Here is a 72,089-nt window from a genome sequence, read left to right on the forward strand (position 1 = left end):
GTATTCAAAACTGGAAAAAGATGATATAAGCATTCCAAATGTTCTAAAATTCTTTATTGCTCAGTAGAAGTCCCTGTTGAACTTCCTCTTTCATAATCTCTAGTGAAACTAATGTTAACAAGTTCGGCAGACTTTCTTTAAATAATGTAAGGAAAACTGTCCACATTATATGGACAAAGAGCAAGAGTGTTTCTATTTATCTGAATTGTTTATAATTTAATTAAAACTGATTAAAAGCATATGCTATTTTTTTACTTTTTGATGCAAATAAATGTAGAGTGTAATTAAACCATAATCAAACCATAACAACAGTATTAGAGCACAGTAATTAATGTATAAATTTCCCAACACTAGAGACAACTGAGATGAATTTGAGCTGGTTCCTGGTGTTTAGTTGTTATTTTACTCAATTTTATTTGCCCGTATGTCTACACCTATGCTGGTTCTTTCAAGGTCCTCAAACTTTTGATGCTTTTAATTAGCATTCACCTGTGTCTCTGATCCAATGGGGTCTAAGCTGCTAGCAATAAGTAGGGACCGTACATATTGAGGAAGGGTTTTTAGGTGTCTTCAATGCTTTTATGGAAAGAAACACCTGCAAAATTTGGACAGAGCTGGGTCACTTTTCAGGACTCATAAGGCTGAAAGAAGACAGGGCTAAGGTCTTAGCACTTCACTTTCTGACTGCTGACCTTCTTCATGTCTTGGCTCTCCCCGAACCAGATATATAGAGGATCAGAGCTTTGAATCTGTGCACACCTGCTTGATGCACACAAGAAAACATGTTTACTCATTTGAAATAAGTCAAGGGAACAACTGCATAGCACTGTCTGAATCTGGCCAAAGAGGAATTGCTTTATTGCTGCAGCATGTGTTGGATCTTTATTTTCTAAACATCCTGCTGGGAGACGTGCAATAAAACCCTTTTTGCAATCGTTCCTCTCTCCATGGCGCTAAGGGTTCCCTGTTCCATCCTATTCCAAATAACACATGTGAATGCCTTGCCTTTTGTTTTTAAGTTAGGACAGCTCCACAGGGCACATATTAACACACATTAATGAATGGATTATGGGCTTGTCAGAGCTTCCGGCGCTGAATTTAGAGCCCATTAAAGACTAGGCATTGATTGCACTGGAGACTGTAGCTCTCTGTTTAATCCCTGGCAGGTGGGCACTGGTGCAAGCTTCACCATCTTGCATCAGCAGTGAACCTCGAACGTGACCTCTCCAGAGGGAGAAGGGTAATTCATTTGCTGTGTTTACTTTATCTTCAGCTTCTTTTTAGAGGGAGGCTTCTAACTGTGCTGAATTGTTCTAAGCGAGGAGTGGCAGATGTGTGATGTGGCTTACGTTTTTGAAGGATTCTGTAGCAGTCTCTGTATGCTTGACCTTCAGACAGTTTAAAGTCAAGTCCCCATGGCTAAGAAATGAGTGTATATTATGAGCTCTGCTAAATTAACTGTAGCTTTTTTGGTGGACTTTCACTCCCAGGACATACATTAAAATTACACTCCTGCACAGTGACTTTAATTTCTGTTAGGCAAAAGCACTGCTCAATTACTGCGGTGCTTTTACAAAATAGTACCTAATAGAGGGTGAAAACACACCAAATCAGGACAAACTTGAAATAATCACAATTTTTTTTGGCAGCATACTTTCTTTTCTAAATCACAGTGCAGTCCCAGGCATCCCTTGGATATCATAGCAGTAATCAGATTTTAAAAACCCAGCTAAACAAAAAGCTTCCCAAACGCAAGAGGGAGGAAGAAACAATTACCTATGCAGTCTAAAGTCTCATTTCATGCCAGACATTTTTCCTAACCACTATCAGTCACTGAACGATACTTTTGTCTTGAGTTTTGTAGGGATAGATCCACATCTGGCCCAGGCAGCTGCAAAGGAGGATGCAAAGCGAAGAGCATGCAGTCCATTGCTCCTTAGATAATTTGAAGGATGAGCTGGAAGATGCTGCACACTTTCTGGAACCTCAGTGCCCAAATTCAGAGGTTTTCACAACTATGCACAAGGAATGAATGCTTGATTGTTATACAGCCATTAAATTCACACTTAATTCAACCAGATTAAAGGAAAGTGAAACTAGAATAATTTTCTGACAAGAGCCAAAATAGATGATAGTCTTACCAAATGGCAACGGTGGAAATGATACATATGAGGGACTGAAAGTATGCTCAAATTACTTTAATTGTATACCAAATTCAAATCATGATGTTTTTCTCTCTTACCAAGCTGATTTGCTCCCCTTTCGTGACTAAGTAGTTGCCAATGTCTCATTCCTCATACATACCATATGCCTAACTCTCAACTTCTGGTGATAATTTCTCCATTTAAGTGACTTTACCAGAGAGCACCTCTGCTTGCAGAATGTTAGTTCTCACAGACTCTTCTTTGAGGTATTCTAGGATATATCATTTCTTCTACAAAAGCTCTCAATTTCCTCATTAACCATGAGAGAGGTTTCCCAGATTTCTTAGTAAAAGAAAAAATTAAATCCATTATTTTGATACTAAACAGTTGAAGGTCTCTTTTTGTTAGATCAAGAACTGTTTCACTTGATCTCCTTATCAATACCTTTAGCAAGGAATAAAACTCTTATTTTTGCCTTTCTTCTTTGGTGTTTTGTTGCCATATTTTCACATGGAATGTACCTTACAATGGACTTCATGTCTGTATCTGTGTATCTTAACCAACAGTTGATGCAGAACCCGGAACAGAATACATTCATGTCACTCATCAGCTGTTTTTTGACAGAGGTGAGACATGGTGGCAATTCACTCTCCCTCCTGTCACACTACCAGTTATTTACTTTGGTATGTGTAGGAAAAGAAAACATAGCAAGGAGGGATAATGAAATAGGAAATGTCACCCCAAAATATAGATCATCCTACCCTTTTTTTAATCCAACCTTTAATTAAAACAGTTAATTGTTTTAACGTACACTTTCCTCTTCTGTAAGCCTGTCCTTCCTATTTTTTTCCTTTTTCCTTTGTTTTTCTAATTGAGATTGCAACTTGATTGAGATTCACTTCTGCAAATAACATCAGCATAGATGCTGAAAACAAATGTTGGCCCAATACACTTAGACATCCAACAGAGGAATATCATGTGGAACTTGTAGCTGGGTCTGGGGAAAACAGGTTTAGATGGAATACCTTTGCTCTCTAACTCAGGAAGAACTGAAATTTTTGAGACACTTTGATAGGTCTCTTCATGCCATCAGTACACAGCTACTGTTACATCAGTACAGTTTTTTCCTGAGTGAGGCAGTGTACCAAGAACATCAGACAGCTGCCCACCAGAGATTTGGATTGTAAGATGCTTAAGGGGTTTTACATTCCCTATGCCTCAAGCATTCCTCTGCTTCCCAAAAGCTGGTTTGAGGTCTCATTTTTGTCTTGAACTGGAGCTTAATCAAAATTTATCTAAATAGTGACTTTGAAGCTGTGAAGTAGAGAAGGAATCAGTCTATCTTATGCCTCATTTCCCTTCCTTCCTCTGACACAGACATTGCTGATTTCAACACTTTCAATTTCTTAAGAGAATTTCACGTTCATTTTGTGTCCAGAGCCATGGGGGTTTTTCTGTTCATGAGAACAAGTCTGATGGTAGATTGTATCATTCTTAGCACCTGTCCAAATTTATTAGCCTATATAAAAGATTTGGCAGTTTGGAAACATTCAAAGTGTGTAATTTTAGTTCAGCTGATTAGGTGTGAGATACATGTCACAGTGGACTACCTATGCAAGGTGAGTGTCAACCCCTGCACCTGCAGGAAAGGGGCTTTTCTTTGGGTGGAGGTGCAGTGCCAAGAGATGAAGCTCCGCTGCTCCATCTCGTGGGAGGAACTAAGCACATCATGATGCACTTGTCAGGCAGGTGCAACATTTCTGTAGCCTGTTTAACTGCTCTGAGCAAAGGGATAAAATCTCTGTCTGCTGTGAAGGCAAAGATTCAAACAAGAGAAACGGGGGATAGAAACCTGACAGTGTTCTCTGAAGGTGAGTTTTCACTCACATACAAGTTTTCTCAAGTCCTCTTTCACGTTCCTCAAGAAATGAAATTCCAGACATTGTAGGAGGAATAAAACTAGACCAATCACCTCTGCAGGCCTCGGTTAATACGTGGAACCTAGGAGTTGCTGCCTTGCAGCTCTTCTAGCATCCAGACTTTCTAAGACCACATAATCCCGTGTCCTCCATCCTCACCCACTCTTTTGGAACCTATTAAAACTGCATTTAATGAAACCAGTGGCAGTCAGGTGATGTTTATGTCATTAATGGTAGCAAATTTCACTTTTATTACACTGTTTGTCTCTCATTAGTTTCTAAACCTTCATGTCCCTTTGATCACAGGATAGATGTCTGTTCCTTGGGGTGTGAGGCTTTTGTGTGATTGATTGGTAACGACAGATCACTGTCATAGGCACTCTTATGTGATGATTTTATCAGTGAAAATTCCAGTAAATTCCCTGTTTCACTAGCATGGATCTGCACAGTCCCTCAATGACTGCTCTTCACAGAGTCCAGCCGAACTCGAGCATCTCAATGGGACAGAATTTTCCATATAATTCTCTTGTTTAAAAAGGATAAAATAGTTTTTGGGTTTGGTTATTTTGGTAAGAAAGAAATGCCAGCTAATATAAAATTTTAAGGAATAAGTTAATAATATTTTAAAAAATTTTTAAACTTAGCATTCTTAGAAAGGCACAAAGTCTTCACACTCACACACACTTTTCTTTTGGCAAAAATCTGCTTCCTCTGTTGCTTTTTAATGTTCATCTTCATTAATGTATACATAATGAATATATTAATTAATTTATGATTTTAATTCATCAATCAAATTATTGATTTTTAATTCAATAAATTCATCATTAAATGATAGTTTTAAAGAAAAATTTTGCAGTCTTCAGTATTGTCTTCAATGTGATCAGATGGAACCATGTAATATTAAAAGGAAATACAGTGTACTTTTTATATTTGCCCATCTTTCAGAAGACAACCCTGATTCCAGTAAATATATCATGTAAGCAACTCTTTTCCCTTGAGGACTGAGAGTGTAGGGCCCTCAGAATGCATTATTGAGAGGGGAAATCAGCTGAACAGCCTCTCTTACCTTAGTCTGGGAGGAATTCCATGAAGGCCAAACATGAATATTTAACTGGGGAAGGGAATGCCGGTTTGGTTTGCTGTAACTTATTTATGAGTTAAATTTCCAAAGCTTTTTAAGACACGTACATGCTTTTTGGGTCACATTGCTTTCATTACATCAATGGAGAGAATAATTGCATTGTCTTCAGTGAGATCATGACATATTTACACAGCCATGAAATAAATAAATATTATTAATAAGCTTGGGTCTAGATCATCCACTTTACTTACTCACAGAAGCTGAAAGAACACTGTAGCTTCAGGGGTTAGATGTCTTAAAGGAATTTAACATATCAGGTCTAAGATTCCCCCATGCCATCCATAGGAAACAAATGCCCCACAGAGTTTGTATTTGTCCATGATCTGCAACTATCTTTGTCTTGCCTTCCAACCAAACGAAACCAAGGTGTGCTTTCACTAATTAGTCAACAAGGTTGACAATGATTAGAATTTTCCCTCCAGTCCAAAAATCTGCCTACAATTCTCTGACTTGTAGGGTGGCATAAGGTAAAATCTCTGATAGCCCCATGACACACAGAAAGAAAATTCTGGAATTTTTAATTGCAATGCCACCTGCAGTACAAATAATGGTAAAATTTGAAACTAAGGTTGAAGAACACTTGATGAAAAAGAGCTCTAAATCCATCAAGCAGGTATTTTAGATCAGAAAATTTGAAATAGTGTAAATTTCTTACTTTTTTTGTAGTCCTTGATTTAGCAGTGAGTTTATAAGGAGGAGGAATTGTCAAATTCTGACATGTTAGTGAATGATTTATTAGGTGTCCAAAAGCAAACCTGTGAGTCACAAGATATAAAGAAAACAGGCCTCAAATGGTCAGTCCAGATTTCCTGCTGAAGTAAAGACTGTTATATTCATTAGGGAATCTAACAAAGAAAAACATTACAAGTATCAAAACCATGTCTGATCTTAAGCTGTAAAAGCAGGAGTTTAAGAAATTTCAAGATGGGTGATTTGTCAACATTTGCATTACCTGCATGACATTGTGTAATCTCAGTGTCACACTGTTGAATGATAACTCTGAAGATCAAACTGGCCCCTTCGCCTCATGCTGGCTTTCCACCCATTGTTAATTATGATGTTTGCCTTTGTGGGACTTTTATGTGCCTGGCATTCAAATGCTTTTTCCACTTGTGACCTCAGCTGGTGTGATCCTACTTCAGCAAGAAGGCATGAAGCAGGGCTGGTTTTTGTTTCCATGTTTCTCTTTCTTATGTTTTCACCTGCCTGCTAGAGGTTGACAGAATTTTGTCAGAAACACCAGAATTCCCACTAGGTCAGTAGATAATACTCTGCTCAGGAATATCCCTTACCTACCCTGCGTTGTGAGATTATTACCTAATGTCTGCAAAGCGCTCCAAAACCCTCGGGTGAAAAGCAGCATGAATGTGCAAAGCGGTGCTAAATGTATATCGAGAGTTTTAAATGTATCTGTACATGGGTGGGTGTGTATCTGTGTGCATGCTTAAGCCCATCTACATATGCATCCCCATATACATTTAGGATCCCTGTATTTAGGAATCTGTAGCTGTTGCATATCAACACTATCCAGGGGACTTCTTGCCACCTCTCCAGAACAACACAGGAGATTCCCCTTTTCCATAGTCAGGACTGTGATGTGCATTTTTCCCAAGAAAACCTATGCAGAACCTCTACAGGGAAGAGAGTGTTTTTCACCACTGCTACAAAAATTGAGAAGAAAAATTAGGTTTTATAATAAATTGAAATATTCACTGAAGAAAATGTAGTCACACTTCTACAGTTACATACTCTAGCCTAGAAAGCTCCAACAAAAAGTCCTTCCTCTTAATTGCTTTCATTGCTTTCAGGCCATACCTCTCACTTGCCTGAGAGTGAGCTGACTGTGTATCTGCATAGTAGAGAGATGTTCATGTACCCTTGGAGTACAGATGCAGCCATGTACCCATGGCCTTCTGAAACAGGTTCTGTTGAAACTGTTGAACAGTTTTCTTAAACTTTTCTTTATTAAAAAAAAAATATATATATTTTCAGTTCATTTGCAACCAGTAAGGATTCTGGAGCACATTTCACATCCTTACAATGTTTTTTGTCCTCCTCTCAGCATCAGTTCTATTCAGTAACAGATGTTGTTATGTTTCTTTTGTATCAACTTTGGAAAGTACTCTTGCCTCCTTTGGGATGAAAAGTGCTTTACAAATGTAAGCTTATTGTTATTCCTTTATGAGAATCTTTGACAGTTCACTGCTGTTGCCCATGGAATTTTGCCCTGGTAATAAAGCTGTTAATAATACACTATCACTCAACCTTAAGAAAGTAATGCAGTATTTATTGGGTTAGCATCAATGTTTATCATTCTTGATTCAGTGATATAAATTACTTGTGTAGCATTTCAGATGGAGAAACGGGGTTGCTGGTGAAAAGATGGACATGATTCTGCAGAGGGCTTAGCACAATCTTTAAATAGAAATAGAGGATTTTCTTCATTAGATGTGATACTCATGTAGGTTAGGGCTCATTGTATATATATCATTTACATACAAACTCTTAAGCTTGTGCAAAAAGGACAGCATTCCTTCATTAGATAATGCTGGGATGAAGTGGGGAAAAACCCCTCGCTGAACATTTGTTGTTTGCATGTTAATTTTGAAGCTCACAACCCTTAATTCAAGATTTCCATACTTTGGTGCTTTGACAGATCCTTAGGGAGCTGAAGAACAGAGTATCAGAACAGAATATAACAGACCTTCATTTTTAGCACTGTAGTCTTCAAAACTGTACTGAAAATTTTACTCCTTTTGGCTGATCAAATTTTTACTCCTGTTTTGCTGACCAAATAATGCATGTTTGTGTACCCAGACTGCAGCACAGTATCACAGAATAGGAAAGCAGCATGTAGCAGAAACAAATGTCAAACTGCACTTTTCTGCCTGCTCAAAATGAGCAAAATCTTTTAAATACTTTTATCAATTTTGTTTATTATTTTTCCCTTTTTATCTTTCTTCTGCTATCACACCAAATTAACAGAGATGGGCTATCAGTGTCCTAGATGCTTTAAAAACACACAGATCAAAAACAGCTAAAACAGCTAAACAGCTATAAAAAAGATACAAAGAAAATACAGGCTGAAACAAAAAAACAGAAGACACAATGAAAGTTCAAGAATGACATGTTTTAATTAGCATGGAAGTCAGAGTTTTAAGAGAAAATTTTAAAAGGGAAAATTACATAGTCTTGTCTATCTTTATAAGTAACATAAGAAGCAGCATGGGAGGACATAAGAAAATGCCTGTCTGAAAATGTAGCACATATATAGGAAAATAAAGTACCACAAGCCAAAGTCTTTTGCCAAATTCTTGATACTGAATGAGATCATCTTCTGTCCTTGTTTCAATTATTTATCCATAAATCATACAAATAAACTCTTGTGCTTTTCCTTCCAAATAGAAAATAATGCAGAAATATTTACCTTTGTATTGATGTACAAATCTTCTTTTCATTCTACACCATTTCTTTCTTCCACCGGGAAAGTTTTTTCCTACATTAACTATGGTATAGGTCAGTTGATCTGAGCCTTTTATTCTTGCTCTTTTGGATAATGTACACCTCAGGGATTCAAGAAGGAAAAATAAACACATATTTACAAGACAAAAGTAAGTAGAAAATGGGCATATAAAATGAAAAAAGTTGGAAACTGCTGATATGAAGAAATCACAGTCTTCTTTTGTATAAGTGTAATTAAGAATAGGTTCCAACTGTGATCTCTGCAGGCTTCAGACTTTCATTGAATTAAAGCTCAGTCTACCATGTCCAGCTAAGGGAATATCACTGTACTGGCGTTACAGAAAAGCACAATAACAGACCAGAGTAACATCAAGAATCCTGTTCTCCCATTTTTTGTTTTTACATTGTTCCACATAATCTCTTTTGCCATGGGTTTGCTATCATTTAATTCAATTCCTTCAGAAACAGCTAACCAACAAAAATGTCCTGGTCTGCCTGCATGTGAATCCTCATCATTATTTAGTCATTACTAGATGTCAGCATAGAAGACTAAATACAAACTGCACTTGAGAATATAAGAGAAATTCTAAAGCAGTATTTATTTGTCCTGTTGTCTCCTCTCCATCATATATAATTTGCCAGTACCTTTGTCACATATCAATGGAAAATGCTGCTCTTTTTATTCTGTTTTGGAAGCCAAGACGGGTCCCTTTGGAAATAGGTTTCTGACAGACCTATTCTTTACATCATTTTGAATGAAGTCCACTGTAAATGATGTCACTCCCTGTAATTTATCCCTTTGAAATTCTCTTTACCTTCATAAACCAATAGATCTAAAATGTCTTAAGACTGATGTAATGGAGAAATGGTTAAACAAAAGTATGTAAAACCTGTGATTTCATTTCTGTAAACCACGTCTGTTCCCAGCAGTATAGCTTTAAAATTAAAGCTGTTTAAGGTTTCTTGAGAAGAGGTTGTCTGGAAAGAATGCTTTTAAAGTTAAAAGATTTTTTGCTAAGTCATTTTTGACTTGAGCGGTGGCATGTCGCTTGCCATCTAGCATTGTTTAAGAAAAGCTCAGGTAAAGAATTATGGCAGGGAATCATGTATTTAAAACTGCAAAGAGTCCAAGAGAAACAGGAACAATAATATAATAAACTTAATCACCTATTTAGCAGTATTTTTTTCATGTCTAAAACACAAGAGAGTTAAAGAAAAAAAAAAAACATGTTAAACTAAACAGAAAAAGATACTTTTCTTGTGGATTTTCACTGATATTATCTGTCCATTTTTATGCCAGAATAAAAAAAAAAGGTCTTTATTGTTTATTACTAGGAGTATGATACAACAAAGAAAGCTTAATATCTCTTTCTGTCTTAACAATGAAGAGCTGAAAAGAAAACCACAACTTGATTGTGTTAGAATGAAATGGCAGCTGATACTGCTCAAAAAAAACCCAAAACATTCTTAGTGTTGAAAGATGATCCTGCTAAGAGACTTTCTTGTTCATTTGTACCGAGATCAAGTACAATGAAGTTTTGCAATACATCATATCTCCCCGGCCCACTAGAAATTAAAGCAAAAGGAATTCTTCGTATCTTATTGGTATTCAGACCATACAGAATAGTGTCAATTGCATAGTAGACTTCATCTAAAATATCTGCTAACAAATGTAGAATGTAATGGAATTCATAACACAGCAATGTTCCATCTCTGGGACAAATAGCTGTGGTACAGGGAGGGAAAGAAACAATAAAAACCATGTTTCATATTGACTGAATAATAATAGAAAAATAATAGAAAAAAGGTACATGGATGCCTTGGAAGCATGGATGCTTTCAAGGTATAAAAAGCTACATAAGCAGGTAGTTTAAACTCCTTTTATTTTGTTTTGTTTGGTTTTCATTTCTGGTCTTGTACTTTTTCTTCTCCTGTATGATCAGGGAAATTTTTTATTGTCACCTGCAGCCAAAAAGACAACACAGTGTGACAGTTATTGACAGCTGTAAATGGATGGGTGAAGATAATTTGGAGGGGTGCAATCCATCAGCAAGTAAAATAGATAACATCATTGGTGAGAAAAAAGGTTATTGATATTCACTTATCTCAGGAAATATCCCCCATTTGTGCTGTGATACACTAAATTTGTAGACCCTGGAGAAGTCTACTTGCAAAAGAAAATCTTCCCAAAATGAATATGCATCTCACTAGGAGGCTTTCTTATCAGACAAATCAGGATCTTGGAGGTATTTTCAGAATAAATAGGTATAGAGGGCTTAGGATGAGGCTAGGGATGGTGAAAGAAAAAAAAAGAAGAAAGATGGAAGAAAATTAAAAGTACTGAGATAATGAATAACAATAATTACAAAAATAGTTTTTAGGACTGTAGATCTAGAAAGACAATTACATGGCAGGAAACTATGCTAAAATGGCTAGTAATAAGCACTATATCTTTTCCCAGTTGAGCAGTGATTTTGTTATGGAAACTAAATGTGTCCTCCATTGTTTCCAGCAATGAGACTAATTTTCATTGTATTGCAAGGTACATAACATTGTCTTTCATTTCTAGGGATTGTAGTGCCGTGTGCTTCATGGATATGTTCCATACTCTACCCCATGGTACCTGAGGGACATCAGTGAGATCTCTTCATCCCAAATTAATTACAATGACCTTTATAAGCCACTTGCATGTGGCTGGGGTGTTGTGCACTCATAGAACAAGGGGAAATGCCTTTAAACTGAAAGAGAGAATGTTTAGATTGGATATTAGACAAAAATTCTTCTCTGGGAGGGTGGTGAGACACTGGAACAGTTGCCCAAAGAAGCTGTGGATGCCCTATCCCTGAGAGTGTTCAAGGCCAGGCTGGATGGGGCTTTGGGCAGCCCAGTCTAGTGGATGGTGTCCCTGCCCACGGCAGGGAGGTGGGAACCAGATGATCTTTACGTTCCCTTCCAGCCCAATGAATTATATGATTCTATGAAAATGCTACCCTGAAGTTCATGACCAGAAACTGAATATAAGACACAGTCTTATGCAGCAGAAAATATTTCCCAAATAACACTCTGGCAACATTAATGGAAAGAAATAGTAGGAGAGACCATTACACACTTCTATTTGGGTTAAAGGATTACCATCATGAGGAGCACACACAAGCAGACTCAACCCAAAAACTCCCCACCCATAACTTCTGATGCTAAGGGGTAATCATTCATTAAAAAGATAAGATATTTTGGTGTACATTGTTGAAAGATTCTCCTGGAGTCAACGGGCTCATAATTTAATCTTATATTGCCTTTGAGGAAACAGTGCAAGGCAATGCATTTTATCGTATGTTGATTCTGTCAGATTCATATGTTGCTTAAAGACACCGTGATTTCTGAGTAAGGCAGAATTAAATGAGAAATTGCATAGAAGGAAAGAAATAGTAGGGAAAAAAGTATCTACAGAAGTGGCAATCAGAAGCATATTGCAAGTTTTTATCATCAGATTTTATGAACAATATTTGAGCATCTGCATATGTGATGTGCACATGCAATAAGTGGAGAGATACACGTTCCTAACTTAGGTTCTTAGAATTAGTCTTTGAAACACTGATGCAGCCTGGATGTTGAAACTGGACCCACTTCACTAAACTGGGTTACTGAAGCTGGAAAGTACCAAATGCAGTGGTCATTCGAGAATGTAAATTTTAATTAAATAGATAGTTAAGTTGTGTGCTCTGTTCAGAATTGCAGCTTTCTGAAAATGTTTTCAAATTTCCTGTTTTTCAGGTTGGGATAGGTGGTAGATAGAATATAATAAAAATTTAAGACGCAAAGAGACCATAAATTAGTAGTACAAAGGGTTAAAAATTTCATCTTGATGCTTCTTTTCCTTTCCTTTAGTTCGATGCACTTGAATATCAAAGGTTTGATAACAGCACATCCTAAGAAAATCTCTTCTGATCTCCTATGCAATAATATCTGTTTATCTTTCCGTCTGCTGAGAGAAGTAGAATTTGAAATGGCAAACTTGCACTCCAGGTAAGAATGTTGGATTAATGAGTTAACTTGTCTCTTGTGACTGCTTTTACAAACAGAAGCAACAGTGAAAGAGGTGGATCAAGGAAAAGGATGGATAAACAGTCTAAAACACTAAAAATGAAAGGGTGGAGAGAGCTGTTGTGTAAAGACAAGCAAAATATAAAAACAAGTTAAACTTTAATGATTTTATCAATATGTTTAAAAAAAATTAGCCCAACTATCAGCAGGTCTGAATGACTCGATTCATCCCTTATGTTTTACAGCTTCTTAACCATTCCTTAGTCATGTTTTTGCTTTCTAGTGTAGTGTACATGCCTTCACGCCAACAATAGGAAGTATGTTTTCACTTTATCACTGGAAATATAAGCTATTAGAAAACCTATTGGACTGAAATTCAAGAAATAATGTGGCAATTTCTGTGTCGTTATGCTTTTCAAAAACCTTTAAATGATAAGACCCCTGGAGATATTTCATTTGTAATCAAGGACTTTTTCCCCTACCTGGAGTAAGTTCTTTTGGCAGAATCATCTACTAAGCTAAGCTGAGTACTACTAAACTGCTTAACAGCTACTTTCTTTCATATGACAGGTTGGATGAGACACTCTGAAGCTGAAATCCATTTTTCTCATTAAAGACTGTATTACTGTCATAAAAGCAGTTAACCACACCACATTTGATGCTTATTACCACTTATCTGCATAAAGCCCAGCAAAAGCAAACTCCTCAAAAAGAAATCAAATTTTATATACCAGTTTAATTCCCATGACATTCAGTGAGGTGTCCTGTGAACTTTAGAAGAAATTTCACTAAAATTGTCTAAGCAAATTGCAAATGAGTTCCCACATCTGGCTTGAACTCATCTATCATTCATTGTAACACGAATAAATGAAGACATTCATCACAAAGCACGCAACAGAAATTGTGTTCTCCTATTGATATAATTAAATACTCATAGAGGGCTAAATGCATAATAGCTTCCAGACCTTTTATTTCATGCCAGAATTCAATGGCTCCATACTCATATGTTCCTAGTCAGAATCATTGTGAACCCTCTCCAGTTTCTAAACATTTATTGCTAGTGCAGTAATAATAAACATCTTGCATTTATAAAATGTAATGTTGCCTAGAATTTTTCATTTTTCAAGAATGTAGATCACACTGTCTAATGGCTCTCATATGTCCAGCATGCCCATGAACAATTTGTCTTCTCAGTGGAGTGTTAATCTGACACCTCAAGGACAGAGCCAGTTTCAAGAAGACTCCGAGAAAAGCTGGAATATTTCACGTGTTGCAATAACTACTGAAAGCCCAAGTGTATTTACTCTGGGGTTACCCAAATCTCTGGATTATATTACTTATGCTTTTCAGTGTTTTATTCTAATGGGAATTATTAAAGATGCCAGGAGATTTGTTTTGTTCTTTGGGCATATGCCAAAAATAATTAAGAGAATTTTGTAGTAATAATGACATATATTGGGCAATCCTGAACTGGATTTAGGGAAGGGCAGGAAATAGGTTTACTGGATCGCTAAAATGCTTCGAGACACAAAAAAGTAATACATTCAATTCAAACCTGTGAACACAGGAGGTCTTCTGTAACGATGAAAATCAAGATATGTTCTTGTCATCCAAGTCTTCTTTTGGTAAAAGAACGAGGGCTAGACTGATGTTCCCGTCTCACTTCTCATGTCCATGTAAGGTGTTCCAGTCATGCAATAATTGTACTGACCTGATCAAAGATCTGTTCAGTTTTATGGAGAGTTGTCTTCTGTCCTTACTGAGCTTTGAATCAAATACTCCCATGCATTTAAAGCTATTACTTTATCCATAATAACACTTAGCTGAAGATTTAGCTGTGCTTTATATTCTAGTTATAAAATAATAGAAATTGAATTGACATGTAATGAAAATTAAACTCAATTAGATAGGAAAAATATTCTGTCCTTCCAAAGTGGCATAATTACCCTTATTGAGGAATTATTTCTCTAAGCTTGTTTGCATGTGGTCCAATTATATATGTGAATGCTTACTTAAAATAGGACCCAAAATAGCTGGCAAACAAATCAGCTCATGGGCCAAGGAACTGAATAACTCAATTTACACTGTTTCCTGCCAGCAATAGAGTATTTTGTGTCAGAAAATTGGTGACCACATCCTAGAATTTTATTGGGGTACATTAGCCACTGGCTGTGATATGGTCTTGTTCAACCTCAGATGTCCACAAAACTCACTTACAGTGCAGATCACATAGTTTATTGGGGGATATCTTGTTTGGGATGAGATGAATCATTGCCTCAACACTCCTGCTTCTCATAGACTGTGAAGTGAGCCTGAAGTGACAAGCTCAGGGATGGATATTTACGTGGAGCTACGTGACCCTTGCTTTGCTTCTCCTCAGTGACAGCAGCAGGGAGTGGTGATAGACATTTGGCTGCATCGAGTGTTCCAACACACCTAAGTGTCATCCTGAGGGGCCATTCCTATAGGACCATTTGCTGTTCCAAAAGAAAGGAGAAATCTGAATGGTAGTCCATTTGATAGTCATGCAGGGCTTTCTTCTGCTTTGAAAACAGAAAATCCATTGTTTGGCCAGGGGAAATTTCTACCCTGATGGTGAAAATTGTTTGTTACCTCTGATCATACAATCCTTTCAAGGAAAATATTGTCTTTCCATCTTTATTTACAACTTTATAATTAATTTGAGTTTTATTTTCTAGACTTAACTGCCACAGAAACTTCTGACATAGGAGGAAATAGAGGGATGGATTGTAACTGGAGAAGTTTTGTTTTTATGAACTGCTCACTTTCATTTAGGGGGAAGGACAAAATTAATACTTTAGATATTGCGCTCTGCTCATGTAGAAGGCAAAATAAACTTTCTTCACCTACTCCAGACCATGTATTACTTTATTAATGGAATTTCAGTGTGAAATTTCTAAAATCTATAGGTCAATGAGACAAAGACATTTAAAAACTGAAGTCCTTGTTGAAAATTAGAGTAGTAGTGTGACAGGTCATTTAGCTGTTGTTTAAGTGTTAATCAAAATCATTTCTCACTAGCTGCTCTATGAAAGAGCTAGAAATTAATTTAGATCTCTGATTCTAGCTCCAGGACTTCAATGACAAAAATATGTTCCTGAATAACTGGCAAATTTGTATTCTTAAATTGTTTCAAAACACTTTGCATGTTTCCAGTCTTGGATTTCTCATTTCATTTCATCATCTTTTTCTTGCCAAGAAGTCCATTGTCTGGCTGGGGAAAAAAAGTATTTATGTGAAGCTCATATTTTGTTGTTAAAAAAGTGGTTTGGTCTAAAAATTCCATTCATACATGGTCTTTTCCTCAGACTCTATAGAATCCAGAAATTTGCACTCAGTTGGACTTTGAGAGTGTAATTCATATAGCTCCAATTAAAGTAAATAGGCTTTAATTTGACTGCTACAATGCATTAATTTCTTCCAATAAAATTACAAATATTGCAACCAAGTAAATTGTCACAACACTGCAGTCTTATTTTTAATCACATTTTCATTCTGCTTGTAATTTATCTGCTTATTTATTTTTCCCTCTTCCTATTTTTCTCTGAATTTATTTTTTGTTTTTGATTTCTTTGATTTTAGTAGAGCTTTTGGTATCAAACCATACTTGAAAAGACAGAAGAGCCTACACAGCTTAGACTTAGGTGTTGCATAAATGTACCCACAGGAACTGCAGCACTTGGAAAGATTTCATGTATGAGTTCTAAATCACACTCTCATACCATTTATATTCAAGTGATTTTTGGAATATCTTTTATTTGCCATGATCCAACACTACTGACAAGCAATATTTTAGGCGTTCTCAAATCTCAGGGGAGGAATGTATACAGGATGAGAGTGCACAAAGAATAATTTCATCTGGATCTTTTTCTTTGAAGTAGGCAGTATCTGAATGACTGTCACTGGCTTAAAATAATTACATATGATATTAGTTGTTCAAATAGTTTTGGTCCAAGATATGGCTGAAATGTGATCTGTAGTGTTCTGTCCACGCTAAGAACACCTGGTCACAGGGACCAGCTACAACAACCTGGGGTGACTGGAGTGTAGATGATCTTGAATGAAAACTTTTTTCCCCCAGTTCAGCACTTGGGGTGTAGCATTTTCATGAAATCTTCAATAGCTTTTTTATCACCTGTGAAAACCCTCTCTGTAATCCATGATCATCTTTTTATGCCAGCTAAAATATCCTCAGGAAGTCTGTCTGTGTTTTATACACCAGCCATTTCTGTATCATTCTAGAGCAGCCTCAAACAACTGCTGAACAGCAGAATTGGCAGTCAGTGATGTGCAATGTTCAGTAGACACATTGCTCCTTATGTTCACTTACTTTCCTGATTTAATGCAGTATTTGCTGCTCTTACAAGTGTTTTACACAGATGTCACTTCAGATTCCCCTTTTGGAAGAGAAAAAAGAAGGATTTGCCTAAGTTCCCTGTAAAAAAACCAGAAGGCTGAAACTGAAAATTTAAAGTCTGATAATCTCTCTGGTAATTCTCTTTCTGATTCATTTCTTTATAGGCCAGAAGTATGAAGCTATGAAATTTTTAAGTCTGTTGCCATAATGTCATTTCTAGTAAAGGTGTGACATGACAGCCTTTAACATTAAAGACAGAAATTTCTGGATTTTTTGCTGGTGTGCAAATTCTGGAGTTAAAGCATTTACAAGAGCAAATTTATAAAGTCAATAAAACCTTAAACCATAATACACTAAGCTGATTTGTGCTACTACAGTCATATCACTTCAGTTGAAGGTGCAATCTTAACCATGACCAAATGAATATTAAGATATTCAACATCTCATCACTAAAAAAATAGGACTTATTTTAGTGGAGAATCAGGAAAAAAGTAATATTGAAAGTTTTTCAAAATAAAAATTTAAAAATAAAGTGAAATATTCAAAACAATTTTACAAATAATACATGAGATGAAATTATATATTTGAAAACTTTACCTCTAGTATAATGGGCTATCAGGTGTTTCTACAAATGGCATTCTTGAGATAACATCAATCCATCACTAAAAATGTAATAATTAATATAACTCATAAATATCCCCTACCATTTTAATTTGTTTTCATTATAATGTCAGACAAAGAACATTATAGTAAAGACAAATGAATATTTCAAATTTGTTTTCTTTTTTTTTGTTTGTTTTTTAAATTCTAGGAACCTGAGTGCTTTCATTATGTGTCTATTCATATTTGGAGTTGCATTCACTGATAATATTTACAGTGAGTTTATTAACTGCAATTTTTAATTATTATATATTAAGTCTCAATGACTCCTTAATAAATGGACAGAAATGGGCTTTCGAGGAGGAAATTTGTGTAACTTACATTGCATTTTTATTCTCCAGTGAAACTATTCAGGCCCTTGAAGAACTTATTTCTCTCTGTTGGCTGTAAATTCTGCACAAGTTTACATCAACATGGTTGTGTGGTACAGACCTATTCCAGGCAGTAGAATGCTGTCTGATTTTCCATGAATGACATTGTGTAGCAAATATATTTCTTTTTGTTTTTCTGTAAGTCAATAATGCAGGTTTTATATATATTTTAAAAATCCTATTTTTCCTATTTTTTGTTATTAAATAAGTTATTTAAAACTAGTTGAAGAAAAGAAGTTACTTCCTCCATTTCTACTTTTCCTAAAAAGTTTCTAGAAACTATTCCTCAAGGATTAACAGAAAAATTACTCCTAAAGTGCTCATTCTGCCAGTATAAGTGCACTTTTTCCTTACAAAAACTATTTTTCTGTATGTTTGCATACATCTATTTGATATTAACATTACAAAGATATTTGAAATTCCACAGTTCAGGAAGCAATAGCAGTAAACAATTTGTGAAACTTCATAACAATCATGATATTTCAGGTTTTATTGAAACATCTACCTGATAAAACTAAAATTTTTATTATTCAAGCCACACACTAGAATAAATTCAGGAATTAATTTAGCTGCACATGGCCGTGCTGCATTATAATATACTACATACACACTTAAAGATGTGTAGATGAGATGTATTGATAGTTTCTAAAGCTAAACACTTATGAAACCTCTACAGAAATGCAGATCATTACCTAAACATTTGAAAAATGATTTGTACTTGCAATTCACATATATGGTTTAATTTTAAAAGCTGTTTGATATCTTCTAATTTATTAAACACCAATTCAGGCATTTGCTCTGCATTGAACAACTTGCAAACCCCAGGAGTTCCTAATTCTCTTCACTCTTAAGGCTACTGTATTTCATTTAGCCTCATTATTTTCAATTACATGGCATAAAAGGGATTTCCAGCATGACACATGGGAAGAAATGGACACAGCTCCTATAACTTTTGAGTGTATAAAGGGCATGTAAGTGCTATTTGCCTGATGTTACACTGCAAAGACTGATGGTGGTGGGATATCTTGTATCTGAATGCTCAGTAAGCTTCAAAATTATCTTCCATTTCCCATCTGTTTCTGTTTAAATTTGCAGATGTATTAGCAAAACTCCAAAGTGTGTCTTGTTATTTTGACCCATTGCACTGTAATTTACATGAATAGGGAACAGAAAGAAGCTTCAATCAATAACTGGAATCAAAACAACCATGAAAATCTGGATCCAGATTGTCTTCACTCTATTGCTATAGAATAAACTCTTCCACATACAATTAGTCTCCAGCTATAAATATTTGTCTCTTTAGATCCATTTTGTATTATCCTTCAGAAAGTATACCTGTAAGACATCAGGAACTACTCTGAAAATCCATCTATACACAAGGCCTGTATGGGACTCTTTTAATGATGTTTGTGGTAGATTGGATCCAAGTTTGTACAGTTATGAGTTTGTAGTAAAAATAAGTAAAGCTTGTTAATAATTCGCACCATGTGGACTGAAAGAAAGTTCCCTAAAAAAATAAAGCGCTCTTGTCTCAGTTTCATAATATGAACAGGGATAAAAGCAGTAGCAAAATAAGCAAATATGTTTCTAATTGTGACCTTTAGCAATAAGTAAAAAGCGGATGAGGTAAACCACTAATGAAACCAGTAGATTTTGGAACAATGACTAGTTTCTGTATTAGCTTTCCGTATGTGTTGATTCAATTAGGGCTTCATCAAATCTTTCTTCTGAATTGTCATTTGGCTCTTTCTATGGTCAAATAATTTCAGATTGTTGTAGATTTATATAAATTTCACAGGTAAAACTGTTTCTTAAGCATGGAATTAAATGAACCTATATCTTAACTGTATCTTTATGTCACTCCAAAATATCTCACTTAGGGAGTTTGTAAATATTTGGATCTTCATTTTCTGAAAGAAAATGCATCAAGCAACCATCTTCAGCTTACTGAGACAGGACCATTGAGTTCAGGCATGAGTAAAAATTTTTCTAGGTCCTGTCTACTGAGTCAGGATCCTAGATTCTGAATGTCTCCAGAAAAGCACAGATTTACAGACTCGGTAACATTAGAGCTAGTAAGTATTTTACCACAGAGATACTTAAAGAAGAACAGAGGCAAAAAAAGCAAAAACTCCTAACCCTGTACCGTGTCTATATAGTGCATACTATAAAATGTATATATATAACCTTACACACTTCAAAGAGGAGAATGAAATAGCCTTTAACACAGCACTTTCACTACTGTTAAGCAGGAAAGTTGCTTGAGCCTTCATGAAAGATGATTTGACATTGACCCTTTCCTGGCAAATTCTGTTGCATTACTAAGTCGTTGTTTCCTAAAGAAACGTTTTCAGGTTTCTAGTTAGAACAACAGAGTGTAGTACAGGTTATAAGCACAACTCCTACCAATTTCAGCAGGAGTTGGAAGTGTCCATCTCTACACTTAAGAATGAAGAAATAAAAGTGCTGGAATTTTGTAATTTACTTTTGTTGCACATGTAGCCCTCCTGCCAGGTGTTAGTGGTAGTAACCAGGACTGGGTTCAATAACATGTCTAAGGGACTCCCTCTAAAATAAATATAAATGGTGGCTTGGTCCCCCACCTAAAACACCAACATTTAGGAATTTAATAATTTAACCTCTAACAGGTGTTCCTTCTCCCATTGCAAGTAAGCAGGAGTTCTGAGAATATGAAACCACAAAAAACTTTTATTTGGGAAACTATAGTAAGTATATAGTTTCAAATAGTAAGGAAAACCCACAGAGCATGTTGGAGGTATTACCAGCTTCACAGTTCCCTCTTTTAGTCACACAGCTCCGTATGGTGTAACACTCTGTCCAATGGCAAAATAACCAAGCATCATTTAGGACCTCAGGTGATGTTACTCTACAGCTTTGTCTTTATGAAAGATCTGCACTACTCTTGCCACGGTACCAGTTTGGGGTTTTGTTTATTTGTTTGATAATTTGTTTTAATTTTTTTGCTTTGGTTTTGGTTTTTTGTTGTTTTTGGTTGGTCGGTTGGTTGGTTGGTTGGTTGGTTTGTTTGTTTGTTTTTTTTTGTTTGGTTTGTTCTTGGTTTTGTTTGCTTTGTTTTAAACCCAAAAGCAGAACATAGACCTGGTGGAACAAGTCCAGAGGAGGCCATGTAGTTGATCAGAGGACTGGAGCACCTCCAGTATGAAAACAGGCTGAGGGAACTAGATGATCCTTAGGTTCCCTTCCATCCCAAAACATTCTGTGATTCTATGTCATATAACATTTAGGGTGTTGCTTTTTGGTCTTAGATGCTGCTTTTAGTCTCCTCCTGTAAATTCATATCCTACATATTGACCATTGAAGAACCTGTACACCACTGCCCTCATTTCCTGCTAAAAAAATTTTACATAAAGAAATGGATAATTACCAACAAATAAAACAAATAGAAAAATACTTGTTTCTCTATAAGAATGGAGGATTTGTTAAGCTATAAAATAATGTTCTATTTTAGCGAATATAAGTTAGCAGAACTGTATTGCATGTTCTACCTTTTTTTTTTTTTTAAATTTCTGTTAGGTTTTTTCAAATCTTCATTAATTTTCTGAAAAATGGACAGTGACAATATTAAACATTATTATATGTTACAGTGGAAAAATTCAAAGGAAAGAGAAGTAAAAAATTGAGAAATAGAGGATATTTTGAGAAATTAGAACTATCAGTCAAGAAATTGTAAAATAAAGTTCAGTTAGACATGAATTCTACTGCAGAAAGGGAAAATTAATCAGACACCCCAATCACTTGAAAAGAAAGAATAATGAAACAGTACATTTCAAAGGTGTTTGAATCAGATAGGAATTCATAACACAGCATGATGGCTTAGGTGGATGTGATATTGGTCTGTCTGGGAACATCCCACTGTGTCTCCTTGAATACAAGTGATCACACTGCAGCACAGGGACTATTCAAAAGGATGCAGACAAATTGGAAAGGACTTCACAGATGTGAAAGAAAATATATGAGGCCAGATGTTGATTAAGGAGTGTTGTGCTTTTGTTGGCTCGCTTCAGAAATTAAATCCATACACATACAGCATAAATACATAAACACAAGGGGGAAAGAATTCTTGTTTGCTGAAATACAGGAAAGTACAGTGGAAAGTGCATTAGAAGGGAGGTAAGATAAGAGGAACAGCAGGGAATATCTCTCACACTAGAAGAGTCTTGTGGATAAGATGAAAGGATCTTTTTCACCTGAAGTATTTAGAACACGCTTGTATGGAGGGAGGTAGTCTCACGCTGCTGTGGTTTCATAAAGGAGAGAGTTTGGGAATTTTGGACCAACATTCTATTCAATATAAGAATGGTGTTATTGGATATGGGCATCATTCAGGGAACTGGGCATTGTTCTGAGGCAGACTTGGAACAACTTTGCTACAAGCTGAAATTCTCTCACCCTTGTTTTTCCATCCTTGTGTGACATTGAATCAGTTGTTAGTGTGAAAACAGCAGATCCATCAGTTATTATGGATTCTTTTCTTTCTACTAATTTTATCAGCTAATGGGAGTGACTGGGTTGCCATGTGAACCCTGGTGGACATATAATGCTGGCACAGAAGTCCACAGTGCTGCTTGTTATCAATTGTTATTGTTAAACCTACAGGAGTGGCTGGGCTGTGGGGCTGGCCCTGGCCTGAAGTGACGTTAACAGAACAAAGCATGAAAAACTGCTGGACACGACATGAGAAATTGCTTGACATAGCAGATAGCAATAGTGAGACAGTAAGAAGTTCAAGAAAATAGCAAACAGTACTGGGGGAAGGGCTGGCTTTCATAGGTTTTTCAAGAGGCATTCCATGAGGAACAACCAAACTTCTGAGATAATTGAATTATGTCTGGACTGGGTACTAATCCGGTCTTTGGCAAGTAATCCTGCATTTGATTACTCCAGCCTTATCAGTAAAATAAATCAAATCTTTTCTTATGCCCATATCATGAGTTGAATCTTCTTCCGTGGTCAGAAAGCTGGGGTACTAGGGGGAACTTTCCCAAACTGTTGTCACCAGTAAATTAAAGCTTTATCTATTCTGATTTCTCAATAAATATGCCCAAAACATGAGTTGGAAGTCACAACGTGGAACACTGAATCCACCCTCAATTTCAAAACATCCTGGAGGATTTAGAACTTGTTCTGATTTTCATATAACAGTATTACAAACACTTATAATGTTTCATATAGAAACATGTCTACAAAATAGTGACAGCAAGCGCTACAGCAGTAAGAAGAGTAATAAAAATAGCAACAGCAACAGCAATAAAAATACTAATAAATTGAAGAGCATCAGCCACCACATATAAATGTAAAGAATATTCAAGACAACCACTGCTCAGAGGCAAGAATTAAAAGGGTTAAATCACTGGGATAGCAGAGAGCCTCATTTGATCATGCTTGTCTTTCACCACTGTCCATCAACAATTTAATCTGTAAGGCTAAGCTCCATGCACACATTTGCACCTCACTCAGCTATTAGGCCACTCTGGGAAGTCTGGTTAAGCAGAGTATGGTTGCCACAGAAGTTTTTATATGACTGACTGACATTTATACCCACCATGTCCCACAGGCTTTATGAACACTGTTTAGTGCCAGAAATGTTACATCTCGGTGGGTGAACATGATACAGCCATGGTGAAAAAGAGAAATAGATTAAACTACAACTTTGGAAACTATATCCTATTTTTTTGAAAGAATGATTTTGTCCTGGATTATCCTGGGGAGAATCAGTTGTCCTGGTTTTTATTTCTTTCTTTTTTCCCTTAAATAAAATAAAGAATGTGCTGAGTTCTTTAACTTCCATCTGAAACCACATCAGAGCTGAGCAGAAGCAACCTTGTTTTTATCAAGATTTGATCTTAAGCAATCAGGGGAGATATCTGGATTACTGATCAGAGCTACGCCATTGCCCAGCATAACACATATCTCTGCCTTCCATTTTGTAGTTCTTGGCCTTCCTCCAACTTCAAAGTAAATCATCCTGAAATGATTCTTTTTCCTATTTTTTTTCTTTCCTTTTTCTTTTTTCTTTTTTTTAAGAAAATGCAAACTGTATTAATTTACAGTTAAGAATCATGACATTATTTTAGAATTACCTCCACGTTCCTAGGTCTGCATTCTGAAAGGAATGTCAATAATAGGTCTAATGCAAACCCCTTGATATCTGTGGGGATCTTTCCTCTTAGTACATTAAGCCTTAAATCAATCCCATTGGAGAAATGTGCATGCCTTTGCTTTATGCATTTATGCCTAGTCAGAGTTTCCTAAATGCTGCCTTTGCTTTTGAAAATATGTACAAAGGCTGGTTTGAGAGGTGGAGGTTTGTCTGGATGCCATTCTGTTACAGACAAAGCCAGGAAAATCCTGAATGAGCTCCAGGAAGAGTGAAATTTGCCAAGACACTAGCTGAAGCAGGAGGTTCCAATTTGTTTGGACACTGAGTAATATGTGCATGAGAGCTTCTGAGGGAGCAGGAAGAAGGGAAGAGAGCACAGGGTACTCCAGGATGAGTGACTACAATGTTTGCTCTTATCTCTTTGAACATTTTGGCTCCATTAAACTATAAAACAGATCTTTAGCTGTATTGATGGCAATACAGCCCATTGAGGTGGTGGCAGCTGCTGTGCATCTTCACAACCTGTTTGCAAGAAGAGAAGACAGGTGCATTGATACCCTAAAACAGGAGAGCAACCAACATAGAGCTGATTGAGCTTTGTTGCCGTGTCTGGATAGTCCAGGGATGGATAATTACAGCTTAATTTTCAGGGTGAATTTTGCCTGAAGTAGGTTTAGATACCATGGAATAACATGGATTCAGTGCTCTGGGCAAGTAGGGTAGGAACATTGCAGAAGGGACAAGGAATATATTGACTTCCAAGGCTTTCTCATCGAAAAATACTTCTATAGTCAGAAGAAAGCACTAATCTTCTCAGAGGATTATGAATTCCTTATAAAGTAGGTATTCCGGATGTGTGAGGAGCATCACTTTATAGCTCATCATTTTTCACCCCTCTATGGAGGAAAATGTGACATCTCGCTTAGATTTAGCAGATGAGTTTGAAACAAAGCTAGCCTTCAAGACAAGCTCTATCTGAATGAAATGAGATATAATTAGCTGGCTGTTTTCTCCCTGGTATTTTCTTATTTCCCTGGAACCATCCTCTGTGTTCTAAAATATGAAAGTATTGGAAGTATTTCAGTAAAAGATAATGATAATACATTCCCTTAAAAAAAAAGAAAGCCATATTTGACTTGTTTTGGAGCCTCTGAAAACTAATCTTCTTCTATGAAGAGCTTTAACAGAAAGAAGTATGGTTAAGTGTGTTTGATGAGTCCTACTTTTAATGGATGTACTACTTTGGTGGAGTCGTAGGAGAGAAAGGGATGAGGAGGGTGAGTAAACCATTCTGGCTTTACAAAAGGATGTAACTGCATGACTGGGCATTGATTTAAACTGTGTGACCAAATTCAGTGTTTAGAAGTGAGAAATAATGAAAAAGAGGATATGTCCCTCTTGGCTACACATGTATTGCCACAAGGGGGTCTGATCTAGCTCTTGCATCACACAGAAAAAAAGTGTGAAGATGTTTGAATCTTGCGTGGAAGCAACTGAAAAAGGAGATGGAATAGAACAAACTTTCAAGAAGGAACAGAGAGGAGCATAGGAGGTTGTTGAGTCTTGGTGGAGAAGCCAGGGATGTCGCTCAGTGGTAGAGTCCCATTGCAACAGAGTCTCTGATGTTCTTGAGCTTGGAATGTCCCATCTTCCACTGCAATGAAGATGTCAACTAAATCAGGAAAAGTATAAGAAAAAGGAGCAAGGATGAGCAAAGATGGTAAAAGGCAAATGTAAGTAAATAAATATAGCAATGACATCTGTATTCATGTGGGAAAGATACATACTATTCTGAAATTTAAAACTTTAGTCAAACTAATACTGGCATGAAGCACCATGAAGTCTTAAAAGTAGAACCCATGTGAAAAAGCTGCAGAAATGAAAAGATAAATTTTCTGAAAGCTAGAATAATTTAATTTTTGTTTGAAACAGCCTTATTGCCCGCATAAATTTCCTGCATTTTGGCAAATGATTTTTTATCAAATTTACATTAAGCTTTAATCTTTCATTAAAAAAAAAGGAAAGAAAAAAATAGGAAAAATATTTTTAAAAAAGGGAAAATAAGTAAGAAAAAAGCTGCACACTTTCTTCAGGAAAAAATAAAAGTAACTGAAGTATATTAATTGTACCAAAGGATAAGTCTAAGAAAAATAAATAAACATAGCAAAAGTTTTGAGTGCACAAACCGATGCTTTTCTACAGTTACTTCTTTCCTTCAGGAAAGGTAGTGGGCTCAGAAAAATCTGAGAACTACCTTCTTACATCACCTACCTCCTTGATTGAACTTCTAATCATCAAAACATCAGTCAAGAAAAAATTGTGTAACATATTCATAAGGAACAGTAGCTATGCTGACCAGCAGAGAATCTGTCATTCCTGAAGAAGGGTTCATGGCAGAGCAGGCTGGCTATGAGGAAGAAATTTTGTGGAACACTGGGGGAAAAAAGGATGGACAGAGAAAGTTGTAAATAGAAATTAAACGACTAGAAAAAAAATCTTAAAAGTGCTTTAAGCATCCTAACACTGATTTTCAAGCTTAGTCTTATTATTTTAGTTCTTTCACATGCAATGCTGAAAGCTTCATTGTTGTATATAGCAATAAGTACTCTCTGAATATCGATTTTTTTTTTTCTTCCCATTTCAGGTAATTTATGTCTGACTCCTTATATTTTTATTGAAAATAATTAATATTAAGCATTTCAGGTCCTGCCCTTTTTCTCTGTATATATTTTCAAATAGACACCTATCTTGAATTTAGTCTTGACCTCATTGTGTGATTCTAGTATTTCGTTTATCTAGACACAATGAATCTTTCACTAAAAGGAACCAAGCCTGCAGAAATATAAGATGTTATGAACTCCAGATAGAACAGTCACACAATCTACTTTGGAACAAATTGTCATTTTCACGAGGGTTAAGAACAGGGCTTCAGGATTTTCATGTGTTTTTGGCATGTTCTCCATCGCTTTTGATCAATGGAAGTGATCTACTGGAGATATTTTGTGTCCTGTGTCTTAATTCTGAAGACTCTAAGACAGCTTGTATGAATCTAAATATGGAATGTAACAGCTGCAGAGCAGTCAAACATTATGGCTGATCACACGAAGTTCTTGAACTTGAGGTTCTTTCAGCTCCAAATGTTGAGGTTTCAGCTCTAGATTCAAATGAAAATGGTGTGTGGAAAAACAATTCAGAAGAGGGAAAAAGAGAGAGCAAGGAATCAGTGAGTAAGAAATAGAAGACTTAAAGCCTGAGTAGGAACACAGGAAAATGGGAACATAAAACAGAGACAAAATTACGCCTGGAACATAAGGAGAGGGAGAAGGGGTAAGTGAAAAAATGAGTAGGAATTGAACTTGCATTTAAAACCTGAATGATATCATATAATGATAACAATGTAAGAGATCTTAAAAACGGGCATAGTCCAGAGATACTTACTTAGAAAAATAAGCAAGAAGCTGTGATGAGATCTGAGCAGAGATGAGATGAATATGAGCCCATTCAGTCAAACCACCAATTCCTCTTGGAGCCTGAGCTGAATTTGGAATAAATTCCAAACCTCAAGTTTTTCATTTTGGTTCCAAAATAAGATCTGGCAACTCTCAACAGGAAAGGATTTCTTTTCTTCACTACCCCCAACCAGGGAAAAGTCAAAACGTGAGGGCAGAATGGGGGATGTTGAAGGAGAGCTGGTCAGCAGAAAAACAGAAAATAATTTGGTAGAAACTGCAAGTAGAGGGTCAAAATGAGAAACCTCTATGGGAACTCAGGCAGTAACACACCACTAAATTATGAATGAAGAGAGAGAGGCAAATGCTATGTTAAAGAAACTGAACTTCCTGTGCTTTCAAGTTGTGGTCATAGCAAAATCTGGACTTACTAAATAGGTTGCATTTGCCTTGTAGGGTTCCACGATATAAATTAAATGACACATGTAACATGCCACTCTGAAATGTAAAATTATTGTAGAATGAGAATTTGAACAATGAGAAACAGCTTCCGCTTCCACTTGAAATTTCCTGTGCAAAAAGGCCTCAAGACTTGTTCCTTTTTATAACAGTTACATGTAAATAGGCCAAAGTGTCTTAATCAAAGTTTCTTGTTCCATAAATGTCAGTAGCTTCACATATGCAAAATATTTTAAGTCGGGTTAAGGAAGAATTATATATTATGATTTTATTTACAGAAATACCAATATTACTACTTAAAAAAGGACCACAAGATTTTTCCCCTGATAACATCAAAGAAGTGGATCTTCAAAGAGACAGAGAATTCCTATATGTAGTAAAACAGAAAATCCCCATTCTTAGCTAGCAGAGCTATGCTAATTTAAAACAGTTAGAAACTGGCCATTAATTTCTCTCTCCCTTTGCAGATTTCTGTCCTGTAAGAATTGCAGAAACTACATTACTGTTGAAAAATACATAAACCACTACTGAAGTATGCATCTTGTGACATTTAACTAAGCTTGTGGAAGTCCCACCTTGTAATATAATAATAAAAACTACTGCTTGTCCTGCATTTGCCATCCATAAATCTCTAACTGCCTTCCTGGAGGACAGTATCATTGCCTTGTGACAGATGGTGAGACTAAGGAGTAATAAAATAAAGCAAGTTACCCAAGAGCACCCCAAAAGAACACCAGCTCCCACTGCTTGTCCAGTTCAGAAGTCATATCAGGAAAAAATACAGAGACAAGTCCGCAGGGGTGGTCTGAAGCACTTCTGTCTGCAGATTTCTGCAAATTTGTGGTGGAGGTAGAGAGTGGTATGTGTAAGTTTGGACTGAGAGAAAAGGCTCTGCTCCTCTATGCAGACTAGACCCATCCTATTAGCCTGGATTCCAGCCACTTTCACTGAAAAGAAATATGTTTAACAGGGGCTACTGAAGGAGGAGGAGTGGGAGGATTAGATGCATGAATCCTAGAACATACTAACAGGCTTTGTATACATTTCCACTCTGAAAGCTGAGCTTTTGGTTTCTTGATGCAACTAGCTTGTGGCAAGAGCCGAGCAAGTGACGTTTATCAGCACTGCTAAGAAGCCCAGCAATAAGTCACTACAGAAATATTTATTACCTACTGGTAACCACTGGTAATTGCTGAAAAAACAACCTGAAAGACACGTCTACGCTCTTGCTGGAACGACTCACCATGATGTAATTCCCTAAGCACCTCCACTAGGAGACAGTAGTAAAAACTTATGAACATATTCTCCCTGTTAACATTCTTTCCTTCTCTCTTTAATATAGCTGAAAAAAAAGAAAAAAAGTCAGTGTGCACCCATAAATTCACTACAAAACAAAATCAGTTGCTCTAAGTGGGCACAGCACTGCACAAGTACTTGTTAGAAAGTCCCATAATCTGTAAGGGTACTGCAATTTTTTTCACATTCTCTTGTCAAGAAGTTTAATTCACAGATATTTTCCTCATTTAGTGTTTAAAGGCATTATCACAGAAATTGACGCAATTCTCTAACTGCTGTCATTGTCTAGTTGATAGAGAAGCTACTGATGAAATAATACTAAGTCCCTGTTTTGGGAACTATTCACCCAGTATTTGTGAAAGTTCTCAAGAAATTAATGCATCTTTTGCAGCATAAGAAGTGACAAAAGTTTGAGGCTTGGTGAGATGCTATTCTCCACAGCCTGCAGGCCACAGTTCCTCCCTTCAGCCCTGTTCAGGACAGGGAGCAAGAACACCTCCAGGTTCAAAACAGCCAGAATATCAGATTGGCCAACATTTGGGCAAAATCACAGCCACAGAACCTGGTCTGTTACCTCTCAGAGGCAAACTGTTCTCCTAACAGGGCAAGTCTTTAATTACCATCCCTCCTCCCCCTCCTCTCCTCCCGCAGCACACTCAGCAATTCTCAACTCATCTGGTTAGTTTCAAACCCGTATTTACACCAACTGGTTAGTTTTGTTCTATTAGCTCTCAGACCATTTAAACCATCTGGTTTTCCTCTAGCATGTCCTAGACCCCTGACCTGAGTGATCTCTACATTTGATGTTCATCCATGTCTGAAGTAACTGTTTTTAGAGGTGACAATCCCAATTTCACTCACTGGTGTGGGCACGGTCACAGACCATGCTCTGTGGTTACATGATGCCTGTGCATCTTTTCCCCTGCACCACCTCCTGCCACATTTAAGCCAGGGTTATACAACCCTTGCTACACATGGTGCATCAATAGGGAATATGCACATTTTGTAACCACAAAAAGAATCTCGAGTTCTAGTGTGTTTTATATCTCCTACGCTATTTAACTAGTTACAAAATTGTGATATTTTTTCCAGGAACAATCTCACAATAAAGTGTGCCTGGATTTAATTTCTAGGGATTCTTGCTAAAATTCTTATGTGACGTCATCTCAGGCCCTCACCCAGAAACTCGGGAAAATAAATTGCCTTGTCTGGGTGTTCAGAAAAAGAAGTTCCTCATTTAAAACCAGTAAGTTTACGTAAAGTGAGTTAAATGAACAGACTTTTTACCAGGGGGAGAGACCTCCTAAAATATTACCTTGGGAAACTTAAGTAACCAACAGAAGGTGAGACTGCTGCCCCCAAGGCCCAGCCCTGGCCCTGAACTCTTCCTACAGCAGCAAGGGGTGGTCGAGGTTACGGGCACTGTCCTCCCCCCTTCAGTTGCATCCAACTCACACAACTCATTATCCAGGCTCAAAATCCAATTTGAGGGCAGTTTAAATCTTCTGGCCCAAGTCAGAGGCAATCAGTCTGTAGAAGTGTGCGGGCTGTAGGGGATCCTCAAAGGCAGGTTATTGCATCAGAGGCAGCTTAGGAGCAGGCAGGGGCTTGGATGAATTCTTCTGGCAATGTTGAAATTTGCTCCCCAACATTACATTTTTCCTCCATTACAACTTTCTGCATCCTTCTCCCTATGAGCTCATCGCTTCTGAAAAAACCACACAGCTTTCCTGGACACAGATGCACTCATTCAGTGTGTAACCTGAAATTCAGGGACTGCTGGCCAGAGCTTGATCAAGCACACAGATGTGGCAGAGAGATGTGTCCCACAGGCTTCTCCACCACTGGTTTCAGGGAGGGACCACCAAGCTGAGAAGGCTGGCCCCACTCTCTTAAGAGTTTTGTAGCTTCTGTGAGCTTTTCTGCTCATCCCCTATGAAAAAAACTAGGCTTCTCTTGCCAGAGAGGAGGTGTCAGTGAAATCCACTGGTTGACAACTGCTCCAGGTGAGTTCTATCATTCCACAACCAACTCACTGAGCCTCTTCTACTTGCCACCTCATCTCCTCTTGCCTTCCCATCACAGCCACATTTTGTCATGATTCTGCTGCATCAGTCTCCCCTGCAATACAAATGTCCAACAGGCCAGTTCTTAAAATTTCTTGAGAATTTTTAGACAGAAATCAGAGACATCTTATGGGAAATACTGACTGAAAATTAGAAGGTTTTCTTTAAAAAAGACATTTGAATCATTTAGTTTACAGTGAGGCAGCTGTAACCTGAAGTGTTTCACTAAAGCAGGATATGGACCCAGTTTCTAAAAATATTCTGGTTTTTTCCTTCTTTTTTATTCTGCCTATAATTTTATGAAAAAGGTGTTTTCTACATCCTGTAACTCAGGTAAGTCACAATATAATTATATATGAAAGAAAAGCCCTTTTCTAGCCCAAGAGAAAATCAAAATGGGGAAATCAAAGGCTTTTTTTCCAAAAAGAAAAAAGTGAGAATATTTCCATACAAGGTCACAGTTACCTAAATAAATCACAGCCAGCTTCACACTCCAGACTGTATTTATATTTTGAGCCAGGGAACATCTGTTTAATAGTGGGTGGTCATGTAACAGTTTCATAGACTACAGGGCCATCAGAATACTCTTGGAGATGTCAGAAAGGGACTTACCCTGAAGTCAGTGAGTTTTAAATGGGAGGAAAATAGGCCCCACTATTCTGGAAGGTTCTCTTCTCAGAAGCCAAGTAAAACTATATGCCAGTAACTACATGGCAAAAGATAATATTGTCCAGAAAAATTCTTATTTAAAATGTAAATTACAGACCAGAACCCCACAGCAGTTCCTCAATAATAGCTGCAGTATTTTCTGCATAAATACATGAGAAGGATTCAAGATATGTCAGTGGCTTCCCAAGGTAGCAGAGTGCTGTCTCCCAGTATCTCCCAATGGTTGGATGAGGAGCACAGGGAAGGCACAGACCCTGATAGTTTTTAACTATACCTTACACAGGTCAGTCACATTGGTAAAGAATTAACACAGAAAATGACCTCTCTATAATTTTGGATGGCCTGAGGCTAAGAGCACAGACATTACTAAAGCCAAACATTATTATTGTCCCCAGGCTGTTGCCAACAGTCTACTGCCACCTGTAGGCACATCTAACTTCACTACTGGGGGACCTCAGGGGAGCTATACCCCTTTCCACAGCTCCCCAGGAACCAAGAACATGACATGCCACAGGCAGCAGAAGAAGAGATCATTGTTGAACACTTCCTTCTGAGTATCTGAGGTGCCTCATTTTTTTGTCATATTATGTATCTTCCTTCATGTAGAATTTTTCCCTGAAAGTGTATGTCTACTAATTTCACTTCAGGAAGTCAAAAAAGGTAGGGATAAAGCAAAAATTATGCCTGTACAGAGCTGTCATTCACTCTAAAATATTTCTGTTGAAATATTTTATGTTGAAATTTTATGTTGAAATATTCCTCTTCTGGAACATAAGTATCCGGCTCCTTGGTCCAGGCCTTTTTCCTCCTGAAGGGACCAAATCCATCTCGGCATCCTGTCACATATGGTCAATGTATTTTTCTTCAAACTGTCTTTGTTTAAACAGTCTTTGGTAAACAGAAAAAGTGACATTTTCCATCACTGTTACCTCAGGTGAGTCTCTGCTGCCAGGCTAAACACTGTAGCTTTCCCGTGCAAAATCTGAGCCAGGGAATCCTTTCCTGAATCCTTTCCTATATCACCAGAACAGCAGGCATTTAAAGCATCTAACTGCAGATAGCCTGTTGCTATTAGCCAAACAGTAGGGTTGTGCATTAGAATCCTTTCTACTGCCATGAAAATTGGAAGTCCATTTTGTACAAGGCTACTCTGCCAGAAGTCCAATAAAAAGTTTCAAGATTGAAGATGAACATTTCACTTTCCAAGAATCCCAAAACTGTAGGCATGAAAAGGACAACAAATTGCTCAGTGTCATTAGGCCTGAAACATTCTACTACTGTCAGACTCAGAATTGAAGATTTTTTTATGAACTTTAAATGTAGATGTCTTCTAACTTTAGATACAGGAAGCTCTCATAGATGCATTTTAAGGCTCATTAATCCCTAACTCTGAGGGGTTATGCAGCCACTGGGAGCTGGCAGAAGGGGATTTATCCCTTGCATGCTGACACAAAGAAGCCTGGAGGTCAACACTGAAACCCCTCTGGAAGGCGGCACTCAGTGCCCGGCACACAATGAAAAGGGCAGAGCTCCTCACCCAAAAGGGGCTGTATCCTCCTGTCGCTGTTAAGCAGGCACAGAGGCGAAGAAGAAAGAGAGGGGACTCTCCGTATGTGTTCCACACAGCTTTATTCCCGTGAAATGACACGGACAAAAAACCCCATTGGTAGGAGGATCCAGGGATCTTATACTGGGTACAAGATAGGCGGGGAAAGGGATCTCAGCCAACGGGATTGGGGCAAGTAGGCAGGGTTGACAGCAAGGGAACCAATGGGGACAACACATAGGAGGGACTCAGGGAAGGATCCAATGGGGCGTCGAGGAACAAAGAACTTTCTGGAACTGATACATATTAAAGAAGGAAAATGAATATACATCACTTCATACATAAAGCAGGGAGGGGAAAGCATTAACCAATTGGGAGAAAACATGCAAAAGGCAGAACAAGGGACTCATGGGTTCTCACCATGACTGCAAAGTTACATGCTGAAATTCGGTTGCTGACCACCACAGCTGGTTGTCTGAGTTTTTCTCAGAAGACAGAGTGGCTGGAGCCACTTGCACCACTACATCACTCTTGCTTAAATTCTTTTGTATGTGACTAAGAAACTTTATTATGAGTAAAAGGATAGGCCAAAAATCTACCTTCTTAAACTGAGGGAGCAATGAAAAATACACTCTTGTGAAACAATTCTACAGTGTGGAAAAAAAAAAAAAAGGAAAGACTGCTATAAAAAGAAAAATATTTGAATATTTGTCTATTTTTTATGTTTCCTTTGCTTTTTCAGTTACGTGGATATGAATGGGCCTTATTGAAAAATTAATAACAAGAGCTTAGATGGGAAATATCCATAGGATTTTGTATATAAACCATTCTTGTCTAAAGGTCCTGATAAAACAGCTGGTAGATATTAGGGACCAGCATTCCCTATACACAATAAGTACTATAGTATCCTACAATGGTATCCTAGAATACTGTAGTAGTATTGTTTTGGGCTGCATGAGGATAATCTCAGTTCTTTTAAGACATCATAACTATATTGATCAATGCTGATTTAAACCAGTTGTGGATCAGACATGGGGAGAGGTGGATTTACCTTAGTTAACTCAAATCCAATATGCCACAATAATCAGCAGGAACCAAATACAATTTGCTCAACCTCTTTTAGATACCTCCACAGGTTCAGACTTGCTGCCACCTTGCAGTGCCTGTTTCTCACCTTTGACCATGAAGGTGTCACAGGGTGATCAGCTCCAATGCAGCCATCTGCAATGTGGGATGCTTCACTCTAAGTGGAAAAAAATGAAGTAGAGATTCACTGAGGGAATTGTATCAGACTCAGCATATCTGAGTAGAAGTCCAGCAAAGAGCGGGCAAGCATTATTTAAGCTCTACTTAAACCTCCAAGTGGACAGCCGACGCACACATGAGCTCACACATGGGAGCTCTGCACTTGAGATCATTTCAGTACTGTACAAGTAGCCCTTCTCTCCTGTCTGGGTAGGAGTGTAACGTGTACTATTACAAACCATTGTTGTGATAACAGGGATTCTGCGACCATCTGCTGTGGCCAAGTTTCAATAACCTGGGAGAGGCCACATGACAAAATCAGCCCTGACGTATACTGGTGTGATTATACTGAGGCTGATTTTGGCCCTATGCATGTCAGACAGAAGTTTGTAATAAGGTTTCCTTGTTCACTTCTCTGACAATCTGCTTCAACTATTCTCAGAAATAACTGCTAACGGCAGATTCACTCCCACTGTTCAGCTTCTCTTTTTCTTTTAAACTGAACCAGACGTGAGAGACAATGTAAAACCCTCAAAGTAACTCTAATCCATTTCCAAAAGATGCTTCAGATTGTACGGTAGCCCAGGATTCTGTTTTGAATAAACCCATGCTCATGCTCTTTGTAACTGAGTATTTCTAATGTAAGTGCCTGCGAGGAGGAGGAGGAGGGGAGAGGTTCATTAATAATCATGATGGTTTCAGTGTTGTTGCATAACTCGGTCAATTTCATCATCCACAGGGCTTTATCAGGTTTGTTTTACAGCAGTTTGCTTGTGCCTGTGCAGTTCCCATTTTGTGGAGTTGTAGTTCCTGGGAGCTTTCATGCTATCCCCACTTCCAAGCACTGTAAAGCGGCGGCCTGCTGTTCTAATCACGCCTCTCTTTCTCCAATGTTGTTTGCGCCCTGGTACAACCCATCTGCCTCGAATCGAGTGCTCCACTGGGGCTGCACACATCTGCCAGCCAGACTACCTTCGTACACAATTACTCAATCCACCGTAAGGCTCTTTAATAGGAAACAAGTGTGACAACGGCAAGCCTTTTTTCTCTCACTCTCTCTCTCTCTCTCCCTCTCTCCCCCTCTCTCTTTTTATTTTTTTTTTTTCTTTCAACCACATAGTCAAACCGCCCTAATAGAGATGAAGCTTGATAGATCCACCCAGGTGTAGGTGAAATGGTAGAGCCTCAAGCGTAATAGATGCCGTGCTCTTGTGCTGAAGTTCAGCCCCGTGTCCTGAAGGGTTGTCTGGCAGCACAGAGATGGGTTGCTCTTTGCACAGTTAAAAAGTCAATGTGCTTCCTCCAGCTCACATGTATGACTAATTTAGAAAGCAACCTGGATCTAGGTGAGCGCTGCAGAACTGCCTCTTCTCTTCAGTGCACGGACAAAGCACAGCACACAGTAAGTGGAAAATTTGTATTTACTTATTTTACTTGGGAATTAATTAACTGTGTTTACTTTTGAGGGAATCCTCTAAAGGCTGGTGCAGAAATGAAGCAGAATAATGTGTGCATGCAGATCCCTTGTGTATATCTTCCTGTTTCATTTTACACTGTGCCCTTGTCCTGTTACTTCAGCCTGATTACTCAGACCATACAGCTGGGCTGAAGCAACTTTCTTATCTAAAACTGAGCTATAGAACGGTATTGGTAACACATGGGTCTGTTTCTCTATTAAGGTGTGTGTCTGTGCAGTATCTGAATATCTGATTGCTGAGCAGAAGTTTAATTACTTTCATTAAAAAATAGATAAGTGAAAATGTTAAAACTAAGAAAGTTAAATAGTCCAAATCTCTTCTTTTCCTTTTTTCTTTTTCTTTTTTCTTCTCTATTCTTCTTTTTTTTTTTGGGTGTTGGAAGTGAGGAGGGAAAGGAGGAAACAAGAATTAGAAATGTTAGTCATTAAAACATTAAAAAGGGAAGTCATTTAATGTGAAAAAGAAAGCTGCATTATTTTGTTTACCAAACCATTAATTCAAACATACTGAGAATGTTGCCAAACTATAAACTCACAAACTGTATAACTACAGTGATAGTAAAGCTCGAAACAAGAAAAGAAGGTTGCTTGTCTAAAATGCAAGAGGCATATTAGAACCAGATGTACAGAATCTCAACTTTGAATACTCAGTGTTTCATGCTTGGTTTAAAGCAGCCTTAAAATTGCCTTTACTTTGCATTTACAACTTTGGATTTGCTGTTAAACTGCGCTTGAACTTGAAGTCAAGATTTGATCTTAGCACACACATATTATTCGAGCCTCCTTCCAGAGATTTACTTTGCTATTGGGAGTCTATTTACTACTGTACTGTATATCCTGAAGGACATTAACAAGCTTTCTCTGATGGACTTTCAGGTGGAATGTAAAATGTAAAAGAATGTGTCCATTGCATATACAGAAGGTTCTCTTTGAGAAATAAACACATGCATTATAAAAGGGATATGCCAGCACCTCGAGCAGATGATGGTACACTGTAAGAATGCATACAAGTATGTCTGAATTTATTATCTGGAGGATCCAATGAGATGACACTTCTCAATTTATTCTGAAATATTACTCAGGTTGGAGGCTGTTGTCAACACTGGAAGAAATGACTCTGCACAGTTATGCCTATAAAACATTTTCATTAGTCTTCCTTTCTGCAGAAGAGGTGCTCTTGGACAGACAAGTATCTATGGTTCTTTTAATTAGCCATGGCTTAACTGTTACAGTTATCCTTTGTGCATGATAGCCATTAGCCTGATCTGCAGCTGAAAACATCCAGTCTATTAACACCAAGATTCTAAATACTGCAATTTAAATGTTGAAAGTTTAGGAAGGTAAAACAACCATTCCATAAGAAATATTTAGACCTGTAGTTGCTGGCACCAGGCAGTGGTCAATGTCTACCCCCTACAGGGAGAGAATCTAATTTCATTGTCTCCCTCATTCATGAACAATGTAAGCGTTCCAACTCTTACACTTGAGTACTGAAGTTATTCTCTGGCTCCAACAACTGCCTTGTAATGGCTGGGACAGACTTTGATTAATAGAAAGTAATTTTCAAAGAACTAATAAATAGCATAACTAATAAATAACAGTAGGCATTTCCTCTCTCTTAAATTGCAGCCAGTGGAAAATGGCTTTTAGACTTTAAAAGCCATAGTCAGCAGTGGTTTCTTTCCAGTTACAAAGTGCAAGAATGAGTTCACAAAACATTCCTGCTTACCTTAAGTCAGCTGCATAATGTATGGATCTTGAATACAACTTTGCAACAAGGCATAGATAATACTACCACATAAAACATGTCCCTAGACATGGCAGTATAGACATGAGGTTAAGGTACAACCAAGTACAGGTGAGGTGAGAGTTATGGGACACATTTTTTGTGTCAAATTCACATCTATTGTAACAAATTTTGAGTGGTATTTCATAATTTGCTTTCAATGCAACCCATTACTCTGTAAGGCATTTAGGGATAGGAAGAAAAAAGGATGATGATGCTACCAACTTAAAAGTTTCAATTTATATAAACATACCTGACAAAATTTATCCCAGTTTGCTGGTTTACTTAATTCAAGAGAACTAAAAAAGCATTACGTGTTTTGTTCATATGTGCTGTGTTAGCTAGTGTGCTTTAATGTAAGTTTTTAATTCAGATATTATGCATTTGCATTTAAGTTATAGTACCATTTACTACTTCGCAGTGCATTTTTGCGATAGAACAACTTTTAAATATTTTAAATAAGCGTCATGTGATTCCTCTTCTTCCCATTTGTTTATCATGACTATGGGTTTTGAGTATGTGCAGAGTAACCACTTAACCTGCTCTTTTCTGTATTTCACCATCTTTCTGATATATATGCATGCATATATACACATACATACTCACAAGAAATGTTATGTCCTGTGCTTCTCCACTCTTTGAAATGGAGTTTTGGATCTTTCAAGACCTCTTCTGTTGGCTTCAGTGCCCCAAATAATTTCAAGTAGAAAAAATATGGCATTTCTATATTATAAAACTGAATCCTGACTTCAGCTACAACTCATGACTGTAACACAGTTTTGGCTTTATGCATAAACTTGATTGTCACTACCCTTACCCAAAAAACAGCAAGGATCTGAAAACAATATCCAGATTGTAAAGCATATGTTATTCAACTATATGTTCAGACTTAAATTTTTCTTTATTAGGCTGTGTTGGTTTTTTGTTTAAATTGATGAATGCAACACAGGGTGGCAAAGACATTTGAGATTTTTTTCTATATCAGTTCCATGTTCAAAAAAGAGCCCAATGGCCAATTGTCAGTTTTACTTCAGATTTATAATGGAAGCATAATGTCTAACACATCAGCTAACTAATAATGAATTTTTTTTAATTACTCAGTAGTCATTTTGAAAAATTTGTTAATAAACATAACCTCACCATACTGTTACTAACAAAACCACTACAGACAGAAATATTAACCACATCTTTTTGCTTTCTATAACCAACATTTCAGCAGAAGGCTTTAATTTCACTCCCACTTGCTAGTGTAGTGGAAGCTATAGGTATTGTATGACACAATGAATCCTGTTTTATCTTCTTTGATACTATTACTCATGGCTGCTAAAGATTTAATGAGTCTTAAACTGAAAAAGATGTAGAAAAAGTGCTTATAGGCATAACAATGTGTTACTGATGAGCATCAAAAGATTACCAGGACATTAGCTAGAGTTACAGGAAAACCTCAAATAATGTATGTTCCACAAATCCAAAATATTTTCCATAAGCAATCACTGATGAAAGTTTCTCTTCATCTGTATTATTATTCTTCATATGAAGCATCAATTCTAAGCTAGTTCAGGTCTTTTTTCAGCTAAGTCCAATGTGCTGCACTTCTAGTCAGCAAGCACTGCTAGTGCTATTAACATTAAAATACACCCCAATCATTTACATCAATGCACTGCAAACTTGGAAATTTTGCTTTCCAAACTCTTGAGTGCTTCTGTGAATTTATGTAGAAGTGAACACAGTTTGATTTTCATTCTTCTTACATTAAATAAGCATCAATGCTGATTTGATGCATGAGCTGCTACTTAAGAGGGCATTTTGGGTACTGCCATGGAAACTAAGCCTTTGATCTAGGAAGCTTAAGTCCAGTGATAATTAGGTTTTGGTAGTGAATGTCTGACACATACTTTTTAAATAAGGTTTAATACCAAGTAGGTCTGATTTAAAGATAAACAAATATTTTAGGAATATGGACACAATAAGATTTCTTGCTCATGTCTATATTAAAACTAAATCACCTCAACTATAAAAAAATGTTTTTCAAAATTTCTGGTGGATTCCGACAATGTTGTATTTTGTGTCTTGCTGCTCTATATCAACATGAAAGTCTTAAAATACCATAAAGCTGTTCTTTTTGCTTATTTAACTCATTGGTATCACAGTAAAGAGGTGTTGATTTGTTGATTGTTGATAATTTTGCTCTTAATATATAGACTTGCAGATGTTCACATAAAGTGCTTGTATGAAATAATGCTGTCATTCTGATTTATCATTCTGATACTTTAGTACCAGTTCGTGAAGTGGTTTTTCTCATAATTAATGGTAAGTTGATCTTCAAAGGATCTTAGATGCTGATGGCAGCAGGTACAGATATTAAGAAATAATGGAAGTTAAACTTCAGGAAGAAATAGAAAATCATGCTTTTTTAGAGACAAGCTGCATTCAACCTTCTTTCTCCTATGAGGCATTGGAGTGCAAATGTTATTAAAACAAACAGCAAAGGAGAGCGTTTTAAAAGCAACACGCCTCTCTCCTTCTTCTGAAAATGTGAGTTCACTTGAAATGATTAATGGGAAAGGCTTTCTGGGGTTTTTACTGCTGTTCTTTAAAGGGTGATAAAGATATATGAACCCCATGATATGCACAAATCCAATGCACAATGACTACAAGTTTGATTCAGTAGCTTACACTGTGGTGTAAAACCTCAGAAAACAGTGGTAAGGAAACCATGAATCAGAATAATTTATTTTTCATTATTTTTTTTCCTTTAAATTTGAGAGTGACAAAAATATTCAACTAGACTAGATTGTTTTGGGTTTTGGATTTACTATTTTAAATTCAATTCAGGTGTTATCTCAGTTTCTTCCCTGGAGTTAACAGCATGGCACAATTTTTATTTTGATTGATTTTAAAGTAACACCAAATATGAGTTTTGTTACTCTGACAATTTTAAAATTATAAACCTATAAAATTGGGACAAAGTGGCCAACAGTCCTGCACAAAGGAAGGGCCAAGGTCAAAAATTAGTTTGTTACATTTCCAGAATGTTGTATTGGACTTTAAAAGCTCCATGAATGTAAACCTATCTTTGAAACATCAACACAGCAAATTCACATGGTGCATGTCACAAATGTGGGTCATACCTGTATAATAACGTTAGTGTTACCCTCAAAATTTACATTGAATAAAATGAAAGGCATTGTACAAGGTAATGTGATTTTCACTGGAAGTTTTTTTACCCGGTAGGTTTTCTTACAGTGCAAATACACCCTTACCTCTGGGGAACTGATACATGACACAGTTGTAGTAATGTTGGTTTTTAAATCATGGGCCCCATTCATCCACACAAACACAGGTTTTCTTTTCAGTGCTGTGACAAAACTCCCCCCTTGTTTTACTAAATCTTATTTTATAAAATTCCTAAAGAACTAATTTATTAGTTAAGTCCGAGTATATTCCTGTTCCATAGGAAGTCTTGTGTTTGACTGAGGGAGGGCAGTGCCTGATGGATTTATTTTCCTAGTAAAGACTCTGAGGAAGACAAAAGGCTGTCTTTAAGAGCACAAAAGTTACAGACGAGTATGTCACCAGCAACAGCACCTCTGTCCCATGCAGAGTCTTTCAGTATCATCCTAACAAGTCTTCCTAGTCCAACCTGCCCTAACACAAAATGGGGTATTCACCTCATGATCCCAGGCATCATGCTTTAAATGTCATTTAAGCAGCTGAAACACAGCCTTCACAATATTTCATATGAAGAAAGATGAAAACAAAACAAAGTAATAGTCATATTTTAGGGTCATAGTGTTGCCACATGAAGACTGCTGCCTCTCCAAGCCAAATAATAAGCAGAAGGGATATGAACAGGACCTGAAGGCAATGGTTTGCAGAGCTTTTTGCTCTGTAGGGAAAAGCATGTTTTGGTTTGTTTTGATCACCGAGACAAAGACTTATCCCTAATAAATCTTCCATTGGTTAATGCACAGCTGAAAAGTGATACAGCACTATGGTGTGGATGGAGAGGGATGGGATAGGATAGAACAGAAGTAACAGATAATCCCAATTCCAACATTATTAGTGGGAAAAAAACCCACCCTTAATTTCATAGAGATGATGTTAATTTCCCTTTGATGAAATAGAGATTTGAGAAGGCTGTGCAGATGGGCAGCACTGCAGAGAACAGTTCTGTCAGGGCTCCTTACCCATCCACAAGGACACAGCATGCCAGCAAAACTTGATGGTCCATGGATCAGTGCTTCCACCTCTTCACAGGCCAAATTTCCACAAGCTGGTATGATTTCCACAAGTATGTATGAGGTGGCAAGGATATACCAAGATGAATAAACCCTGTTTGTTATTTCATGAAACTTCTTGTGGTTCTTCATTTCTCCAGGTGACAATACTTGGCAGCCATTTTAGCAGAAGAAAGATTTAATGACATGTCAAGTGAGCTACTCTGTTATCACTGCAATGGCTCCCCTCACACCAAGTGTAAGGCACATTAACAGTGTTTTGTGGGAGAGCAGACACAGCTGATGCCCATGCAGGACTGGATCAGTGAAAAAAAACAGATAATGCTGTCTCTAGAGGGAAATTTCTGCCAAAATACACACTGACTTCCATAGTGCGTGTATTTAACATACGGTTTTTATTTAGCACCTTTATAAAGATTTAAATGTATATATACATGCATTCATAAAAAAATATGTCAATCACACTTCACATTATTGGATTCAAGATCTTGTAGGCTACAAATTTATTTATTGTTAGCATTTATCAGCATTTTCATGACCAAGTACAAATTTGATGAGGGTTGACAACATCCATTTGCAGCGATTAATACAATCTCACAGAAAACACGGGTTTAGGAACCTGATAATCTCAAGTGTTTTGGATTTGTTTGGGTTTAAAAATGCCAGTGGCTACTTGTCAAACTTCATTTATAAATCAAAACTGTTTTTCAATTCTACACCTGCAAAACAAGTGTTCAAAACTTGTAAACTTCTTTATGGATATATATTCTTGGCCTTCAGATATAGTGGAAAGAGTCCAAGACAATTTTCTATGGCTGAATTATAAACACCTGAAAAATGGAGTTTGAAATGAAAATGCTGACACAGCTTTAATTATTGCAGCATGAATGATTTTATTATACACTATCCACAGTGTCTGTACATACAGAGTACATGCTCTAGTGTTCTAATATTTCATTTAAGAAAAAAGCAATTACTTAGCAGATGTAGAGACCTACGCATAAATGGGCTAAAGCAATACCTTTATGCTGTTTGAAAACCTATATGGAATGTTATTACCACATAAAAGGGTTTATACTTTAGAAGACTCAAAGGTACAGAGAACCAGCTAAAGCAATAAACTGCTCTGGTGTACTTAATTAAAAAGCTTCATGTTACTGAAGTCAGTTGAAAAACAGAAGGTTGGATTCTTTAAGGTAATTTTGTCCTTTTCTGTTAAGTGCTTATCAAGTGTTAAAGAATTAAAATGCTGTCCCAGCAGTTTAAATTGAGAATAATTTGCTTTTCTTCTATTGAAGGCAATTCTTTATGCTGTCAACCTAGACACATGTAATAAAACGGGCAATGTGGATGTAATTGGGTGACATGGTTGGATTTAATTTACCTTTAATTAACTAGAATTGTAGAAGAAGCAGGGAAATCAGTATTGAGACATTTCAGAAAGCAATTTTTTAATGTCAATCTCTTTACATAAAGCTGGAAAACTTTGCAAAAAAGAAAAAACAAACAAGAGGATTGCTGAAATATATTCCAAGTTTATAAGCATAGAATGTTCGAGTGGATTTTGACTCAGTCACATAAAAGACCAATATCCAGGCTGGATTTGTTAGTGATACTAGAGGGCCTATGAGAAATACTGTATTTGTGTGAACTCTACACTCTTTTAGTAATGTTGTGTGTGATCCATTTTAAAGAAGTCAGTGCTTTTTCCTCTGTTTTTTCTTCTTTTTTTGTCTTTCTAAAATGGTGGTACAACTTCATGAAAATGCCTCTTTTTGGGAAATCTAAGGCTTGCATGCACTTTCTCAACAGATGAGTGTGGAATGTATGTGGCCGAATGAAGCCTCTTTTGGTTCCCTCTTTCTTGAGTGAGGTCTACGTTGTCCTTGGCATGGTTTGAGCTGTGAGGTGATTCCAAGAGCAGGCAGAGAACAGCAGTGCCCTGGGGCCCACTCCCAGGACACATGCTGGAGCCAAAAGCCATGAGGTGGGTAGTTTGGATTTACCAAGCCAGGTCTCTGCCGTGCTCTGGGGACATGCACCTGGAGAAAGCTGCCAACTCCCAAGGCTTTATGTAGAGTGTTCAGCACAGCACAAAGAGACAGAGCAGAAATCTGCTTCACCTGTAAAAAAATAGGAATTAAAATAGAAATTATTGCTGCTTCTACATCTGCTGTCTTTGTTCAAAATTCTGCACTGTTTTACCTGCTAGAACATCTAAATGGGATCTAATATTCAGGTAACACAAACAGTAAATTGTTAAGAACACGTAAGAACCCAGTTTGTTGCTGGCTCAAAAGAATGTTTAGGTCCCATGTGGTTCCAGCATAGTTTTATGTCTGGAGAGAACAGAACAGGTACATTTTTAATTACTTGGAAAGAAGTGGAAGAACTCGGTGGCAGTCAATTTTAAAGCTGTTTAACCAAATTTACAGGATATAGGATAACACATTCTGAATTCATTCCTATTTCAAATCTAATAGTCACAGTAACATTAGAACACTTGATAAAAAATTCCAGATTGCTACTACAGTTAATTACCATTGCTGAATTACTGATTTTAATTTTTCTAACAACAATTCCTCATTTGTGTAACAATAATCTCCATGTAATTTATAGTCCTTCAATCTTTTTTTTTTTGTCTAAAATATTGTGGTGTTTATTACAAATACTGGTCCCAGATTAATTTCTAATTATATAGCCTCCTCTATATACTCACCAAAGGCAGGTAAGGACCTCCACTGAATGATTAATCTTTTAGGTTGATACTATTGCCCTCTGGACATAACTCTTTCCTTCCACAGAAAGACCAGTAGTAACTATAGAAGGACTCTATAATACTCACTTCCAATCTGGAGATGCCTGTACTAGGTCCTTAATGATACACATAATCTGGAGCTGGGTTCAATATAATGTTATAAATTATATTGTCCATCTCTTTGCTCACTCTCAGAAATCCTCTGAAAGCATGGGCACCAGAACTGGAAACAGCATCCAATGGTAGTTACACTAAGGGAAAAAAGTATAGAAGTAATTTAATTTCAGTAACCCATACTTCTTTCTTTGGTTTTGATTACACTCCTTTTCATTTCAAGACAATAAAAATAATAATCCTATCAGTTCTGCTTGTTGTAGAGGTGTGGCTTGATTGGTTTTTGTGTGACTCACATTTTACATCAGATCATGTAAATTAGAATCAGGCTCTGTATATATAAATGTTTAGGTCTCAATGAGTTCATATTTCATTTAGTCCTAACTTTTTCCTTTAATTAACTGTATGATACCCATACTACATAATGCAACATAATATTTCAATCAATCTTTAAGCCACTTTCATGAGAGGATATTATGTTTCTTCTGCATGATATATATTAGGTGAAATCAAATATAGTAAAATCCTGCACAGTTCACATTCAAAATGAATGTCTACTAAACAATCTAGCATTTAACTTGTAACAAGGATGCTGACTAAATTTATAAATGATTTCTTCATTATTGTCATAATGCTGGAATGCAAACCAGCAGTGGGGCGAATTTTCAAATACAGTATGGATTTTACACACACTATAAAGTGGGGGAGAGGGAAAGAGCAAGGCAGCAATATGATCTTAACATAGAAAAGAAATTTCCTGTTTTTCAGACAGGTACATTTAACAGTTATTACTATTTCACTATAGTCATGTACTGAAAAACTTATGGGCACAGAAAAATAAGTAAAGCTTACTTCAGAATGTTTAAAAACAAGCAAAAATTTAAATAGTGTGGTAGACTAATATTTCATTTTCCAAAGGCTAAAGTGAGTGTAGGAGCAGGTCAGTAAGGAACAATGTGTTCCCAGTTGCCCCGGTGTAGATGTAGAAATGTTTCTTTCCTGCAGAGGTTAATGCCAGAGAACAGCTATTCCATCAAACCCCTGGCACATGTACAAGCAAGGAGTCAAGCCTGAAAACAATGAAAACAGATAGAAAAGGGGTCAATTAGTCATACCATTGATAAAATTAAATATGACACCAATAGAGCTAATTATGACCTTGCTCTCAATTCAGATTTTATTAGTTTGGGAGCCCTTGGAGGTAGCCTAAATTATATGTATTATGTTTGGTTTGATGGGATTTTTTACCCTGTTTGCTTTATGGCCTCATGGGCTGGATCCCCAGCTGGCACAGAAGAGTTGCTATTACCTTCAGCAGGACTGGAAGCGTTTACACAGAGGAGGAACCCCAGCTGGATTTGTTGGCTAACTGGACCCTTGGATAATTTTTTTGACTTTTTTTTCTTCTTTTTTTTTTTTTCTCTTTTTTTTTCTCCTTTTTTTTTCTCCTTTTTTTTTCTCCTTTTTTTTTTTTTTACATATGAAAGCATTTAGGTTTTAATCTCACAGTGTTTCTCTGAAAGTTTGAGAAAAATTAACATTAGCATACAACTGCTTTGATGGAAAAAGGAAAACTAACAACTTAAGTCTGTAAAAGAAGAAAAACGGAGCTGGGGAAAAAAAAAACCCTTTTATTCTGCAGCAGTGCAAATGTGCTCTGTAGCACAACCTTGATCTCCTAGTTTCCAGATCCTGGAACTAGTTAAAGTTCACAACAGTCCTTATTTAGCATGTGCCTTTCCCACAGAAACAGAAACAGAAACACAGACAGGCAGAAACACGGACAGGCATATCCAGATCTTGTATGAAGTAGCTCTCTTTTATTGTGTCTATAGCATAGCACATGGAACCAGCAATAATAGGTCTCAGCTGGCACTTTAATAATACTAGTTATAATTACACCCGTGAAAGATGCATTAAAAGAACATTATTAGTATTATTATGGTGGAGTTAATAGTTTCTTTGTTGCAATATCTGGAATCAGTATCATTTGCTCACAGCCCCCTCACGGTTTGCATTGCACCTGTAGTGCCAACTTTGGGAAGACAATTTTCAGTGTTTTGTTTTCTCACCATCATTTCCATGGGTGGCTGCAGATCTTCTTATAAATACAATATCAAATGAACTTGCTTTGATGACAGAACTGTGAATATCTCTGTGGGTCTTTCTTCTCTGCTATGCCAATTTTTCACAAAATATGTGTCTATATTTGCAACTCACTTTTGAAATAGAAGAGTGCTATTAGTCCAGTTTAGGAGGGATCTGTTAGCAGCAACATGCTCTTCCAGTTGATTTACATGGTACAAAAAGTACATTACATGATATTTGTAAAAGGCAACTCCTCTTACAGATTTGTTGTGTCATCAAATATATGTATATAACTTTAATGAAGCATTTACCAAGTTTATAAATTATAATCTCAGAGAGAATCTGGAGAAATCTGAATTGGCATAATTGCAAAGTATAACCATAATTGATTAATGTTGAATTGTTAAACAGAGGTCAGTGTGTCAAGCAAGGGTCATGTAACAGCACTCCATTCCCAAATCCATGCACGTGACAGAGGGTATAGTGGTCAGTCTTGTAAGAGACCAGCTGAGAAGCAATGACACATTAGAGAAATTTTAAATCAGTTAAGGCGCAATACTCTCCACTGATTCACAGCCACTGAATGAACTATGGTTGTTGAAGCAATCTTAAAACAAGAGAATAAAGATATACGAGGATAAATGATAAAATGAGAGACATTAAAAGAAATACAAGGTTGTGTTAAGAGAAAGAAATATACAACAGCACAGGTACTCGATCAGATTCCTTTATGCAGGGGCACAGAAAGAAAAGAATATTCACAGGAAACTTCCTTGCACTTTTTGCTGTTGGAAATTAAACTTTCAGTTTTCACTTCTGTGCTTGGTCAAAAGCTCCCTGGAATTCCCTAAAATTAGTTTTTCCATGGGTTTCAGCAAGTGCTGGATCAGAATCTTTGAAGGTAAGCTCTGGATCAGGTAGACTGACAGCAGACAACTTCCTATAGGATGTGTGAATAGATGAGGAGGGATATTCTAAATTTGAGTGATATATAAAGAGACAGAAATTTTGAGCATCCACCATCAATCCTTCTTTGAACTATTTTATTCCTGATTAATTACAGAACTTTGCAATGAGGCCATTACATTATATTGGCTTTAAAGAAACAAGTTAGGTGCTGCAAATGGTATTTTTAACACCTGTTGAGAGTTTTTCCTAGCTGATCACAAAGGAGGCATTTTCTGCAGATGTTGTTTTCCTGAAAAATTACTAACTTAATCTTTCCATAATTCCAGCAGCTGTAATAATACCATTAATAACCACTTGACTGCTTAATCAACATTCATTGGGTAGCAGCAGCTTTCTACAATGTTTTTAAGATGATTTAGCACAAAGGTTGGCAGGAACTTTTTGACAGAGTATTTTTTGTGTGAAGAAAATCCCAACTTCTCACAGGTACTTTTGAGAGGAACGTGTCACTGCTGGTAATAGTCCAACCAGAACCCATCCCTCAAAATAAAGGATAGGACTGGTGGTTGTGTGGAGGGCACACGTAGAGATAGAGAAACTCACACAAGCTTTTGAGGCACTCAGTTCCTCTCTTTAGGATGCTGTGTGGCCTGCTGAAATTTCTGTCCTTTAGGTGAGAGGATCAGAGATAATTTTCTTTCCACCAGCTGAAGGCCTCTGGAGCACAATCTGTGTTGGGTGAGGATGTCCATCCTGATGTCCCTCAGCTCAGGCTGGTTAAGGGAGAAAGCAACTCATAGCTTAATCTATATTTATCATGGACTTTCACATAGGTTGATTGGTTCTGAAATTGTTTCTGGATGTTTTGGCTCAGGAATTTTAATCTTTTTGGCCTGAAACATTGTGCAATTAAACCACTGAAGGAAAAGACCTGAGATTTCCTTCACTTTTGTGTGAGTGTTACTATATGAGAATTTTTTTCCAGGTTTTTAAGCTAAATTTTGGATCCTCCAGTCTTTATCCCTCTCTGTTGAGGGTTTCTTTCAACCAATACCATTCCTAGATTGTCCCTTACCAAGCATAGTGCCAACTTGACAAGTAGATGTGCTAATTTCCAAAACTTAGATCTTGACCTCTTATAGAAAAAGGAGAAACCTTGTTTAGGCTGAATGTCTTTTGGTGAAAAAGTACAAAATCTTTAAAAAGATAAAAAAATCTGATATGATTTACCTTCTTTTGTGACAGCGGAACATCACAGCAGGACCTGGATGTATTGCAAATGTTTAACAGGAAACAATCAGCTAAATGTAGAATAAGATCCATTTGGTAATTAAAACGATGAATATTTGTACTAATATGAAGATTATGAAAAACTCCAATCATTAGAAGGAAGGTGGTTTTATTTTTTGCTGTGCATGATGAGCATAATCAACATCAGTAAATATTAAATACCAGAATACTCCTATTGATCAGTGGAAATATTTATATCCCTGGTGTGGCTGAGCCCCTGTGAGCCACTGAGCCCCAAAAAGCTCCTCACTCAGAAGGCAGAAGTGTAAAAGTGAGAAAAGCATTGGCTGAGATAAAGACAGTTTAATAAGTAAAGGAGAAATGGGGAGGAAGCAGGAAAAGAAAAAAAAAGAGATTGATATTTGGGCAGCTATGCATGGGACATCATGTGTTCTTGAAAATTCAGTGAAAATGGCTGTAGCAAATTCTTATGCTAATTCTTTCTCTTCATTTTAGATTTTTTTAATTATATACAGATTAGTTTGATAAGAAGAATTGCTTTAATTCCAACACTTTTATGGCAAAGTCAAAATTAACATTTTTCAAGTCATATTTCTTTAAATGTGAATGAATATTAGACTACATTCATGGACCTATTAACATATCTAGTTTGGAATAATATGGGTTATAGGTGTTTTTGTGAAAGTCTTGTAAAGCTTCCAAGATTCTGAGGAGTTTATAGTTTTCATTGTCATTGAGACAATTTTAAATTTTTTTTAATGATTGTAGTGCAAACAAGACATGACTTGGCTTCACTTTCTGTCATTAGATACATAACAACCTAAACCATCCACAGACACAAAAGATTATGAGCAAATATAAACCAAAGGTAGGGTGAGGTGAAGGATGGGAAGTTTTACATAAAATTTTTGAAATCTAAGCCTGAAATTTCTGAAAAGCATTGATATGTCTTTGACTTTCAGAATTCTTAATTCCCTTGATCTTGCATTCTCTCATGGAAAGTTTCTTGCATTTCTGTAGAATAAGCATCATTCAGCAGTTATTAATGCCTAATTAAAACCACAGTCATGAGGAAGTTCCCTGAAGAGCTCCTTTAGGGATACCAGTGTATCTGTTCCAGACCTGTGTCTCTTTCTGCTGTTTCTGAGATGAAGATAGCTGAGTCACAGTGAATGCTAATTTCTGTAATGACATTGCCTCATGCAGAGGCATTCCCTCTGGAGTGAAAAACTGGCAGTGCTGCAAATTCATCAGCTCATTTAGAAGGACCTGAACCAGCATTAACTTGCCATGTCCTTCAGGGAACACCAGGTAAGAGGAAAAGAAAGAGAAAAGTCACCTCAACAGACAAGTTGTTCCCCATGAAAACAAGTCTGCTTTTTGCTTTTCATTTCAACAATTTGGGTCAAAAGTGACCCAGGAAGACAAAATCAGGATTTTTTTTTTGTTTTGTTTTTTTGGGTTTTTTTTGTTTTTTTTTTTTGTTTTGTTTTGTTTTGTTTTGTTTTGTTTTGTTTTGTTTTGTTCTTATGGCATTGCATGGACTTCAGAGTCTTTCTCCACTCTGCCTCATGCACCTTCTTAATTTCTTTCTCTCCCACTTTTCTGCATTCTACATTTATACTTTACTGCTGTTCTGACATATTTTGCACCTTTTCACATCCTTTTCTTTCTGTATTCTTCCTTGTGCTCCTTAGTCTTCTTCTGTTTCTCTTTACTTTGACTTTACTGGACCGTACTTTTCCTGTTTTCCCAGTTTTCCCCATAGTTTGTATGACATCTTGCTGTTAGGGTTCTTGCTTTCTTATGTCATTCTTTGGTTCCTCCTCTGCTTCACAGATACCTCTAAAAACATCTTTGTCTTTCCAACTTCTGCTATTTAAAGCCTTCATTTTAGTATCTTTTTCATTATTTTCATGCCATTAAATGTCTTGTGTGAAGAATTTGCAGCAGATGCTGAATAAGTAAAATGGTTGTAGTCTTTGTTTAAAATCGAGGATGTTGGTGTTACTGTAGGGGGGAGGTGCAGAACAGACAGGTGTAAGGACTCAATTCATGTCTCTGGACTACTTTCTCCTTTAAATTCTTTGTCTGTTTGGAAAATGCTCAGTGTTTGCTCAATATTTACTATGGGAGCAGTAATAGTAAGGACCATATGATGAAGGACAAAGTGACTTTTTTAGATGCACTAAGAACTGAGCTTCACAAAAGACTGTCACACAGAACTCTGGCATATTACTTCAGCCTCAGGTGTTGATTTTGCCTTACTAAATTCCTAAGAATATGCTTATTCTTCCTTCCTTGTCCTAATTTCCTACATATTGGTGTATATACTGACAGGCAGTTGCTACATTTCACCTCAGGGATTTCTGTACTTCAGTTCTTGATGAAGTAATCCCTTTGTCTAGTTTCTATTTAAAATCTCTTGGGATAAAAGGTAACACATGAAAATGTGTAGAATTGCACTCATTCCAATCTAGCTGTAAAAAATTGAAAGAGATGATAATTCAAAGAAAAAAAAGGTGCAGATAATAAAATTCTGTGAGCAAGAGATATTAGGAAAAATTACTGCATCGTTTCATTCCAAAATAACATCCATCCACACCTTGATTTTTAAACAAGCTTTTCATTGGGTAACTCATCTGTAAAATGTGGAGGTCAGCAAATAACATTAACATACAGTAAAAATTCCTAGTGGCCACCCATTCCATGTAAAGTATCAATGTTTTGCTTATTGTATATGACACAGAAGGAGGAAGTAACACAACCTGTGTTTTATTACTTGAATCAGATGCAAAAGGTTTTCAAAACTTCAAATTCAACTGAAAGCAGCTGTTGGGAAAATATCATTACATTATACCTTAAGCTACAAAAGCCAATTTAATGGTGACATTTTATTTTATTCAGATGGTCCTTTCTTTTATTCTGTCTAACCCAGTAAAGCCTGTGGAAATTGTATCTGGATGAAATCACCAGAAGGTGAAGGGCCCATGACTAAAAACATTCTTTAAAGATTATTCAAGGTTAGAGTCAAATGGAATAGCAGCACTAACGAGAGCAAAGGTCTCCATACCTACAGGAAGTAATATTACATCATTTAGTAGGGCCTATAAGAAAACACAGTCTCGTTACTAGATTTGGTTAAATGTCAGTTAAAGTGCTGAACAAAACCATTAGATACTATAGCAAACACAGGTATTTTGCAATGTGGGGATGTAATTTCTCCAAATCAGTGTGAAATGGAGGTTGCAGGTGGAGTTACCTCACACCTGATTCACTTCCAGTTATAGTCATTGCACCAGTTTAAATAACTCTTCCCCTGATTTGACTAAATCATATTTCTATCTGTCTCTCATCTTGGGTACTAATACATTTGTCCTACATGGGGACTGAGCAGAGCCATTGAACTTTTAACTTCAATAGGTATGATAAAAATCCAAGGGCAGTCATTCAAGTCAGCACAGAGCTGAGACTGTGCCAGCGTTCAGCCCATGACTACACCTGACTGAGGTCACTTCCAGGAGTGTGAGCATAAAGTGCCCCTTTGGCACCTCCCTGGCTTCTGCACTGCAGATGCAGTTGGCAGCCCTCAAAAATTTTTGCTTCCATGGAACTGTGATTATTACCTTCTGTAACTAGTTTAGAATTTTCATTTTGAGAAGACTCTGTAACAATTAGTTTAGCAACTTAAGTTTTCATTTTATGAAAAGAAATACTACTCTCTTTTGTTTTCAACCTGCTGCCAGAGACCTTCTCTTGGTACCCTGCTGAACTTGTAACAAGAAATGCTGAATGCTGTATAATCAGCTATTAGGATCAGAAGAGATTAAAATATAAAACCAAATTAGTCTTTCTTTTATGCTAAGGAGGCAAAACCTGATTAATTTCAAGAACGAAACCCAAAGGAATAGAAATGTACGTGGAAAGTAGGTATACAGTTCCTTTAGGAAAGAAATAAAGAAAAAAATTGTAAATTAGCAAAGCCCAGGGGCACTGCTGGATAGAAAAATTTGTATATCTTCATCTTCATATACCAGGTCCAGTAATGCTGCCATTCTGAAGAGTTACCTTAATAATGAGATGACTCTCTTACATGTACATTCTGATTATTTGGGGCATTTGTCAAAACTCTTCAGAAAAAAATAGTCAACACCCTTATTTAATAGAAAAATGAAGATGGGGGACTCTGGAGCTTGTCAGAAAATCACTGTAATTGCATCTAAACATGGTCATAACAAAATATACAAGAGCATATGTATACATACATCTATCCTTATGTATATATATTTTATCAAAATCTAACTTGTGTTTTGATATATCAGTTTCACTTTACTAGCATTATATGTTAAATAAAACATAACAATGGAATGTTATGCTTAATTCACAAAGCAAACAAAATTATTTGATTTTCCTCCAAATTCAATCCCCCGAATGTTATTAAATCTTGAGATACCTTTTACTTTCAATTTCTTTGAAATTCCCCCAAAACAACAAAGAAAATCTCATTACACTATCTGTTATTCTTTGTAATGTTCCTGAAGTTTCCACATACCTTGAAGTTCCTAATTCATAGTGAATAGCCCCCAGTGAATCTAACCAATATGTTTTCTGGAAGAGGTTAGGTAAGCAGCTATTACAGATTATTACAAGAAGTAGCTGTACTTCATTTCAGATTTGTCCTGACAAGTAGTTGTCCAGTCAGTAGTCTCTTTCATACATATTTTACAATAAACTTGAATATAACTGTTTTCTTGTTATGTGTCTGCACAATCAAGCCTTAAAACACTTATGTTTTAATCCTCATGAATGAATCAGGAAAAGGACATTTTTACCCATCATCACGAAGACCTTTCCATACCAGAAGCTTAAATATACAGACACAAAGAATTCTGAGAATGTTCAGGAGAGTCAGTGCTGTCAAACAAATTTTTGCAAAGAGGACAACCATCATTCTGCTGACTAGCAGTAATGCTGAGGTGGGAGAATTCTTAAAAAAATCCCTTTGATCCAACTTCTGTCTTTGCAGTTAAAAGTTCATTGCAGTGGGGTTTGAACTGATGGATAGATTAGAAGGACAGAATCACTGCTGAAGTTCTGCAACTATTATGAAACATAAACTTTAGGAAATTAATTGATTTCTCCCAACTGAATTGCATATGTTATGCAGTATTTGAGTTGGCAAGGCATAAATAGGTTGGTCATTTTGAATTAGATCATAAAATTTCTTCAATTTTTTTTTTTCCATTTCCCATGTGGCGTTCCCATTATTTACAAAGCCAGTGTGGTTTTCCCTATTGTTTTGGAAGGCTTTGTTTGATCAAAAAATATAAAATCATTTTTCTTCATGCATGACTTATGCATCTGTTGATTTACGCATCTGTTCTAATGACTGTTCTAATGCAAAAAAGATGAAGTGAAATAAAAATAAAATGGGGAATTTGTGTGCTTTTATACTTAACAGTGCACATCTTTGTTGAAAAATATGGCTATATTCTACTGTATTAAGCTAATTTCTTTATAAAAATACTGCTCTGTGTACTTACTGCAAATGATGCACACACTTGAACAACTGGAAATGTAGATTGACTTGTGAGGAAAGAATATCTTACCAAAACCTCTTCCTAGTTCCATTTTTAAGCACTTACCGAGCAATTCTAAAATATCTCTCACTGGAGGCAACATGCATTTGTCAGCTGTAGGTCATTTAAGGCATTTAAACATGGAAACTGGGAAGGAAGGGAAATGTTAAAAAAATCTACTAAAACAGAATTTTCATACTATCGTTCTAGGTTGGGGGGAGGTCTTATTCAGGATTTCTACATGAAGTAAGGATGTTTTCCTATGCTCAACCTTCTTTTCAGGCTGTCTGGCACATTACACAGGATACATAATTTGTATTTCACATAATCTACATTTGATGACTTTCATGGTATGCTGTAAAGCCCACCTTTCTTTGAAGTATTTACAACTATTGGAGAATACAAAGGGTTGTGGATTGTTAGGAGGGCAAGAAAATAAATTTTAATTTGTCTATTTGCTGGTTGTAATGAATACTGTTGTTTTACATTAAGAATGTCAAGCAGCTTTTTTGTTCGTATGTGCTACCAAGGGCTCCTTGCTGCTTTGCTATAAAAGTTTTCTTACAGCCACCTAGAAGCATTAACTTCAGTTTGGAAATAATTCTGCCTGCAGTGACCATATTTTTAGTGGAAGTCACTCTCAAAGTATAACAAGTAGGTTAAAGTGTGTCTGTTTAGAAATGTTACGACAAATCATGTGTTACTTTTTAATAGTTTTGCAATGATTTTCAATCATTTGATCCAATATGAAGCTACGTTGCTCAGCTGAACCAGATAAAACTTCTAAGTCAGAAATCTCATTGCCAACAAGAAACAGAACCAAGACTTCCATGTTATGGATAATATTCCAGTCTGTGCGCAGAAGTCTGTACTTCAGAATATCTGCAAGGTGTGTTTAGTCTGCACCATACACTGTAGCAGAGTTATAAACAATTATATCTGGTGTATACCCCAAGTCATATACAGCTGTAAGTCTTAAAAAACGGATTCTTCGCATCACAAATCAAGAGGTTTACACGTGCCAATGGTTTGGAGAGTGGTTTCCTGCCATGCAATTCTCTCCTGCACCACTTGAAGAGGATGTAGTGGATGACGGAACCTGAATGTAACCCAGAATCCTTTCCACCTTGCTTTTTGTCTCCTCCAGCACTGTTGGGTATCCAAAAGGAGCTTAAAACTCTTTGAAGGCCCTCCTGAAAGTTGCTGCTTCCTAAGAAATGGTGACAGTTAGCAGTACTGTGCTAGTCTGGAACTAAGACAAGCTAAAAAAAGCCTGTAATTACTCTTGTGCTCCAGCTTCTGCTGCTAAAGGGCAGATATGGCTTCAATACTGGTGCAGGAACGATACAGAGTTTGCTTTCTTCCATGTAAGGAAATCCTTTCCCTGGTGTTTAATGGAACAAATGCAGCTCCAAATGCTTCCTATTCCTGTGCTAGTGTGGCATAGCATCTGGCCTATATTTGTTAATTCCTTCGTAAATCACAGACCTAGGTTTTTAGAGGTTGTTGGGGTTTTTACACAAATAGGGTGGGAATGTTTCCCTTGAACACTCTTAATTGTTTTTGGCGTAAAAATGATTTGACTGAGATCAGGATCAGACCTAGAAACTTGAAGTAATGAAGCCTACAGACAGCTGGCAAAAGCACCATTTCTCCTTGCACATTTATCTTACTCAACTTGGGAGGCCTGGGGTTAATTAGAAGAACCAAAATTCTGTTAAACAAGGCTTTGTAAAGTAGATCTGCGTTCTTCCTGGATTTAAAACTCATTGGTTCTACTCTCTGGATAAGCATAAAAGAACTATTCAGCTCTGGTGTACTCATTTCATCTCACTGTTGACATTCAAGCAACTCAAACACAGCATGAATTCAACCTTTGGTGATGAAACACTAATGAATCTTTAAAAGGACTGTTGATGTAATACTTTGCTGATTGGATAGTGAGCTCTTTACTTTTTTTTTCTACTTATATATGTGCTGATTGATGGAATAGTTTTTTACATTCCTTAGGAATCTGGGGTTTTTCCTTGCTGAATTTTGATTTTGAAGTTTAGTTTTTATTTTAGTTAGAAAATTGTTTCCCAGCAAGTCAGGGAAATGGAAAGGTGGAGCAGCACTAGTTTTGATAAAAAAAGGACAAATTGAGCAACTAAACAAAACTCACCATGAGTAATTTCCTCTTTATCACGAACACTTCCCCATTTATATGGTAAGACTTTAAGGATAATTCCCCACTGAAAATTAATGATTTGGCTGTTCGATTTCTGTACACTGATTCTCTGTGTCCTGTTCTGTGCCAATGAGTGGTTCATATCTTTTGCTCAGAGAAGCATCATATTTCTTGCCTAACAAGAAAAGTTCAAAAAACAGTAATAGTTTCACTTTTCCTGTAGTAGTAAATTGGATACATAAGGTTGTTGCATGCAGTCAGTTTCTGCATTACTCCTTTGTAGTACTTTAGAGGAGTTTTACTGTTGTCCCTCCTGGCATCTTATTGAATGGATATTGATATACTCTGATTTAAGAAAGGATCAAAATATGTCTCCAGTTTGGAAGGATTAGGATTCTGAAAGAAAATGCCATAAACCTCTTTAGAGGTAAAAGAGATGCTATAATAGATGCTTACATAGATTGAAAGTCTGCCATTTTCAGCACACAGCCACTCCAGCATCAGTGAGAACAGCGCACATATGACAATGGAGACTGTTCCAATATCCAAGAACAAAAATATTTAGCCAATTAAAACCCACTGATGGAATTATTTTTCAATGGCAGCCAACTGTCTCACTTTGAACACTTGTAGGAATCAGGACTGTTTTAACAAATCAGCACCTAGACAGCTTCCAAAAATGCGTTACTAGTTATGAAATAATATTTATGGAAATGAAATATAAATTAAAACCAGGACATTTTTTCAACAAATGCTTACTCAAACAAGCTTATTTTCTTCCAAAGATTTTGTGTATGAAAGACCATATAATTTGAAAATATTTATATAAACAAAAAGATGAGCAAAACAAGGGAAAAGTTCTGAATTGCTTAGTTATTTTTGTTTAAATTTTCAAGATTATTAGAATTAATACAAAGGGGAAAATAATTTGGCACACAATTGAAAGTCTTTTGTAGTTCAAAATACTGCAGCCCTTTCATCAACTGAAAAGTCACTTGAGAAAATACACAACTGGACACCATAAAAAAACCATACTACATCCATTTGCAAATCTATTTCTGTCTTTGTCCTGCAAGCAGACTCTTCTCAAGTCTGATCATCTTTCTGAGTATTAGTCAGAAAATGTTTATCTTTTTTTAGTAACAAATTTGCCTTTCCTTTGTTTTTAATTTTCTATTATTCCATCTTTAAAAACAAACCAAATTTGAACATTTTAATTGGATTCAAAAATCTGAATGTGTATATTGATTTAACACGTATTTCACTGCATGGAAAATATGTTTTTCGGGCAGAAAAGGTCTTCAATATTTTTAAAATTTTTCTTAAGACAAAGGAAGATATCTTAAATTACAGCTGATATACGATGGCTCTGAAAATTCCATGGAGTCTGCATATCTTTAGGAGTCTGTGTTTAAAATTAATTCTAAAGTGCAAGGCTGAAGGTTTGGGGATTTTTAGCAAGTCTCATGAAAACATTAACAGAATTCCAGCATGTGACTTCTTATTTTTAGATATGGTATATAAAACCCAGAATCTTTTAATGTAATACTCTTAATGCTGAGAAAACTGCCTGATTATTCTCTAAACTTTTATATAGGCCCAATCTAGAATGAATCCAGAACACAGTATTTTCTAACCCTTAGGAGGTAATTTTTTATTCAGTAACAGTTATAGTAGGAAAAATAACTTCTTTATTTAAAGATGGTGCTTAATATAAGTTTAGATAATATAGGTCTTATATATGCTTCGGCAGTAACAGAGGATTGCTTTTGTTAATGCCTGAGGTTTTGTCCATTGCCACATGCCTGGTTTCCTAATAAATCCGTTGATATCTATTTTCAAATAATTGTTTCTCTTCTACATAATACAATATATTTTAAGCATAGTTTATTTAATTTATGGTGTATCTCAAATTACACCATCCCTCAGCACATTTTTAAATTTCCAAGAAGTTATATTGCTGTATACATCCACTGGGACAAATTCTCCTCTAGTATACATACCAAGAGAAATCCTGTATGAGGGAGTCTACATCGAAGTCAATTAAGTGGCAATTATTTGCAGCACCTAATTTTGCCATTAAACTCTAAGCAGGGACCATAATTTTCCAAATGTGTGTAGACATGCCATGATCAGGAGATCACAGTTGATTGGGGATTAATTTTAGGCGTTATTGAAATACAAATACATGACATTCATAGAGCAGAACAAGAAGAATTTTTTTCAGTGAGTTTCACCACAGTTACAAATGAACTTTATTATGACAAGCACAAAATCACAGTAAAACAAAATGCAGGGATACCTTCCCCTCTCCCTCATATAAAACTATTACATTTACATAGTAGTAGTTGAAAAATAATTTGTGTGAGAACACACTATTTCATTATGTTCAACTAGTCACCTGTTAATGTCTGGTTCTCTCCTACATGCTATTTAAACCAGAAAAAACGAAACATAAAACAGTCTGCAAAGTCCCTAAATATTCTTTATCTCTAATCATGGGATAGATAACTTGAGATTAATGGCCATGTTAGCTTAACATGATAAAGTCTCTATACATGCTTCTCTACAAACATCAACAGGAGAAGGGAAAGATGTGACAGTTGTTAAAGATTTATTTCAGAAATGGTGGGTTTTTTGCTTGCACAAATGGTCAGAGAGAGTGATGAGTGACCTCTTGCTCTGGGTTCAAGCCAGTTGCAGAAGGCAAAGAAAAATGGTACCACTGGTCACTGAGAGATTCATTTCAGATTCATTCATTCAAACTTCCCATTTGTCAATGCAACTTCATTGGGAAAGCAGGTAATAGCCTTGATAACATCACCGACAAACTTCCACATCATCTTTGGCCCACAGTACCTCTGCTTTCCTTATAACTACTGCAGAAATGAGTAATACACCTTTTGGGCATTCTCAAGGGCTAGCTTCATTAAGCCAATAGATTATCATAAACTACTGCTGAATTTTATAATTCAGTACTGACAAAGAAGGATGATATAGTGGAAAAAACGATAATGAAAATATACACTGTGGAGTAATACTGAACTGTAGATCTGTGTTAAGCCTCAAAGTATCAAATCCCTCTGAAACTTAGACAATGCAGAGACTTAGATTCAATAGCAGCTTTCTTTAACTCCAGATTTTACTCTAAATCAAAATCCAGAATGTCAGATTAGTTAGATAAGTTATTACAAATTGATATATTCTGAATTTCACTCAGCTGTTTGACAAAGCCACTTGCATCTCTGACTGTTACAACACAGCAAGATGGAAGGAAAGAATCATTTTCCTCCTACCATGGGATCCCATCACTCTCCTTTTCACACCTTCTAGGTCTTTCATCCATCCTTGATGAATTTAGTTCATACGTCTTCAGTCCTTTCCACTTTTATCAGTTCTGAGTTAGTAAACTAATAACACTGGGAACTTCTTAAACAGAAGCTATGTCTAAGCCTGCTTATAATCATTAACTATGATTATAATTGTCCAAGACAGTTGTCCACCGTGTTCTCATAGTGTTATGAAACCTTCAAACTTTCTTCACAGATTCACCATTCAGAACAGTCCTACAGTTCTTGCATCTGCACACATGTATGTCATGACAAGGAGAGGCAGACAGAGAGCATTAAGGTTCAGTATTGTAGGTTGTTCTGTCAGATAATGACATCAGTTCCAATCTAGAATGGCAACAGATCCATCCCGTTTACTTTTTCTTCTATGAGAACAATTTTGTCTCTTTCCACTTCCCAGGGGACATAAGGCTGTGTTCCAGGTCAGCACTTAAGTAGAAGCTTGTCCCACCATTTTACATAACACCTGTTTAGTCCACCTCTGCCTGATGCTTCTCTGCCTGTGTTCTAGTCCTTGACCAGCACATGAACCTGCTCAGATATTCTTGATTCCTGAGGCTGCTGAGACAGCTGGGAAGCCCTATTTATTCCCATCTTACACCTCACACTGCAGTCTCTCTTCTCTCACTGTATGTTTCATTATGTAGCTCACTGACATGTTCTGCTGCCTGGCACTGCATAATAAAAAGGAGTCAGAAAAAAATTATATGTCCATGACTGGGACTCTAGTAACATTGCAGTTTTCATGGATGTACCTATAATCCACCATTTAGAATGACACACTTGAGACAACATTTGCAATGAAACAGTTTGCTGCAAGATTCCAGCAAATATCAATGTAGTGTCTAGAGGATCTGTCTAAACTGTCTGAAGAGGTCCTGCCTTGGGAACAATGCAGAATGTACAAAAATCTCAGGACACTGTGAGCTGAACACATTAACTTGTTAGTCAAGTACCAATTTGAAGAGAAGATAAAAGAATACAGTAGGACGCAATGTAAAGTTAGGAGAGCTTTATTTCACAGAAACACAGAATATTCTGAGTTGGAAGGAACCCACAAGGATCATTGAGTACAACTCTTAACTGAAAGGTCTGTACAGGGATCAAACCCACAACTCTGGCATTATTAGCACTGTGCTCCACCCAGCTGAGATAATCTTGGGGTCTAGCTAAGGTCTGGCTGGTGGAGCAGTATTCAGCAGCCTTCATGGACATGCCTGCTGCCACAAAGGTGCACAAAGCTGTCTTTTCTTGTCCTCAATCTGCTGATCCACTGGGGGCAAGATATTCCCCCTTCCTAATTGATACCTCCAGCACCCCAGGAGTCTAAACCAGCACTGAAGTGATAGCATTGAAAGGACAGCACTGAAGCCAACAAAGCCTCACATGAAGGTTGTAGTGTTGGTACCTAGTGAGAGAGGTGACAATATCCAAATGAAAACTGCATTTTTGGTCTCCCATTAATCCCTAGCTCTTCTTCCCCCATTACAGCACTGAGGACTTGCAACTTCCTCCCGTTTCAGGTCTCGTCAGCTCCCTGACCTTGTGCACTGTGTATGGAAAGGTGACGAGAAGTTGTGGTGCTCAGCAATGCCAAAGTGTACGGGCTTATCTTATCTCTGATTGTCCCACAATACGGGACATGCCCTTGTCACTTGATGCAGTGGGTAGGAGAGAAAGGCTGAGAGGCAGCACTGGGTTGTGACTGCTCCTCAACTCCTTACAAGCACAAAGCACAGATGATGCAGTAAAATATGTCATCTATTTACTGCAGAAAATAATTGGAAAAATAGGGCATGAGAACATAAAACTTTTAGCATTTTTACCACAGAATAATCACATATATTACTGTACACCTTTATTCTGCCTCAAAACAGGTATTTGTTTTGAGGCAGAGCATATATACTTAGTGGTTCAATATTAATAAATAAAACAATGAAAGTTATGTACAATTTTACTTTTATTTTTAACTCCAGTAATTTGCAAACTTGTGAAGCCTATATTCTATACATGTACATATACTCCTTTATTTTATCAGTGAGTAGATAACAGATTCCTTTTTATTTTCTTATTGTTTGGGCCATTTTGACATAAGTTTGTTTTTCAATGATTTTTAAATAGCAAATAAAAATCATAATAGAGTGTAAACAGAACAGCCAACTTTTTTTATGGTAAAGTTTAAAGTGATGTAAAGGTGACCAGATTCTTTTAAAGAGATCTCTTTTTTAAATGCATTTAATTCCTGTCACACTACCCTAAGGTCAGCACAGGAAGGATATGTCTTCATTTGATAGCCTTAATCTAAATCTTCTTTGTGGTTAACCTCTGATAGCCTTTTTGGCCTCTGTTTAGAACCTCGTATCAGACCTGTCCACTCTTCTAAATATATCCTGATCCATGTCTCTATTTTAGTATACAGCTCAGAAATTGCTTTTTAAGCTCTGTACACTGAGTTCAAAGATGTTAAACTGGCAGGATCTGTGCACAAGTAGAAAGGAAGCTGCAGGACATCTAAAAACAGAACAATAGAGAAATAAGTGATTTGTATTCAAAGGAAATAGGAAACAGTTTCAACTATATTAAGAGATAATTTTGAGAAATGTGCTATTTTTTTTACCTTTTTGAAGTTCTCTGTAAAAGCCATCCCTCCCTTCTCTAAGACTTAAAGTGAAGTCTGATAAGAAGGGAACTTTATCTTTCTTTGAATCCAGATGGATTTGCACGCATTAATACCTGATTGAAATCTGGGTGTAATGTCACCAAATGAGCTGTAAACTTACTCTCCCTACAACAGTGGTAGCCGTTCTGTTCTTTCTCCATGACTGAATGGTAAGTTAGGGTTTTTTGGCACAATATATTTTTTATCTGGCCTTCTTGAACATAATGCTGAATCCTCCCACGATAGATGTACCTGACCACAGCCTTCTGTGGTGGTTTCTTGGATTATGGTGTGGACATGTTCACCGCTCCAACCATGCCTGAGATCACCAGATAAGGTGGTATGTCCAGGTGAAGCATCACCATGTTTATGTGGAGAGAAAACCTCATTTCTAAACACATAATGATGTCAGCCCCATGTCATGCTGATGCGAGTGTCAACCTGACATTATTACCACGTTTCCGGGCTGCCACATGCAGATCATTCATATGGACACTCTACTATGCTGTTTACATGTAGATGTAGGCTCATGAAGAAAGTCTGGGGCAAAGCAGCTGACTCAGCTCTGTGTCCTGACTCACAGCCTTGTGAGTCACACTATGGGTCACACTTCCTCTCCTCCACAGATCCGGCTGTTTCTAGTTTTCCTGCAAGGATCTCAATCAAAGCTCATTGAAGTTAAAATAAAGAATCCCACTGCCATCTGTGGGCTGTGGGTCACTTTCAGACCAAAATAAATTTGACTTTCAGTATTTGTCCTGCATTATTTCTTATTAAAAACACATTCTTCTGGGTTTTTTCACTCTCTTCCATCTGTCTATTTGTTGTGCTCTCTCTCTCTGTTGACACAAAACTTGCTGAGGCTGATTAGTACCATGCCTTCTCCAAATAGGTCACTCCAAGAGTAGCACTGCAGAACTCTGGACATCTTTGAGATGAAATTGGCAGCCTGCTTGCCCCAGTCACATATGGAAAGATAGAGCAGGACTTCTTTCCTCAAGATGTTGTTTGCACCAAAAACTGTGCAGGGTAAGCAACCTATGATTTCACACATGCAGAAATATCACCATGTTGAGTGCTTTAAAGAGGATATTTGGACTTTGGCAGTCTAGAAAAGTGAGTTGCAATCTTGCCTTAAGTTTGAGAATTCTCATCTTTACATAGAGCTTCTTTCCAGCCATATACAAGATTCATAGTGTTCACATTGTTAGGTACATACCATAGCATAAATCACCTTGAACAGAAACAATACAACATGGTAAACTGAAGATCTTCAAAATGAACTGTTCATAAATGAACTGCAGACGGTGGTTTGTTTTCTGGGGGAGAAAAACTAGTGAACATTTTTGAATTAGAGAAGGAATGAAAATTTCACGCTGTCTTCATGAATACAGAGAAGGGGAAGGATACTAGGGAAGGCAGATTTTTCAAAATTTTACTCTGCTTAAAGTTATCAAATTTATCAATATCTGTTACATTTCCCGAGTAAATAACATTAGAAAAAAAGATTGTGTATGAAACAAAAAATAAACTTGCTTCACTCAATTTTCAAAAGGGTTTGATCATCCATCCTGTTTACAAATGACTATGTTAATCATTGCAATCTGAGAATTCAGTGACATTTTAGTATAAATAGTTTATGGGTCTAAGCTTTCATTTAGACCTGGTTCTTATAAACAGTTGGCCTAATTACCTTTCAAGTGTTCCTGTATCTTCTGACTAATGAAAAATCTCTCTTGTGGCTTGCACACCAGTTGTTTCAAACCCAATGACAAATAAAGAAAACAAAATTCTAATATACATCCTAACATCACAGACATTCACTCATTCTAGTCTAGAAAGCACTTAAGCACATGCTCAGTTTACAGTCATATTTACATTTTTTTATTTCTGTTGAAATTAAGCAGGTGCTTAAGTGAATATGCAAGTGTTTTTCTGTATAAAATTGTTTTTTTTTAATGAATCACAATGCTTTCAGCTGACCAAACCAGAAGTATCTTGATTGCAACAGTGTTTAAATATGGGATAGATCTATTACTGTGCCCCAGACAGCTGGCAAGCCAGACTAGATGTAATCAGAGTGGTCACCACATAAACAGGAAGAACACCATAGGAACTGATAACATGCATCCATATGATTTTTGGTGGTATATTTAGGTGTGAAGAAAAATAGAAAGAAATTAAGTGAATTACATAGTTTGGAGGGCAAAATAAGACAAAGAGGACAAGAAATACAGGATGAAATTTGTAAGGAAGGGAGAGCAAATGGATAGGCAGAAACTGAAATACATTCATTCCCAGCGTAGAGAACCTAATGAGTGAAGTTACATGGAGTCTTGCACGAAAAGTTTTTAAAGCTGATGAATGCACATTTGTGGCTTCACTGAAGACATAGAATTTTTTTTCCTAATAGGAATATAACATTTCCTCCTAAGCACAGTTGTATCATTTCCACCACAAAGTACAACCTTATTCTGGCTTCTTGTGTGTGTTTTTGATGTTACACTTAAAAAAATACAAATTATTCTTTGGAATATTGGGTACCTCTGTAGAATTTTGAAACCTGGAATTCCCAAGGGCAGCTGCTTGCTGAGATATAAGATGGATTTTGATCTTCTTTTTTTTAGTATATTTTACTTTATAAAAAGTATATATATTTCTGCAAACTGCTGTGAACTTGAAGTATCTGTGTTGACTCAAGCAAAGTTGTGCCATTATCTGCCTTGTCCAACCTAACCACAGCTCAAAACTTTAATCTACATTCTCCCCAGCAAGTTTGTTTTCTTCCCGTCAACTTTGATAACTTTGAAGGTGCAAATAATCAAAGTTGCAGAGAAAGCATCAAACTCCATATTAAAAAGTTTCTCTCTCAGTACAAGGGACCACTTCCAGGATTTCTTTTCTTTAAGTTCATCAGTGGAGGAAACAGTCTCTAAGATATCTCATCTGAATGTGTCTTCAATTAAAAAGATAACTGAGTTTCTTCTTCAGTGGTGATTTTTTGTCTTGGAGCTTGACTGAATTTCAGTTCCTTTTCACTACCAGCAAAAAGATATTATGTGTAAAATTAGAAAAAAGTTTAATATTTCTCTTTATCTTAAACAAATATAGAATTATAATACTTCATGGTAACTCTCTTTGCATAACTGAAAGCTGTTGAAACTAGCTTACTTATCGAAAAGTACTGTTTCTTCATGATAATCCATCCCACACACTTGAATCTTGCATTACTGGACAGAGGAAATGATGAAAAGTAATGGGCTAAATGAGAGGAAGGAAATATGGGGGTAAGAGAATAAAGTCACTTATCAAACAGTACCAAAGAAAACAATTTTATTGTAGATGGGCATAATGTTACTTTGCAATTTGACAGTGAGAAAAATTACTGATGACTAGGAATTTGTTTGCTGATGTGTAAAACAGTGGTGTGTCTGCATGTGAACCATGCATACAGTCACTCACCCCATTGCTCTGAATACTCCCTTCAGCGAAGGACACAGAGCCCCATCCTGCTCAAACTGGTGCTAAGAATCCTGAGTAACTCCTTCAATGCTGGAAGAGTTATTCTAGATGTGCTTTGTCATGACTCAACAAAACCTTAGACTAGTATTAAAAAGTCTCTGAAATCGGGCCTGACACTGAACCGTGCCGTAAATCAAGTCTCTCCTGATGGGAGAGAATTTGCTGAAAGTCCTTGCAAGGAGTTTCAAAGATAAACTGAGAATTTTCCTTGAGTTTCAATGCTTCCAGATAGTTGTTTATTAAGTCTTATCAGAGGAACAGAGCCACTAGCATGACCCAGGTACAGCATAGAAGACAGAAAAGTAGGAGTGAGACTAATTATCAAGATTTACACAGCCTTTTAAAGATATTTTAACCAATAGTTACTAAAAATGTACATTATTTTCACTTTCCTACCAATTATTCAGTAACACGACTAGGAACTGCAGAATCTTCTATCCAATCATTCCAAACCACTTTTACTGCAGAATATGGAGTAGTAGAAGAAGAAGAAGAAGGTTTAGAGAACAACAATAATCCTCCATTTTTATATTTTTTACTCTTATCTATTTACTATAAAGAGAAGCCCAAAACCTCTAAATTTTTCACCCTGTGACAATCTTACATAGTAGTCTATCACCTAATTCACACCACTGTATTTTCTAGTTGTTGCCTGACTGTTGGTAATCTTTTCCAAGGTTTGAAGCTAACACAGTGTTGTTCAGGGGGGTAAAAATGCTTAAAAATAGGCAGAGAAATATTCTCGGCACTCTGGGTTCCTACAAGGCTTAATATAGAAAACTTATTTTATTTTATAAAGTAGATAGTTACCAAAAAGTGGAGAAGGAACACAGATTAGGTTACATCAGCTGTGACATCCATAAGATTCAGCATTAATGGAATATGAAGAAATTGCTAGCAACATCCAGAGTTCAACAGAAATGCTTTCAACTTGCTGTTCTGCAGTACAGCAAATTAGCTTATAAATAACTACATCTATTCCTGCCTTTTCTCTAATCACTCTGAAAAAAAGTGTTGGTAATTAGCAAGGCCAAAGTCTTAATATAACACATTCTGCAGACATTATTTTCTAAAGAAAGGAGCAGAATTCCAAAATTTAAAAAATAAATTGGATTAATTTATGGTGTAATTGAAAACACGTGGTCTGACATGGAAATGAGTCTGGTTTATTGTTGTTGAACCCACTTCGAGAATCTAGAGTCATGTCTGTTTAATGCTAGATTCTACATTAGCATGAAATAGTGGAAATGGAAGTCCCATATGTGCTTAGATTAATAAATAGTGTCCAAATAAGTTTATGTCTGGCATAGTCAAGAGATATGGAACATGTATTTACAGTATGGGGGACATTATAATTGATGTCTTAGTAATAAAACAAACTCAGAAATAATTGTCTAATAATGCATTTACCCTCTAAAGCACTGGTGGCAATGTAGTCTGAGTGTTCTTAAGTCAGGTGTGACTAAATAGAGAAATTATATGTTTCATATTAATCATCAGCTATGTTGGTAGCACAAAATTTTTCTTCTCTTAATAAAACCAATTCAGGCTTAAGTGACACTCCACAGGAAATGTTATTAATTGTGTGCTTCCTGAACTGACTCCATTTATGTGTAAATATTAATGTTTGAGTATGTTTTATTTACATAAGACCCCTTTTTTTTTCCAGTGGAAAAGCAGATTACCATACCAAGCACAGAACTACTCAGACACTGCAAAGTGCAGACTGATAAATGAATTGGAAATGATGACTGTTGGATATGACTGAGACCAGGAAATTAAAAGACAATATCTAACCAAGGCCCTGTTGTTTCAATTATGAGTATGTCAGCTTTGATTCGAAGTATGGTTATGAACAAAAAAATGCCTATGCAGTGGGATTCAACCTCCCTTTTTTCATCTATTTTTTATGTAGACAAATAAATTTTTATTGTCTTATAAGCAGGATTCATCCATGCCTTGCATTCCAGTACTACTGCTATTTGCAGGTCTGTTCTTGAAAGATGCAGATTTTTCTATATAAACTGGACTAAGTGGATCTGGAAGTAACTGAGAGACAATAAATAGATGAACAAGTGTAATTTTCAAGACCTTTTTGTAATTATGAGTGTATAATTTCACATACAGAAAGTATTATTTTGGTGTCAGAATACAACCTAGGAAGTGGGGTGCTTAAAACTTCTCTATAAGGGAATAAATTCATATGTATAGACAATTCCTTATATAACACTGAAGACACTGAATATTGCTCATAATGGAATTGTAGAAATAGAAGGTTTGTAGAACACCTTTTTTTTAAAGAAAGGAATCATTTAACTTCTTCATTACAATAGATATATTCTTGTATTTTTACACATATAGGGTCAAAGTTTGTTTTCTGATCCTTATTATAACGTGTTCAGAACAGTCCAGTTACTGGGAACCTCTGATTTCCTGCACCTTGTCTGACTGACCACAAAAAGCAAAAAGATTTCCTTGTGAAGCGAAGCATTCCCAGCTGGACACACCATCAGAGAAGACTCTGGATTGTAAAACTGATCATAGTCCAAATCAAATACTTATTACCTATTTCAAGTGCTTTCCTTTAATGTGTCAACCTGAATTGGAATTCAAGTCAATGGCAAAACTCCCATTGACTTTCAGGAAAAAAGATTAAACTCTATAATGTGTATTAAATGTTTTGTTCCGGTACTCAACTCAGAACTGCTGGGTGGGCTCAGGAATACATCAGAGAAAACTTCATCCATATCAACAGTGAGAAAAAAAGAAAAATATGAAAGATGCCAAAAAATCCTTTGTTCCATTGGAGAGATGTCTATCATTAAATCAATGCCGTATGAAAGTATTGGTAAGGGATGTTAACAGTCTTGCTTGTGAGCAAAGAGGAAGCTCAGCAACACATAAACATTCTCCCCATAGCACACCTATTCACTGTTTTCCTGATCACATGGGAAGCATAATGTTAAGAAGAAGTTAAATTGATGGTTTAAGCACAGTATTGAGCTTCCATCATATTACCAAGATAATAAGGGATATTTTCAGAATGCTATTATGTGTTGCTTTAATTATTTTCTTGCTCTTTTTATATTTTTGAGACATGAGGTGGGTAGAAACTCTAGAATGTTGTTCCCAGCTGTATAACCCTAAATGCATCCATGCAGTTGAGAAGCAAAAAGTAGGCTTAAGATAGCAGTTACGAATTTACATATCAGAGCAATTTCACTGAGAATTCCAGGGCTGAAATCATTGTGAAATTACAAGGTGTATAAACACCATGAGCTCGGTTGGTTAGAGCATGGTGCTAATAGCACCAAGGTTGGGGGTGGCCATTTGCTTAAGAGTTGGACTCAAGGATCTTTGTGGATCCCTTCCAACTTCAAATAGTCTATGATTCTGTGGTACCTTATTTCAGCAGAACTGGGGGCAGAATTGGAGTCATGCTTTTTTGTAGCGGGGGTTTAGGCTTGGGTTGTGGGGAAGACCATATTTTATTTTCATTGTCAATTCAGACAATATAAGATGAACGATCTCTGGACAATATAGAAGAAAACACAAGTTTGTCTTTCCCCAGACATGTCACTTCTAGTCTTTCATCAGTGTATAATTTTATTTATTTATTATTTTGTATATTGTTTCTAAACCAGAAACTTAGCTGGGTAAACAGCCTGCCCCACTGGCTCTAATAGTGAGCTACACTAGTTAAAGACCTGATTCTTTTATGATGTTTCCATCTTATATTTTACTAAAAGGTGCATTTAAAAAGTTGGTAAATTCTGTTTTAAATGTAGAAGGATGTTTCTCTTTTAATTTTGAAAGACGGAAAGCATTTGGAGAAATGAAACCTCACTTGTTTGTCCTTCTTTCCTTTTCTCTTTTCATCTAAAAGCTGATTTTCCATCCACCTGAGAAATTGAGCACAGAGCCAAAGTTGCTGAAAAGATATTCTTTTAAAATGCACTTTGAAATTCTATCACCTCTTAGAAGTGAAGTTTCTCTGCTGGACAGTTTGTATGTTCTTGTCCTTACCTGAAGTTCTCATATTCACAGCTTTCAAATCGCCCACACACTCCTCAATGAGCACAACATGGTCAAACAGCCTGACTGTGAGCAAGGCCAGGGTTAAGTTGCCTGGATGGTGATACACTCTGTCTTGTCATAAAAAGTTACAAAATGATATATTCCTGAATAGCAGCCAGGAGAACATGAAAAGAAAAAAAAGACCTGATTTAAAAAACAGGTAAATGGCTAAATAGGTAATATTTCTAAAAAACAATTTGGCCAAAATTATGAGACAAATGTCTTTGCCTTATTTTTGCTGTGCTCTGTAAAGAGGGGTGAATTTTATTTCCTTAAATTCTTTGTAACAGTTTAAAAATATGTTGACCAATGCATATTTTGACACCTTCTGCAGGACTGGAAGGCTCCTCTGGGAAATAATTGCATGAACTGAGTAACCTTTAGCTGGACAAACACAAATACTCCTTGACTTGAGAGGGCTTGAGCAGATCAGGCATCACAGGTTTGGAATATTGTTTTCAGCAGACCTGTTCACTTTAATAAGGCTACTTTTACTGAGTAAATGTTGCAGATCAGAGGGAACATCTTGGCACACACTCAATAACAGATTACACATACATGTCTAGATCGCAAACATCTTTAAAACGCCAGGAGTATTTATATTGACTTCAGAGTCTTTTCCCCCTGAACTTGCTTCAAGAAGTTCAAGAAGTATCAATAAGTTCAAATTTCCTTGACATTTTTGAAGGGTTTGTGTCACAATGTAAACTGAATTTTAACAAAGTGTCATTTTTTGACTGATTTGACATTCTTTTGTTTTTTTTTTTTTTTTTTTAATTAAATTAAAAGTTGAGGTAGGTCTTTGATGCAGGACTAGAAATTTTATATTTCTCTGTGTTTTGTACAGCATGTTGCAAACAGGTATTGTTTAGCACATAAGTGATATAAGAAAAATGTATCTCGTTTCTCTTTTGACCCTGGAAGTCTAACGGGGGATTTAAAAAACACATATATTAACATCAGTCAAGTTTTCATCAGGCCCATTTAGTTCAGAAAGAAAAGAAAATCTCTCAGACACGATTATTTTTCATTTCAAGGAGTCTGACAATAAGTTTTGAAGCTTTCATATAGACACCTTCTAAGGGTAGGATTATGATTCTCTGCTCACTTCTAAATTGGT

The 72,089-nt window shown here is 36.6% G+C and overlaps 1 long non-coding RNA gene across 2 annotated transcripts; it reads right to left on the reverse strand.

Moving 5' to 3' along the window:
- Window positions 1–24,231: 24,231 nt before the first annotated feature.
- Window positions 24,232–33,820, reverse strand: LOC138121677 (uncharacterized). Of its 2 annotated transcripts, none has more exons than XR_011156224.1 (4): window positions 33,735–33,820; window positions 27,697–31,583; window positions 26,615–26,691; window positions 24,232–25,930 (listed from the first exon to the last, which is right to left on the reverse strand). It is a non-coding gene; the product is annotated as an uncharacterized lncRNA (long non-coding RNA). The 2 variants fall into 2 exon arrangements; XR_011156223.1 differs by having other exon boundaries at window positions 26,530–26,691.
- Between the last annotated feature and the right edge of the window lie 38,269 nt (window positions 33,821–72,089).

This window comes from Aphelocoma coerulescens, chromosome 1A (assembly GCF_041296385.1).
Source record: "Aphelocoma coerulescens isolate FSJ_1873_10779 chromosome 1A, UR_Acoe_1.0, whole genome shotgun sequence".
Classification (NCBI taxonomy): Eukaryota; Metazoa; Chordata; class Aves; order Passeriformes; family Corvidae; genus Aphelocoma; species Aphelocoma coerulescens.